The 72,089-nt window shown below is 44.4% G+C and overlaps 1 protein-coding gene across 1 annotated transcript; it reads left to right on the top strand.

The window, feature by feature from the left end:
- The first annotated feature begins 25,334 nt into the window (after positions 1-25,334).
- Positions 25,335-50,209, top strand: ARRDC4 (arrestin domain containing 4). The gene is made up of 8 exons (XM_081171311.1): positions 25,335-25,772; positions 34,532-34,601; positions 37,205-37,352; positions 42,548-42,650; positions 43,565-43,821; positions 45,107-45,269; positions 46,051-46,205; positions 46,309-50,209. Exons 1-8 carry the CDS (start codon positions 25,445-25,447, stop codon positions 46,363-46,365), a joined length of 1,281 nt encoding a protein of 426 aa, XP_081027437.1. The 5' UTR covers positions 25,335-25,444; the 3' UTR covers positions 46,366-50,209.
- Positions 50,210-72,089: the final 21,880 nt, after the last annotated feature.

Below are 72,089 nucleotides of genomic sequence, written 5' to 3'. Positions count from 1 at the left end.
CACCCTCTCACTCACCTTTGTGCCATATGCATTTCTTCTTAGGAAAAATGCTCCGCTCTAGGGATGACTTGGATTCACTTAAATGAGTGGGTGGGCAGTGGCGGGCAAGAGGCAAGTTGCTCTGCCGCCTGAGGCCACCTCCAAACTTTGCCTAATGGGTAAGATGGTCCTGGCCATCCCTGTCATTCTTTCAGTGTGGACTAAAGACCTCCCTCTTTCAACAAGCTTTTTCCTGGCCTGTGTCTATATTGGAATTGTATTTAACAGTGTTTGGATGTTTCCGTTGTGTGCTTGCCATTCTGCCCTTGTTCACGTGGAAGGATGGAATATATATATTAATTTAAATAATTAAATATGTACTCTGAGTGAAGGGGAGGGCCCCAAAATATTGGGGGGGGTGTTTGTTTTTGTTTTGTGAAATTTTATTAAAGCTTTTTCATAATAAAATAAGATAAAAGAAAATAATTTAAATAAAACCAAAAACAGAGAGAGAGAAAGAGAAAACGTAGAGTCCTCTCTGAAAGGTGGTTCTTAATCCTTGTCACACAGAGGAAATAGGGACCTAGGAGCTTTCCTTTCTTCTCCTAGCCTCTTAGACTGGGAGATCTTCCCTTCCCTGCCTCTCACTCAGGGTCCTTCCACCAAACATCCACCACCTTCCTGTGTTTAATCCCTGTACTCCAATAATGACCCAAAGCAGAGGACACCAAAGAGAAAAAGAGAAAAAGAAGGGAGTGGAATGAAGAAAAAATAAGGAAAAAAGGAAACAGTATAATAAAGGAACAGATACAAGGAAGGAAGGAAGAAAAAAGGAACGCTGATTTTCCGTCCATCAGTTACAAAAAAGAAATCATTCAAAACATTCACTCTGGTATGGCATCCAACTGCTCTACTTTATCATAAGCAATTCCCCCCCCCCCAATCTTCAGACCTAAATGTCTCAAATTCATTCATTTGGGGAAACAAAATGTTATGAGAGGTGCTGTATAATAACAAAAACAAACAAAACAAACCACACTTGCTTTTTGCACTGAAAAGGTCTCTAGGCAACTTACAACCTATTTCAGAGCATACACGCAGGTAAAGCTACGTCATCATAAAAATAAACGGAATCCATTAAAATCCAAAACGGACGCCCACCCCCACCCCCACCATAGCAGCAGCAAAAAGCTTCATATTTTTTAGCCCATGCTGGATATAAACTCAAATAACAGAAGAGAAATACATCGCTTCCATTTCTCCAGGCAAATATCGAATGTGCTCCAGATTTGTTTTCAATTACTGTGCATATCCAGTTCAGGTAAAATTGGGTGCCAAATTATTTGCGCTAATGCAACCCTGGAGGAACGAGGCACTGCTTTTTGTGATAGATCCGAGTAGCCACTGGATGGCACCGTGTTGCACTTTTGTACCTGAGAGAAAGTTTTAGATGAGAGGAAACACCATCCGCTTCACTCGCCAGATTAATTCAACCTCGCTGAGATTTGGGTCAGTGTGAACTCACCCTTCCTTTAAATAATGTACAGACCTTTCTTAACTTCCTACTTATAACTGCAGCTTGCCACGCACACAATTTTGGCAGGATGGGTTTTTTATGGATTTACTGAAGCAAACCTATTACTAATCGGAGTGGATTCCTGCTCCTTAACATACACACGCTACCTACCCATGCACATCTGAATTACTATTTTTTAACACTAGACTGAATTGACATCATACTATTCTGATAAAATTCACTTTCTCCACCCCGTCTGTCCTGGCACTTTCAGATGATGTATTTGTTGAGTATTTTTCCTGATTTGTTTGCACAGAGATTAGATGATGTTGTCTGCTTACAGAGCACCGCTGCTTAAAAATAGCAACAGTCTGGAAGTGCCCCTTCTTCCTCGCTCAAAAGTTTGGGCTAGGAAGACTGTCTGGTGCTCAAAATGTTATCTTCTGAAAGTGCTAAAATCCCCTTCATGCTTGCTTTGATCCTGCTAATTCTCAATCTCTCCCCCCCCCCCAACACTCTTAAATGAAGAAAGACGGGGGATAGTAAAGCAAGCAGGGGGGGGAACCCATCATCTGATGGATAACTGGGTGATTTTAAAACTACTAAATATGGAGAAAAGGAGCCCTGGTGTTTTTCATAAATAGCCCTTTGTAGTTCTGACACCTTTGGGAAAGCAAAAGTATTGTTACTATTGCTGTTATTATTATTATTCTTTGCCACTTGTTAACTCGCTTGATGCCCGCTCTGGGGCTCCAGCATCAGAGTTATTGTTTGAAATAGGTTGCTGGGAGTCATTTCAGTCCCGTCTGCTGATGGTGCAGCCTTAAAGAATGCCATGGAAACAGAATCCTGAGAGGCTCACAGGGACCTATAGAGATGATGTCTTTGAGTGCCTGGTGAAGAATTCACAGACCAAACAGAACAAGAAAAACAACATTGGCTGGGTTTCCAGTTTTCTCCCCCTGCCCCACAATCATTTAGAATGCAAATCTCTTTGTTCTTCCTCAGCCCTTCATTCTCCTGGCAGAGGAATCCACAAGATCATCTAGGACGACTTCACCAGACTTCCTTCCTCCAGACTTCCTTTCCATCATTCCAGTTGTCACTGCAGCAAAGCACCGTTGAGAAGAATGCGATCCTTTCATCGGCACATGGGCAACTGCAAACTTGCTACTCTCATTTCAACTTGCACCTAAAAAATATCAGTGTTACAGCACAGATGGAGCTTATTTATTTATACAGAAATTTATAAGCTGCTTGTTCATAAAAGTTTGCAAGCAGGGAAGAAAACATGCAAACACATAGCAAGTCCATTAAAATCTCCATAGAGCAACATTAGGCAGCATGCTAAATACCCTCATACCAGAGGCATAGCAGAGACAGGGGGGGTGTACATTTTGCCCCCACGACACGGAGCCCTGGCATCTAAGGTCTGGTGGCAGGTAGCTTGGTCTAGTGGGCAGGTGGATGGAGGCAGCAGGCAAGGAGCCTATTGGAGGCTGCCCACAGCTCGGCTCTCTTCATCTACTCTCCAGGCTACCAGAGATTGTGCTTTATGAGTCTCCTGGGGGGTCCAAAGGATGGCAAATAGGACACCCTTCCACTCAGAGTTCTTCTTCCTCTGGCCTCTGCTCATGTCTTCCCTTCCAGCTTTTTTACATGGCGGGGCCTGTTTTTAATAGGCTTGGTGAAGAGCAATCAAATTGTGAACAACCCATCCTTTTGCTTCCCCAACTCCACCCCCCAAAAAAATCACATCGTGATCGAGCCACCTGTTCAGGTGGGATCCTGGCACATCAAACCTATTTGCCCACCCATTTAGCGGCCTCGTGAAGAAAGCAGGTTGCAGCCACGCATCCAAGCAGGCGGCGCTCACACCCTGGTTGCATGCCGAGAGTTGCCCAACTGTTGCAGCGTGGAGAACGTGGCAGTAAACAGAGCCTGCGTCAAGTTCTCCTAGGACACGCTGTACCAGCTGGGCATATGCTGCTTCTTGCTGAAGCTCCTCTTGGCAGGCCATGGAGAGCGAGAGCAGCGAGAAGTGTGATATGAACAGATGAGGCCTGCCTTACAGGGACAGGGGTGCAGGCTAGGGAAGGGGGAGAGGGATTCGATCCAGTTCATGTTCATAAGCAAAGCTGCCTAATCTGCCCTCTCCGAAACAATATGTGGACCAAAACACAGCCTTTTTTCAAAATTCGCACATCTCTGAATTTTGCAAGGCAGTTCTCAGGGCATGTTGTGTATACAAAATTGCATATACTGCAGCATGGTTTGCATTAAAATGCATATATTGATGAATTTGGCACACAAAAATGCATTAAGCATGGGGAAATCGCTATGCAAAAATGTGCGTATTAGGCAAAATTGCATACTAACATGTGTATAGTACAAGGGTTGGGGACCTTCAGTCTGTGGGCCAAATCTGGCCCAGCACATGTCCCATTTTGGCCCAGAAGACTGTTTTCATGTTTGATGTCAAGTGCGGGGCAGGTAGAGATGTAGATCAGATGGACTCAACTGTACAGCTGATCGCTGCAGAAAGCAGCTTTGCCAGTCCTATGTGATTCACCAAGGATCAGGCTGGCAGTGCCCCTTGCACTGTTAGTGCCTAACAATCAGCTATTTGCTTCCTCCCACCCCTGGCACTATATCCTCTTCAGTCTGTAGAAGATACAGCTTTAGAAGTGCCAGATAACATTCGTTCCACATCTATTAGAATTCAGCCTTTCAGTGAGGCAACACTTTGGAACTCCCTGCCTATTGACATTGGGCAGTCACCCTTGCTAATGTGTCTGCCCATTTCTAATAGGCAGAGAGTGTCAGTATGTTGTAGTGATTTGAGTGTCAGACTAGGACATGGGAGTAGAAGGTAAAGGTAAAGGGACCCCTGACCATTAGGTCCAGTCGTGGCTGACTCTGGGGTTGCAGCGCTCATCTCGCTTTATTGGCCGAGGGAGCCGGCGTACAGCTCGGGGTCATGTGGCCAGCATGACTAAGCCGCTTCTGGCGAACCAGAGCAGCGCACAGAAACACCATTTACCTTCCTGCCAGAGTGGTACCTATTTATCTACTTGGACTTTGATGTGCTTTCGAACAGCTAGGTGGGCAGGAGCAGGGACCGAGCAACGGGAGCTCACCCCATTGCGGGGATTCGAACCGCCAACCTTCTGATCAGCAAGCCCTAGGCTCAGTGGTTTAACCCACAGCACCACCCGTGTCCCTTAGGACCTGGGAGACCAGGGTTCCAATCCCCACTCTGCCATAGAGCTCACTTGGTGACCTTGAGCTGGTCACTGCCTCTCAGCCTAACATACCTCCCAGGGTTGTGGTGGGTATTAAATGGGGACATGGAGAACCATGTATTCCACTTTGAGCTCCTTGGAGAAAAAAGGTGGGATGTCCATGCAATGAAGGAAATATGTATATTCTGTTTTAGACAAGTGTTTTTTAAAAAAGGGCATGAAAAGCATGTGAGTTCAGCCCCTATATTTGTAGACAAATGACTCCAACCTCAGCAGTAAAGTCCTGACAACAGCCTCACCCAGAACCCTCTGTGCCAGAGGGTCCTCACCCCCGACTTACAGAGCAGGTGCATATAAGTGGTTGGTGAAGCCTCTGCAAATATGTCCCACCAAATCTATTTGGCATTTTCTGTTCTCCAAGACTCATGACATGATCAAACCAGCAAGATATCTTCAGGAAAGAGACTAAAAGCTTAGGCAGGGAGGGAAGGGGAGGAGGGGGTAGAAGATGCTTGCAGGATCTGGCATTGCTTTGGGGGTTTTGTTTTCACAATGCAAAATTGGCTGGATCTCCTCGGAATAGGGCGATGGCTCTATAAGAACACTAGATGGCGCTTCCTTGCTAGGAAGGTTGGTCCAGCTTACATAAGATGATTCAGCCATCACTTTTCCAGGATTGTTCAGATCTTGTTGCCCTGAGCACATGCAACCTCTCTCTCTCTCTCTCTCTCTCTGTGTGTGTGTGTGTGTGTGTATGTGTGTGACGAACACACATGCCACTTACGGTTATGCCACAAACAGCCACAAAATAACCATACTTGGGTATTCCACACTGATTTCCAGTACATTCCAATAGAATACCTGAATTATTACTTTAAGGCTGACTGTTCAAAAAAGCTTGTTTTGAAAAGAAAAGAAATGACTTACTTCCCAAAGGCAGCTCTATCGCCTTCCCTTTTTCTGAATTGCTGCATCAGAAGAAAGAAATTGCGCTTCAAGCTTATATATATATATATATATATATATATATATATATATATATATATATCCCTCTCCCCTCCTGCCTCTCAAACAGGCCTGTGTAACTTGGATAATTTCAAAAATGCCATCTGGTGCCCTCAATCCGTGCACAGATTTTCCTCAGCAATGTCTGTGGGAACTGTGCGTACAGATCAAAGCCAAGCTACTGTTCTGAGTGCCTCAGCAGTTTAAGAAGTGAAAGGCATTAATGCCAGGGAATCTGGAGCCTTTTTTTATCCTGCTGTGTGTGTTTTTTAAATATATGTGGATATTTAAAAGTAATAATAATAATAACAATGACTCTCTACAGCCCTTAGAAATATGTGGAGCTGTGTCAACTTCTTGCTCACAGAAAATGAATGAGAAAATGAGATTAAGGCCCTCTGATGAATTAAAGTGTACACACACACACACCCATACTATATGTTGTAGAGCATAGGAACACCCCATAAAAAAATCACGTGCCTCATGGTGGCTGGTTCCCAATGTGACCAGTAGGGTGAAAAGCAGGGAGACTAACAGTAGGTGGCGCCAGAGCCAATGACAGATGAAGCTAGTTTTGATTCTGTCCCCATCCTCCTCGCTGCTGAATAATCAAGGGCAATACTGAGATTAAAAAGTGGGAAGCTGACAAGAAATGCCCACCCCTAAACTGATATAGCTGATAGGGGCTAGCTAAGGGCAAACAGAGGTTCGTGGGGCAGCACCCTATTCTCCCTGATTGAGTTGCCTCCACTGCATGTGCCTTCCAACTGTCTCGATTCAGCTGGGACAGCCACTGTTTTCAGACCCCCAACTCCCTGTTTTCTGTAGCTGTAAAATGGAGTCAATGTCCTCCAAATGGAATAAATGCAATATGGTGAAGATACATGTAATATACAATTGGCTTGCCATTTTGTGTATGGCTTGCCTCACTGCTTTAGTCATCTGTAACCAGGGGTGTTCTTAGGAATTGAGTCCAGTGGTAGTCCTACTCAGTGTACACCTGTTGAAAATAATGGACATGGGGAACTTAGGTCCATTAATTTGAATGGGTTTAGTCCACTCTGAGCATAACTTTGCTGGCTACAATTCTTTCATGTATATATATTCTATACCACCCTTACCCAAAGACCACAGGGTGGTTTACAATATAAAAATACAAACATAGTACATAAGATAGTAACAAACACAACCAACAACACCCCCACCTTCCCAGCCCAGAGGATCTAAATTTTATGCCTTTTTAGATGCCTTCAGGTCTCCTTCCACTTTCACATTTCCGCCTGTGACACATTTTCGCCTGAATTGCAATAGCCCACATGGCATAGACCCAGACCATAACTCCTTGGAGGCAGAGCCTTCCATCACCTGCGGCTCCCAGGAGATGGTTCCATTCCCTGGCCCATCCTATGTGGGTCTATGGACACAAGAGCCTGTTTTCCCTTTTCCTAAGCATCAAGGAGAGACCTATACCACCAGACTCTGTTGGCTACCCCACAGACTCCTCAGGCAGAGCTCAGAGGTGAGATTTCTACAGCTAGAAGCCCCATTATTGCAAAGAAGCCAACAGCACCAGCTCAGGTGCTGGCCAGGATGCAGAACTCAGGCAGTGGGGCTGTTGGACCTCAGCTGCAAGTGTGCTGTCCATGGTGCTGAACTCACACCTCTGACTCTTGCCTTGCTGTCCACCCTGCCACCCAACCAGGAATTTCTGACCTCCCCTTGCTGGGTCTGTCGCCACACCTCGGCAATGGACATACCTGCAGATCCTATTGCCACCATCGACCACCAACCTGCCAGACTCTGCCCCTAGTCCCACCCACTCATACATAGGAATGTCACTGTCTTCCTCTCTGAAGTCCACAAACAGGACCCAAGCACAACAGCACTCTGCTCACCTGTAATTCCTGGCAACTGGCATTCTGCCTCCAACAGTGGATGTAAAATGTAGCCATTGTGGATAGTAGTCATTGACAGACTTACCCTCCATCAGTTTGCCTGCTGTGACTAAGGTAAAGGGACCCCTGACCATTAGGTCCAGTCGTGGCCGACTCTGGGGTTGCGGCGCTCATCTCGCTTTATTGGCCAAGGGAGCCGGAGTACAGCTTCTGGGTCATGTGGCCAGCATGACTAAGCCGCTTCTGGCGAACCAGAGCAGCACACGGAAACGCCGTTTACATTCCCGCTGGAGTGGTACCTATTTATCTACTTGCACTTTGAGGTGCTTTTGAACTGCTAGGTGGGCAGGAGCTGGGACCGAGCAACGGGAGCTCACCCTGTCGCGGGGATTTGAACCGTCGACCTTCTGATCGGCAAGTCCTAGGCTCTGTGGTTTAACCCACAGTGCCACCCACGTGCCCATCTGCTGTGACATCCTAAATACTGGATTGCAGAAACTGCCAACTTTACTGCCCCTGCTCCTCTGCTTTTTAACCACAGACTTGTACAAAGAAAATTGGCAAACAAAGAATTTCCTGGCATGGAGCTGAATTGATGGAGGAGGAAAGGTCTGCCTTCTTTGTCGCTGTGCACTAGACTGCTGTTAAGAGCACTAGAGCAGAGCTGGGAAGGAAAGGTGACAACCTCTCTTCAGCACATCTAATATGTGGTCATGAGGCACACTGAGCTTTGGAGCGTTGCCGATCCCGGCTGGGGAAGAGGGATGATTTGTTCCCCTTTTGCTCCCCTCCTGAGTTCAATCTTTTTAGAGTACCCTACTGATCTAGTGTCATTTAGGAGTGAAGAGGAACCATCGTCGCAGAGCACATAGAAAAGACGGATGATGTGTAATGTGCCATCAGACGCTAAGAATGCCGGCATGCCGAAATTGCTTTCAGCAAGATTGTGTGTGTGTCAGTGGGGCCGCCACATGCAATGGAAATGCAGGGTCATACCCTATTAAAAATAAAAGCAGAGAAGTTATTATTTTATTTAATGGAATGGCAACGCTCGCCTCGTCTTCCTAACGGGCTGGGGGAGTTGATTAAAATGCGGGAGAGGAAAGAGAGTGGAACAATTGGGCCATTAAAATGGAGGAAGAGCAAAAAGCCTCCAATTTTCATTAATCCCTTTGGTGACAAATTGTCGAATTTTATTCCTTTGCAAGGGCAAGAACAAAAAGTGTTGTGCAATTTCTGGTTTCACACACACATGCACACACACACACACACACACACAGAGAGAGAGAGAGAGAGAGAGAGAGAGAGAGAGAGAGAGAGAGAGAGAACAGTGAGTAACCAGTATCTGATAGTGACAGGTATGAGAACATAAGAAGAGCCATGTTGGTTAGAAAATGGTGCTGCAAACACCAAGGTTGCAGGTTCGATCCCTGTGTGAGACGGCTGCCGATTCCCGTATTGCAGGGAGTTGGACTATGACACCCGGGATCCCTCCCAACTCTATGATTCTGTGAAATGTGGCTGGGTCCTCTTGCCTGATCCACCTTCCAGAACATTTCATTTAAGTGGGAGCAGAACTGAGCCCTGGGGGCGTTCCACCTCATCTAGAAGATGTAAATTCCCAAAGACAGAAGAAGTGCACCCCCTCACTCAATTCCTCCTGGAGGAGCATCTTTATCATACGAAATGACTCCAGGATTGAGGCTTCTCTGAGAAGCTGCTCTTAGACTGCAGATGGAAAACTGGGATTTGCACGGAGTCACAGATGGCACACTCCCCCCCCCCGCCTCCACTATAATTCATAAAACGGCGCCATTTCTGCCATTTCCCTGCGCCTTCTATTCATAGATTGTACTTAGGATAACAGCAGAGATGTGTGTATTGAAAGGGGAGGATTGCAAACTAAAACTATCCCCTAATGCAGAGTTCCCACCTGAGGAAACTTCTGGGATACCTGCCAACGGCCACACTTCTGGGATACCTGGGTAGGGCCAGAAGCAAAGACCATTGAATGAAAGTGTTACCTTTGAACACCAGGCTAGTTTCTACATGCACTGGCCCAGGCCTCTGTCCTCCGTCCAGGAGAGCATGAGGTCAAGGACATCTTCCCGCCTGGCCAATGCACACAAAGAGGGGGTGGAGCAAGGCAGGTGAGGGGTGTGGCCTGCAGGGAAGGGGCATGGCTGGAAAGAGGTGTGGGCAGTGACCCAAAAGCCAGATGGACAGAACTGGAGGGTGGCATTCAGCCGCTGGGTCTCAGGTTCCCCACTCCTCTCCTAATAGGAGCCTGTTTTTCCCTGAGTTCCCTGGGAAGAGGGACTGAGTGTTAAAGCACTCTGAGAATCGAAGCTCTGTGAGGGGATTGCCCAACCACTCTCATCAGCCTTAACAAACTACTGTTTCCAGGATTCTTGGGCAGAAGCCATGACTCTTTTAAAGTGGGATGGTGATGCTTTGGTTCCTACGTTTTATACTTGATCAGAAACTACCTTTGGGAAGCTTCCGACAGCTTGTGGGCTGTATTCAACCATTTTTCATTTATATCCTGCCTTCCCCCAACTCCCAAGGAGCTCAAGGCGGCAAACAGAGTTCTCCTTTTCATTCAGCGCCCACAACAACCCTGTGAGGTAGGTTAGGCTGAGAGGCAGTGACTGGCAAAATATTACTCAGTGTACTTTGTGGCTGAGTGGGGATATGAGTCCTCGATTCCCAGGTCCTAGTCCTATACAGTGGTACCTCAGGTTACATACACTTCAGGTTACATATGCTTCAGGTTACAGACTCCACTAACCCAGAAATAGTGCTTCAGGTTAAGAACTTTGCTTCAGGATAAGAACAGAAATCGTGCTTCGGCAGCGCAGCAGCAGCACCCATTAGCTAAAGTGGTGCTTCAGGTTAAGAACAGTTTCAGGTTAAGAACAGACCTCCGGAATGAATTAAGTACTTAACCCAAGGTACCACTGTACTCTATCTTTTTTTTATAAATTTTTTTATTGGTTTTCCAAATTTTTTAAAGACAAACAAACACCTAAAAACACATACAAACACGTATAATTTCATAACATTTTTTCATAAACCTCTTTTCCGGGACTCCCCCATACCCCCCCTTTCTGCATCCCAATTTTGCATAATTTTTTAGCAACTTCTAAATATTCCTTTCCAACCTCTGTCATCTTAATCTTTTCTATAATCTGGTCTTATATCACTGTATCCCTTTTTTCTAAAAACCTCAACATTCTAGTATTCATCAAGTTTATAATAGTCCTTAAGATAGCTTTTAAATTTTCTCCATTCTTCTTCCGCCGTCTCTTTCCCCTGATCACGGATTCTGCCAGTCATTTCAGCCAATGTCATGTAGTCCATCACCTTCATCTGCCATTCTTCCAGAGTGGGTAGATCTTGTGTCTTCCAATACTTTGCGATGAGTATTCTTGCTGCTGTTGTAGCATACATAAAGAAAATTCTATCCCTCTTTGACACCAATTGGCCGACAATGCCCAAGAGAAAGGCCTCTGGTTTTTTAGGAAAAGTACATTTAAGTACCTTTTTCATTTCATTATAAATCATTTCCCAGAAGGCCTTGATCTTCGGGCATGTCCACCAAAGGTGGTAGAAGGTACCTTCAGTCTCTTTACATTTCCAACACTTATTATCAGGCAAATGATAAATTTTTGCCAGCTTGACTGGGGTCATGTACCACCTGTAAACCATTTTCATAATGTTTTCCTTTAAGGCATTACATGCCGTGAATCTAATACCCATAACCATTTCCATAACCATTCCCAGTCAGCAGACATAATGTTATGACCAATGTCCTGTGCCCACTTAATCATAGCCGATTTAACTGTTTCATCCTGTGTATTCCATTTCAGCAGCAAGTTATACATTCTTGATAAATTCTTAGTATTGGGTTCTAACAATTCAGTCTCTAATTTTGATTTTTCCACCTGAAAGCCAATTTTCCTGTCCTGTTTGAAAAACTCCATTATTTGATGATATTGAAACCAATTTTGTACTTTATGTTTCATTTTCTCATGACTTTGTAATTTCAATTTATCTCCCTCCTGTTCCAAAATTTCCCCATACTTCGGCCATCCGACCTCCATATTGAGTTTCTTCACTGCTTTAGCTTCCACTGGAGACACCCATCTAGGGGTTTTGTTTTCCAACAGATCTTTATATCTTATCCAAACATTAAACAGTGCTTTTCTGACAATATGATTTTTAAAGGCACTATGCAGCTTAATTTTATCATACCATAGATATGCATGCCAACCAAATGCATTATTGAAACCTTCCAGATCTAAAATGTCTGTATTCTGGTACCACTGTACTCTAACCACTAAGCCACACTGACTCTCACAAAAACGAATTGTTCTTTAACCCATTGAAATGAATGAACCCAAGTCAGCCAATAGCCTCTACTCTTAAATGTTCATTGAATGCAACCATATAAACAGATGGAGCGGGAATGTAATGGCATGTGTATGATAAACAGACAATATTGTTTCAGAATCTGGGCTAGGTCAGCTTTGGCCTTGCCTGAAGCCGCAGAACACTCCTTACATGAAACAGAACGTCTTTCTCGAACTGTTGCCTGTGCAGCCATAACTTGGTGCTTGATGGATGCTAGGCAGAGAGGCAGAAGTGTGCACTCAGACTCCAACAGCTGCGTGAGCCGAGTTAGTAAGTTTAAAATTCACACAGCTATATCTTCGGGGAGAGGGGGTGCGGGGTGGAACGAAACCATTTTATTTTTGTTTTTAAATCTGCCATAACGCAGCTGGTGGCATCAAATTGTCATTAAAACATGGTATTTAAGATGATTTAATGTGTTGATTGCCAAGCAAGAACCACAGCAGTTTACGCAAACTACTGAGCATGAAAAAAGATGTAAGTATTTAAGTGGCATTCGGCGGGGGGGGGGGGGAGAGAAGGAAGGGAAAAGGATCGTTCTTAGAGAAGAAATGCACAAACAAAACTTGTAATGTGTGTGGATTTCTGGGATGTTATTCCTCTTCTCCACCCCACTAGCAACATTTATATGTTATAGCTGTTCATACGCAGAGTAACTATTCCCCCAAAAGATTCTAAAACACAAATATTTAACCAGGTTTCAGCTCTGCAGTGAAGATGTCAAACCATACTTTAAAAATAAAAAATGCACTTGGGAATAATCTGGTGATGGCAATTAAAATGTAATGTACAAGATGAAGGAACATGATGCTATGCAGGGGGCAGAGGAGGTTTGAGGGCAGGCATAGGCAAACTCGGCCCTCCAGATGTTTTTGGGACTACAAATCCCATCATCCCTGACCACTGGTCCTGTTAGCTGATGGAAGTTGTAGTCCCAAAACATCTGGAGGGCTGAGTTTGCCTATGCCTGTTTTAGGGTCTTGTGACCAGTGCTGCCATACTGAATGCTGCACTGCAGGGGGCGCCACAACAACTCTGTAGAGTGGAACATGGGGGGGCCCCAAATTTTTGCATCACATGGGGTGCCCCTGAAATTTGAGAGCCCAATGTCTGCCACTTGGTGATAACAAAGTGCTTCAGCTAGCACAAAGATTTCTGCTTGTGCAATGAAATTTCTCCTCCATCTTTGCCTCCTCTGCTCTCCCCCTCTCAAATCTGATCTGGAGGGTTGTGGATACACCCAGAATAGATTGAGGGGTATGAGGAGAGGAGAGAGAGGGGAGATTGTATCGTGCTGCCAAATGTCCTTACGCTAGCTGAAGCACTTTGCTGGATATCACCCACAGTAACATCAGGCCAAAGGGCAGGGTCTTGCCCCACAAGCATTGAAAGTAGGAGAGCAAAGGGCTCGGAGGCAAATGGCCCTAAGTGGCCACCGTAAGGTGGGTGGTGCTGTTGACAATTGAGGAGAGAAGGGGGGTGGAGATTACTCGGAGCAACGCCATTACTTCAAAAGGCCTCTCTCTGTGAATCTTGAATAACAGACTTCAGTAAGAGCTTTCCCTGTCTATCTATTCCTGTCAGCCTACCATGGAGGGATCAGATTCCCATCGTCTAACCACCATGTAAGCTTTGTGCATGTAAATCAGGATGAATGCTGTATAAGAAACCATCTTTCAGAATTTGCACTTCTTCAGATATCGCAGTGCAGTTCTTTAGAAGGTGTGCATAAATGCATATAACAAGGTGAAGTGTCCATAAAAATGCACGTATAGGTAAAAAAAAAAGCATATATAAATGCATTATATTAGGGGAAATTGCTCTGAAAAAGTGGAGACGTTAGGGTAAACCTCATACAAAAAGATGTTTGTTGGGATAAATTTGTAATAAAAAGGTTGATGAATTTTCTAAGGCATTTAAATAAAACTGATGTGGGAATGTGAAGAACTGAGCTTAAGATTGAAAAAACGAGAAACTGAGAAACGCCCAAATGGACCTAGTCACAGCCTATCCTTACAATCAATATTTCCATTTTGGTCTGAAAAGCATTACTTCCACATGCGCTCAACTTTCCATGCTGGCTTCCCCTTGGTTATGAGGACTGGACTGCAGATGGGAATAGGATTTTGATTACACCGGAAAATGCATTTGAACCTAGGATGACCCTCTGCATTCATGCTATGAATTAGTCCATCTATATTCATTAATTTATGTGGTTGGGGGGGGGAGGAGTTTAAGCCAGAAACAAATTATGCACATGAGGTGTTAACATACACAATCCACCTGGTGGAAGCGGAGATGCAGTTTGGATGGAGAAGGCTGTGTGGCGTGTTTTGCATCTTGTTCTAGTCATGGTCTCCTTTTTAAAAAATGAATAAACTGGCCACTCTTGCATTATATGTGATGGAAGGGTGTGCGGGGGGGGGGGGGACACACCAAAATTTTATTTTTAAGACAGAGGCGGGGAAGCTTTTTCATCCCAAGACCCACACTCCCTTCTGGGGAACTTCCTGAGGTTCACATGCCAATGGTGTGCAGGATCAGAGGGGAAATTGGATGGAACCATTGATGTAAATGTTATCTTCACACAGAAAGCGAGTTCCTAAACACACACACACACACACACACACACACACACACTGTCCACCAGCCAGTCAAGAGACATTATTTGAGTTCAAGGACCTCTTCCAGCCAGGCAAACACACTCTACATGCCAAAAAAAGCAAGAGCCTGCCGAATCAGGCCAATGGCCCATCTTGTCCAGCAACTTTTTCTCACAGTGACCACCCAGATCCCTGTGGGGAAACCTAAAAGCAGGGCCTCAACATAAGAGCACTCTTCCCTTCTGAGTTCTACCAGGAACTGGTATTCAGAACAGTTATTGCCTCTGAGCATAACCATCATGGCTTGTAGCCACTGATCATCTTCTCCATTAATTTATCCAATCCTCTTTTCAAGCCATCTAGGTTGGTGGCAATTGTTGCCTCCTGTGTGACTGAGTTCCATAGGTCAACTGCGCTGTGTGAAGAAGTGCTTTCTTTTGTCTGAGAAGAATCTTCCAATATTCAGCTTCATTGGGTGCCCGCGGGGTCTAGTGTCATTAGAGAGGGAGAAGAACTTTACTCCGTCCTTTCTTCGTGCCATGCATAATTGTATACAAGTCACTCACCTCACCTCTTGCTTGCCTTTCCTCTGAACTAAAGATTCCCAGACCCTGCAAGCTTTCCTCATGGGGGAGTTACTCTATCTGCTAGATTATCCGAGTTGCCCTTTTCTGAACATTTCTCAGCTCTGCAGTATCCTTTTTGAGGTGAGGCAACCAGAACGGTACACAGAATTCCAAATGCAGCCACATCACGGATTTGCATAATGGCATCTCTATGCAAAGCAGGACCAGTGTGGGGCATGACATGGTGAGAATTCTAAAGGCCAGCAAGAGATGCCTTGAGGGCCACATTTGGCCCCCAGGCCTGAAATTCCCCACTCCTCTTTTAGAGAAGCCTCTCTTTCACATGGTTTCAGTGACAAAAGGTTTAAAAAGGTAAAGGGACCCCTGACTATTAGGTCCAGTTGTGACCGACTCTGGGGTTGCTGCGTTCATCTTGCTTTACTGGCCGAGGGAGCCGGCGTACAGCTTCCGGGTCATGTGGCCAGCATGACTAAGCCACTTCTGGTGAACCAGAGCAGCGCACGGAAAGGCCATTTACCTTCCCGCCAGAGCAGTACCTATTTATCTACTTGCACTGGTGTGCTTTCGAACTGCTAGGTTGGCAGGAGCAGGGACCGAGCAACGGGAGCTCACCCCGTCGTGGGGATTTGAACTGCCAACCTTCTGATCAGCAAGTCAAAAGGTTTACCTCCTATGCAAAACCCTAAATGTGTCAGAACCCACTCAACAGCCTTCTTGATCAACTATCAAAAGAGAGGTGGTTCTGTCTCTCAAAAGAAGAGAAAATGGAAAGAGTTCTGACATGATAGCAAGGGGTCATCTATTAATAAGTGGTCAGCAGTGACAATATTTCTTCTTCTCTGAAAAGAAAAAAGAAACCTTACAAGGGGGTGGGGAGCACTGGAATAGTGGCTCATACTTCTCCATTGGCGTTCCCTGAAAAGCTTTGATTAGTTTTCTTAAAAGACTACACACTACATAATTTGAAGCAAGAGGTTAATGGTGTTATTACAACTATTATCCCTTTTAAAATTGTTATCCTCTTGTTTTTCCCGTCTGTATTACCTTCACCTTTCGGTGAACCCATTTTCCCAGCTGTTTCTTTCTGCCGTAAAGTTTGCCAAACACCATCCCAGGAAAGAATAAATGGAGTGTTTTATCAGTTAAGCCTAAGGGAATTTGCAGATTCCCGTAACCCAAGCCATACAGAGAGATTAGAACAAAAATGTATTTAAAAAGAAAAGATGACCACAATTGAAATATAGTCTCCTCCAAGTGAATAGGTGAAATGAATTGGAAAAAGCTCTTCTCGTTCAGGAAATTTAAAAGATTGGATATCACAGTGAATAAATGGCAAGTTCACATGATGGATGTTTACAAGGAAATCTAATTCATCCATCTAATTTGCCCGTCGTTATTAGAAATTTGTAAAATGTCCATCATTACGGAAGGCTGGAAGTGATGTGCAGGGAGAGGGGACAATGTCATTGACTGCATTGCTTCCCCTCCAAATGCCGAACTTTATTTCTCCCACAGGAATGAATGGCAGCCATTCACAGATGGGGAAAGACAGGAAAAAGCTTGAAGTCACAGGCACCATTAAGGTGGGGCTTAAACCTGCTCCTGGTGATCCCAGTGTTTAGCATGAGAAGCAAATTTTGTTCTCTCTCTGAAGCTTATATTATTTTTGTGCCGCTGAATTCCCTGGGAGCCACTGAAATCTTGCCCACCCCTTTATTGTGGGAGGCAGGGGCTATTGTTTTGTTATTTTTGTTTTAACTACTTATTTGCATTTTTATCTCGGGAACCGCCCTGAGATCTTTTGTTGAAAGGCAGTATATTAATAATAAAAATAAAATATTTGCATTGCCCCATTCCCTCTCTCCCCACCCCACATGATTTTAGAGTTTAAATGGATATTGGAGTTGTAGGAGGGTGGTGAACAGAGAGTGAAGGCAATTGTATCAGAAGCTCTGAGGGTTAGACTGGATGACCTGCAAAGTCCCCATCCAACTCAGTGACTTCATGATTTTAAGACTGGGTTCTCGGGGAAGGGTCTGCTAAAGTGGTCAAACCCATTGGACAGGATATTATTTTAAATGCCCTGGGGCAGGACTCCTGAGAAATGATTGTTGCTTCAGGTGCTTCAAGGATGAGGTGGGGTTTGTGGGACTCACGTCCTCCCAATGCCATAGCTCTCCCAAGCTTTGCTCTGCAGCCTCCTTGAGTGTTTCTGCCTGGCTGGATCATGTAATTTGCTTGCCTGGATTGAGGACAGAAAGAGATGTATAAGTGGGTCTGTAGAGACTAGACTACGGTACCGAGGGAAAATCTACCTCTGTTGCTCCAACTTCTTTTGCCTCTCGCCCTGCTCACCATGGACATGTGGTCTCCAGCAGGTTGCCCAGGAGGAAATGTTGTGAATAACCCAAATATGACAACACACCAATGAAGAATAAGAAGAAGAATTTGGATTTGATATCCCGCTTTATCACTACCCTAAGGAGTCTCAAAGCGGCTAACATTCTCCTTTCCCTTCCTCCCCCACAGCAAACACTCTGTGAGGTGAGTGAGGCTGAGAGAGTTCAGAGAAGTGTGACTAGCCCAAGGTCACCCAGCAGCTGCATGTGGAGGAGCGGGGAATCGAACCCGGTTCACCAGATTACGAGTCTACCGCTCTTAACCACTATACCACACTGGCTCCTAATAAACCAACCTCCAGTGACCTCCTTCCAAAGGGAAACAAACACAGTCAAGCCCTGCACCCCTGAAAAGATGGCAAACTTAGAACCACTTCTCAGCAAAGGTCCTCTTCCCCCCACATACAATGTTGTGAGCTTTTGTTGTGTGCTGCCGTCCGCTCCCATAACCTTGCATCGACATTGGGGTGAAGGTACCGAAGGGGCACCGGGTGGGAGCTCTTGTTCTCTACGTTCTATATTTGGCTCAGCTTTTGTCCCAGGAACCCAAAGAACAAACACCTGGCAAGATTAAAACGGGCACAATTAAGTTCCCCAGCCGCTCACTCAATATTTGTCTTTCAAGAAACAAATCAAAACACCGGGTACTGCATGCCACTCAACAACAGCATGATCTTTTGATATTAGCACAATGCTGATGAGCAGATACCCCATTCTCTGGCCATGCTGTGTTTGCCCTGGCTTTTGAAAATGGTACCTCTTGCCTGCTGCAGTCAAAGGTCACCTTACTTCTCTGAGAAAAGCATGGCCAACCTTTTAGAGATCACTCAAGGGAACATAAGGAGCAGCATTCTAAGTGCCATGGGGACAAATGTCTGTGGGATGGACAGTGTGGCAAGAGCACCTTCTCCTGCCCTAGATGTTGCCACCAGCTCTCCTCCTGGATCTGATCTGGGGGTGGAAGATGGGATCTACACAATTCATAACACTCTTCATGACTTCTAAAAAGTTAATGAGACCAGTCTTCTCTTTGCAGAAGCACTCTTGATTATTCTTCCATACACTCCTTCCATATTGTCCTTCCAGACACTCAATAATGCTATATTTAATAAGGCTTTCCACCAATTTCCCTGGACTTTAATTACTTGAATCCCTTTTTTAAAAAAAAGTTCTATCACCACTAAGTTCCTCAGACTACCATCCTGAAAAGTCAGTTCAGACAGAGAGATTTTCCATGCATCTTCCACAATGAAGATAGACACAAATCACGGTATTCATTCACTTTATTTCTGTAGCCTCCTTTTTCAACTTTAAAAGGTAAAGGATCTCTGACAGTTAAGTCCAGTTGCGGATGACTGGGGTTGCAGCGCTCATCTGCTTTACAGGCCAAGGGAGCCAGCGTTTGTACGCAGACAGTTTTCCCGGGTCATGTGGCCAGCAACAGAACACTGAACCCAGAGCAGCGTACGGAAACGCCGTTTACCTTCCCGCCGGGGTGGTACCTATTTATCTACTTGCACTTTTGGGAATGCTTTCAAACTGCTAGGTTGGCAGGACGCTTGTCACCTTGCTAACCAGTTTCTCGCTTCTGATGTGTGTGTGTGTGTGTGTGTATGTGTATATATATATGTCGCCTAGACACCCCAACTCTTACACGGGAAGACACCCGAAGACACCAAAACCTGCATATATATATATATATATATATATATATATATATATATATATATTTCTCCTTTTTAATCGCATTTGGGCAAGACTTCCTTTTCTGATGGCTTGCCTGAAATAGCTTTCTTGACTCTACTCATTAACCACATTGGCATCCTCTTTGACTTGGTATCATCTTTCATGATCTGTGGCACACTTTCTAGGTTGAGCTTCAATTATTGTGGTTTTGAATAATCTCACAATGTTCCGGAGAAATTTAACCCTCTTCAATTTCTCTTTCAACTTCCTTTTTGCCAGCCTCCTAATTTTTTTAGAAGATTCCACCTTGGAAATCAATTTCCTCGTCTGTGTGAGGGTAATTGAAGTCACCCATTACTATAACACTTTCTCCTTTGAATGCCTTCCCGATTTCATCCTGCATCTCAAGATCTCTTGAAGCATTTTTGTTGGGAGCGGGGGGGATGATAGCACACTCACAGTATTAAATTATTTTGGGAAATGGTGTTGCTATTGTCACCCACAGAGAATCTGCAAAGGAGCCTCTTTTGAGATTTGTTGACTCTCTGTTGGAGGAGAGGACTTTCCTTTGCAGAGAACTCACAATTAACCATCTGCGGAGAAAAAAACAAAGCAGGAAATAATGAGGCAAAATGGAGCTGCCTGATGCGGCAGGGAAGGTATTGCTTGTGTCTTTCAATGCTGAGACAAGAACAGCCACAGCTCAGTGGCAGAGCATCTGCTTTGCATGCCAAAGGTCCCAGGTTCAATCCCTAGCATCTCCATTTAGGGCTGGAGATGCCCCCTGGGGAGATGTTGCTAGTCAGTGTAGGCAATATTGATCTAGAATAGGCATAGGCAAACTTGCCCCTCCAGATGTTTTGGGACTACAGCTCCCATCATCCCTAGCTAACAGGACCAGTAGTCAGGGATGATAGGAGTTGTAGTCCCAAAACATCTGGAGGGGCAAGTTTGCCTATGCCAGATCTAGAAGGACAAAGGGTCTGGTTCCGTATAAGACAGCTTCCTTTTTCCCACAATGCCTTTCCATAAATCCATAGTGCAGCCACATATTAAATACTGTATACAGTCCTGATAATCCCTAGCATGGGAATTGTGTGTTTCACAGTTGCCACACAGTGAGTTGATGTTTCTACTCAGCTGTCCACTGTGGCTCTGAGCTTTCTTTCCTGGTGAGTCAGCATCAGTACAGACCCCACCTGTGTATGCATGAAGTTAAGGTTGTTTGCCCCAATATCTATCACTTTACACTTTCTTATGTATTGATCAACATTTCCCATTTTCTTGCCTGTTCGCCCAGTTTGGAGGAATCAGTTTTCAGAGTTTACCAACAGCCCACCCCACTTTTACATACTATTGGGAAGTGCCTGTTGATGAAATTCATTAGCAAGAATTGTGTCACAATGTCAGAGGAGGAAGGTTTCCTTTGCAGAAGACTTCCAGTTAATTGTCTGTGGCACAACATCTACTCTTCATGCGGAAGGTCGCAGGTTCAGTTTTCCTGGGTAGGGCCGGGAATGTTGAGTGCCTGAAACCCAGAGAAGCACTGCCATAAAACTGGAAACAGAACATGAAGCAGAGCTGCCTGATGTGGAAGGGAAGGTATCGCTTGTGTCTTAAACTGCAGGGAGAGAGAACACACCCACCTCACAAAAGCATGAGCCCTTGCACACTGTCGGAGTGAACGAGACCTACAGTTCTGTGCTGGGAAAGAGCTTCTCCGGCAATTAAAGGGAAGAACATGAAGTACTTGGAGGTTTGGAAACCAATTTGGTGCTGAAAAGTAGAATTTAAAGCACAATGATCTGACATGAGTTGCTTGTGCTTCCCCTTGTGTCTTGTCCCTCTGCCTTCTCCTGTGGATTGATTTGAAGCCGAACTACATGATCAGATAAAGTATAGCACACAGCCTTAACTGGACTGGATGTCTCTTAAGACAGATCAGTTTTACAACTGAATAACTCCCTCTGTATGTAGAATCACAGAATTGTAGCATTGGAAAGGGCCCTGTAATGCAGGAATATGCGGCTGTCCCATACAGGGTCCGAAAATGCACCCATGGCATTATCAGCCCCATGCTCTAGCCAACTGAGCTATTCAGAAGACTTGGAGTAGAGCTCAGATGCAACATTTCTCTGTGATATGCTTCATTTTCACATACAGTGTGTGTATGAGAGAGAGACAGAGAGAGTGTGCATTAAAATATGTTATTCTCCCCTAAGCATTCTATTTTATGGCACTGCACTGCTGAACAGCATTGCATTGTGAACAAGCCTGTCCCTTAGTAAAGGGTCTTGTGGCAGCCTGCAGGAGCTTACCTGCATAAGCTACATTTTTGCTGACTTCTGGTTGCAGAACACCGAAGTCAGTTAGTGGAAGCAAAATATGAAAGACCACCATCGACCTAGAATGGTTTTTTAGTTTGCTCATGCTGAACAACCCTTCCCCCTTAACTGCAGTCCTACTTTTATTCACTCTGAGTAACTTTTGCTTAAATGTGCTTTGCATAATGCAGTTGACTCCACTGTAGTAGTTCAGTCCCCCCCCCCTTTTCCCCAGTGTTATATGTCTGCAGAACTTTGATGGTCTGGACAAGGACTTCATGAAGAGACAAACTTCAAGCAAGAGGAAGTTGCAGAAGGAAACAGAGACCCAATATCTTCATTTTATCTCCCTCGGTTAATTGGCTTACCATCCATTACTCCGGCTAGTGTTGGCCCTGCTCATAGAATCACATGGTACTTCTACCAAGCCTTTGATTCCTGCATTGCAGGGGGTTGGTCTAGATGACCCTTGGTGTCCCTTCCAACTCTATGATTCTATAATCAGGACTCAGGAGGAAATTGTTTCCCTTATTCAGAGTTTCCAGATCAAACATCTTTTTGGATCTAGAGAAATTTCAGAAAGAATTCTGTTGCATTAAACTTTATTATTTAGCCTTTTTCTTTCTTCTTATGAAATGGGGGTGAGAATTGAGCCTCACATTGTTTCCATAGTCCATGCACTAATTGATTTAGGTCTATGTGATTTAATGGGTGTCTAGTGCACCTTTAAGGACATATACCCTCCCAAGAAGCCTTAAATCAGGAACTTGCCATAAAAAGCCTTGATGAACAAAACTGCTAAGGGACATTAAAAGCTGCCTTATTGTCCATCTAGGTCAGAATCTGAGCTCAACAAATTGCCTGTTTATGTGTCTGCTATATGTTGTGCGGTTTTTCTTCTGTTCCCAGTTTACTCTATATTGTCTGATTAATAACAATAGCAGCAATAATAATTCATATTAGATATCGTTTTGGCTTATGTTATGAAGCTCCTTGAGTGCACTTGGACCAAAAAGAAATACATACACTTTTCCTTGGGGGCGGCCAGCCAGCCAGTACGACTGCAGAAGGGGTGTTAAATTGCTTTCTTTAAAAAGAGAGAGAGAGATTTGAGAGCTCTTGGAACTGTACGTGCAGAAAAGCATATAAGCACAGATAAGTACAAGTTAATAATAAACCTATAGCAGTGCACGGTAATATATTTTACCAGCCCTGTAAAAGATCTCACCTTTCCAACACTGTGCAACTACATGGTTTTATTGACTCAGTAAGCACTATCCCCTTCTCTAGTTCATTTTTCCATATCCCCCCAAGAAGAACAACAACCTATTTTGGAATGAAACGTAAAAGCTGCTCAGACAAGATTCCCAGCTTCTTCTATGACAAATCATACATTCCGGGGCCAACCCTATCATTACACATGGCAGGAGGGTACGCTACAAGCAGCAGATTCTCATTCAGAGTCAATTATTTAGGTCCGACTTCCCCAACTTGGTGCTTTCCAGATATTTTAAACTACAACTCCAATCAGCCCCCGCTAGCGTGATGGGAGTTGTAGTCCAAACACTGAGGAACAGACATTTTGTTCTGTTTTTCCCATGGGGGTGGGCATCATTTCATCATTATTATTATTTTTGCCTCAGGTCACAAATTCTCCTAAGTTCCCTCTGCTTTATCCTTCTTCACTACCCCACAATAAGCTTTCCAAAAAGAAATCATTTCAAGAGGCAGAAGTATTTCACAGAATGGTCTGCCTGAGGCCAGGGCTGTTGTCAAAGGTTAGCGTCAAGCACATTACTGCTATTATTATCATTATTAATTGTTTTAGAATGATGGGCAGCCCTCAGAAAGTGCTTAAATGCCACAGCGCTCTCGCCACTTCCAATTCTCATCAACTGCTCCACAGAGACAATCCTGAACCAGATGGACCAATGGTCTGATTTAGCATAAGGCAATTTCTTGGGTCCCAAATGGCTGTTCACTATGGAAGGAGCTTTAGTGCATAATAACAGACTGCTGGATCAGGCCTGCGGCCCATTTAGTCCAGCGTCGGAGAAGAGGCATGGAGATGGAATTAGCCGTAACTCTTACTACTATGGGACGCGGGTGGTGCTGTGGGTTAAACCACAAAGCCTAGGACTTGCTGATCAGAAGGTCGGAGGTTCGAATCCCCGCGACGGGGTGAGCTCCCGTTGCTTGGTCCCAGCTCCTGCCAACCTAGGCTCCGGTGGGAAGGTAAATGGCGTTTCCGTGCGCTTCTCTGGTTCGCCAGAAGCGGCTTAGTCATGCTGGCCACATGACCCAGAAGCTGTACACTGGCTCCCTCAGCCAATAAAGCGAGATGAGCGCCGCAACCCCAGAGTTGGCCACGACTGGTTAGGGGTCCCTTTACCTTTACCTTAGTACTATATCTCACCAGAAGCATACCTAGGCTCCTTTTTGCTCTTGCCAAAGAGCTGTATCAGAGCTCTCCTCCCATTCCTTGAACCCTTGGCAAGTAGCTCCACCAAGGCACCCAGAGGAGCCAGTGCCCAGAGCAGCAGAGGAGCAGCCCAGGGAATACAGGGGGAGGAGGGTCAGGCAGGCGCCTAATCACACCAAGCCCAAGTGGAGAGCAGCAGTTTTTGTAACCCCCTGGGCACGGGCGTAGCCAGGATTTTTGTGGGGGGGCAGGTCTTTTGTTAGAGTGGACAGAACTTCAGTTTGCTATGTATTTTTATTAATTTTATTGATTTTTATTTATTGGGGGGCAGCTGCCCCTCCCTGCCCCCCTTGGCTACACACATGCCCCTGGGCCTGCGCCAACCCTTAGGTACACCCCTGCATCTCACTTTAACAGAGTCCTGCCAGCTTCCTCAGCGAGGAAATGTGAGGAAGGGCGCCCCACCATCAATCAAGTCCAGCAAAGCAATGGCCTCTCCCAGGCCATGGCTTTAAGAGCAGCAGAAGCAGCTGGGATAGGAGGAGTCCACAAGTAATAATAGCAATAATAAATTTAGAAGTTATATGAATCTGTTGCTGTATTTTGTGCATTGTGACTTGCTGTTATTTTTAATGATTATAGTTTAGTAATGATTACATTGTACATCGTTGAGAATAAATTCCTGTTTATCGGCTTGTATGTTGAGAATTTATTTTATTGTGTACTATCATATGCTAATGGATTATTGAACATTCTTTTAATATAAAGTCTTTTGACTTATTTTCATTGGATGGGATTGTTAGATGATTGATTTCTGCGGCATATTCCCGTGTTTCTCATGCTTGCCAACCCCCTCGCGTACAGCAACGCAGAAAGGCGGTATACAAACTAAAAGTGAAAACGAAATGAAAACCCTGCGCTCCCCGCGGCCACCCAAGTGTTTCTGGGATTCCCGCTGTATACACCGGAACCCTGAGAGGAAATCCTAGGGAGTTTCCACCAGAGAAAGAATCACGTCACTCTCAGGCCCTTCCCCTTTTCCCTGCCTGTATTTACCCACGCAGCCCGTGCACATGGCTCCTTCCCTTCTCTGATTGGTCAGGGCTCCCGGGTCTGCCGCGGCGTCTCCAATGGCGGTGCTGTCCACGCGCCGAGGCCCGCCAAGCGGTTGGCCGCGGCGCCCCGATCACGCCGCCTGACGCCAGGGGCTGTCACGGGCGCAGCCAATCAGGCGAGAGGGCCTGTGGAGGGAGGCTGAGGCGAAACTGCCCGTTCCTTCCTCGTCTGCCTTCCCCCTCAGAGGGTTGAGGCGCCGGCGCCGGCGGTGTCCGTCGTCGTCGTCCGTGCAGGGGGGCCTGAGGCGCGTCATGGCGGCCGAGGAGTCGTCGTCGTCTGTGGTGAAGGCGCAGCTGGCCTTGTCTCTGTCGGAAGCGGCGGCGGGCGGCTACAGCGGCGGCGAGACCGTGTCCGGGCGGGTGGTGCTGGAGGCGGCGGCGCCGCTTCCCCTCCGCGCCCTCCGCCTCGAGGCTACCGGGCGCGCCAGGGCCGCTTGGGGCGAGGGAGCCGCCGCTGTGGCCGCCGCCGCCGCTTCTCCCTCAGCGGCAGCAGGAGGGGGTCCGGGGGCCCGGCTGGAGGCGGAGGTGCCCTACTTGGACGTCCGGCAGCACCTGCTCGGGCAGGACCCGCGCCCGGCAGGTGAGAAGGAGGCAGGAAGTGGCCCATGGCGTGGGGAGGGGAGGCTTGGCTTGGTCGGGGTCTTGGGCTGCGAGGGGTCGCTTGGAGGGGGCCAGAAGGGAGAGAACAACGTATCAGGGGTGCCAACCTGAATAATATGTTGGGGTGGGCAGGTAAGCCCCGCCCCACATAATCTATCAGAGCAGCATTTGAATGGTAATGCCCATCAACCTGGGGGGCTGTCCCCTCAAATAGATTATGGGGGTGTGTGGAGTGACGTCGGCCCATAGGGGGTTGCCTCCTATGGAACAGATCTATTGTCTGATTTTGTTCAGAATATTAATAATGTTGGCTCACTGCAAGTTGGTGTTTGTTTGTTATTGTTTTTATTTTAAGGCATGCTTAATTTCTCGCATTCCTAAGCAGTTTGCGTGAAGTTTACATAAGGTCCAGTGGATCCAGTGTGGTGTGAGGGAAGGTTCAGGTTCAAATCCCCTCTTGGTCAGGAAGCTCAGTGGGTGAACTTGGGGAAGTTGCTCTTGCAGCCTAACTAATCCACCTCACAGGGTTGGGAGGAAAAGATGGGGTGCAAGCCTTGAGCTGCTTGGAGGAAAGGTGGGGTATAAATATATGTAAATGAAACCAGGGGTCACACGGTGTAGGAGGGGCTGGGATGAGGTTGGGGGCTGCAAGTGGTAGCTTTTTAAAAAACCATGAGTACTGAGTGAAACATTACTCATTAATTTCACTGCGTGCACTTATGTAAAACTTAAGTATTTTTTCCCAACTCTCTTGGGTGCCAAGATCAGCAGAGGGTTGTTCCTCTGCCCTCAGAAACTTGGAGAGGGAACATTATCTGTGGCAGCCCCTAAATTGTGGGAGATCCCTCGCCAAGGAAGTGTGCCATGCACCTTCATTATACAGCTGTTGTGCTCACATCCTCCTTGTGGGTTTCATAGAAGCATCTGATTGGCCATTGCAGAAAACAGTATGCTGGACTAGATGAACCTTTGATCAGATACAAGAGGGCACTTGCAGGGGCGCCGACTTATAAAAAATATTGGGGGGGCCCATACTGGGGTCCTGCCGCTGGTTCGCTCGGGTAGCCGGGAGAACGCAGTTCGAGGTGGCGGTGTTGGGGAGAGACCCTCGCTCAGGGCGCCACTAGACTTGGCGGCCGGCGGCCTATCTGGGGGGTTTTGGAGCGTATTTCGGCGGAGCGATTGGGGAGGAGGGGGCTTGTTGCCGGATTCTTCAGCTGAGCCGGAGATCCGCTGCTGGGGGTCCCTGGGCCGAGTTGTGAGCACGGCCTGCTGAAGGGAGATCCAGCCGATTGCGCGACGGGGACGGCCGGGGCTCTCCGGCTAGGGCGCGCGGCTGGCTGGCTGGTGAGGGAGCAGGTGGGGAGGAGGCGGGGGTCCTCACTCTCTTAGGAAACGCACCCGCGCGCCCGATTGCCACGAAGTCCGAAGGGTGCGTGTGTGGAATTAAAAAGCAAAAACGAGATACAGGCAGGGCAGGCAAAGAGTTTTCTGCAAGAGGATGGAGGGCAGGTTGAAGAGAAAATCACTCAGGATGAGACAGTCAAATCAGCCATGATAAAATGGGCTCAGGATATTGGGTATAACATCATGTTTGAGGACTGGGAAAGGTTATGGACCACCGGAATGAAATTCACGGCATGTAATGCCTTGAAGGAAAATATTATGAAAATGATTTATAGGTGGTACATGACCCCAGTCAAGCTTGCAAAAATATATCACCTGTCTGATAATAAATGTTGGAAATGTAAGGAGGCTGAAGGGACATTCTTTCACCTCTGGTGGACTTGTCCAAAAGTGAAGACCTTCTGGGAAATGATCTATAATGAGTTAAAAAAGGTATTTAAGTATACCTTTCCCAAGAAACCAGAGGCCTTCCTCTTGGGCATTGTTGGCCAGAAAGTGTTAAAGAAGGATAGAACTTTCTTTATGTATGCAACTACAGCAGCAAGAATACTTATCGCAAAATATTGGAAGACACAAGATTTGCCCACACTGGAAGAGTGGCAGACGCAATTGATGGACTACATGGAACTGGCTGAAATGACTGGCAGAATCCGAGATTTGGGAGAAGAAACAACGGAAGAGGACTGGAAAAAATTTAAGGACTATTTACAAAAACAATATAAGTTGTATGAATGTTAAAAATTTACACGATTCGGAAACTATAGCTTCAGCAATTAGATTTGGGAAACAGGAAATTATATTTTAAGTAAGAAAAGGTCAAAATCTAAGGTAATACTATGTTTAATTTAAGATATAAGTAACTGATGAAAAGTATGTTAAATTTAGAGGTATAGTATTTGAAAAGTACAAAATAAGGTACGAAACAAGGTAATAATTTGCTGATATCTTTATTATAAAGAATGCAGGGTAAGGGAGATGCGAGGAAGTCCAGTTAGTTATATAAAAAATGTGTTGAATGGTTGGTTTTCTTTTCTTCTTTTTCTTTTTTTCTTTTTCTTGTTCTTTTACTTTTTTCTTCAGTGTATGTTTCTAACTTTGTATTTGAAAACTTAATAAAATATTTATATATATATAAAAAAGAGAGAAAATCCTTTCGCTTTTCTGGGGCGCAGGGAAGTCTCAAAGCCGGAGGTTGGGGAAGGGACCCCCTTTGCTCTGCCCTCTTCTCCCGTCTTAGATTTGCATGGGGGTCCCCGCCCGAGCTTGCCTGGCCACCGGGCCACACAAGGGCCGCGCTCTACGCGGCACACCTTGCTAGCCGCGCAGCTGTCCTCCGCGGCTGCGGAGCGGCCCTGCGCCGGTGCCCAGCCCCTCTGGGCGCCCGCTGCGCTGCCAATGACAAGCGGGCGACGTCGCGGGCGGGGAAGGCGTCGCTTTCTTTCCCGATCCTGCATCCTCCCAGTCTTCCAGCCCTTTTTTGGGTTGGAAGCTCGTCTCGTTCGCCCTTCTCCTTTCTTCACCCTGCGCGCAATTTTCCTCCCTCGTCTCCCTCCTCATTTCTCCTTCCTTCCTTCCTTCCTGACTGACTGACGGGCTTGGGCTCGGGCTCGGGCTCCGGGTCGGGGTCGGGCTCGGGCAGCCACAGCGTCGGCGGTGTTGGCGATCGGCGGCGCGGGGGGGTGGCCCTCCCGGGGGAGCCGGCGCTGCTCAATGGGGTTGCCAAGGAGACAGGCCGGCCGCCCCCTCCCCCGGCCCGGCGCCCCCCGCCGCGCCGGTGCCCGTTATCGAGCTGGTGCGCGCCGGGTGCCCTATAAAAGCCGCGGACGCGCCCACCGCCGCCCGAGATTATTGGGGGGGCTGAGCCCCCCCAAACGAATTTTTGAGAGGGCTCGGGCCCCCTCAAGCCCCATGGAGTCGGCGCCTATGGGCACTTGTGTTATTATTCCATGCTTACTGGAAAAGGTGTTTGCCAACCCTAAATAGAGATGACAGAGATTTAATTTGGAATGTTCTGCATGCAAAGCAGATGCAGTATTGTTGAGGTATAGCTCCTCTCCTTTATAAGAACACAGGAAGCTGCACTATGCAAAGTCAGACCATTAGGCCAGGAAGGAGGATTGCGTGATAGTTTCTAAGTTTCTTAACTTGAGTGGTTTATCAATTTTTTAAAAATTTAAAAATATAAGCAAAAAATCATAACCAATTTTAAACAACAATTATCAGCTCATGCACACACAAGCCAGCATAAATACAGCAGCATAAAATCAATTTAATAGTGACATGAAGCAGAAATATCCAGTAAAACCATGCCACTCAAATTCTCAGAATGACTTACAACCGGAACTAAAACATTTTTTTAAAAAACGATAAAGCAGATCAACAGTGAAGCATACATACGAAAGCAGCAAAATCTAAAAGTGGCAAAGTTAAAAAGAAATCTAGAGCTGAAACAGATGTAAAAGGCCTGCCAAAATAAACTGAATGAGTAAAGACCAGTGGCTGAGGTTTGTGTAGTTGGGGATGAATTATAGGGGCACCCTGTATTAAGACTGCAGTTGGAAGGAAGGTGTGGCGTTAAGAGGGAAGGGGACTTAAGTGCAGATTATGGGGAAGGCTGAGAGAGTTGTATGTATATTTAAATAATTTACATGCCTTTCCTTTCTGTCAAAAGGTCCCCTAACATTCCTAACAATGATAAAACAAGATTTAAAATAATGACAACATTATAAAACATAATCATGCAGCAGTAGCAATAAAACCAATTGGCCAGTATTTACTTTGAAGTCCCTTTTGAAGTAAAGTTTTCACTTCCCTCCAGAAGGTGACAGTGACTGAGCCATTTGGAACAGAAACAAACATGTGCACACAAAATTTCATATGCCATGATCTAAAACACAATGGCTAGACATCTTTCATCTGATCCTAATGTTAAAGTAGTGTTCAAAATATTGAGTGTTGCTATAAAACCAAAAAGTAAACCCAGCCCTAGCACTTACTATACAATTTTCCATTTGAGGGTTTCCTTCAATGTGTAGGAAATCTGTTCTGCTCATGGAGAGATATTGCTCAGTGTCATTCTTTTTATATCTACATATATTAGCCAATAATAGAACAGGATTCCATCAGACAAAACTCCTCAATATGAATATTTGTGTATGAGAAACTTCACCTGTTGAATCTCAACCTGTTACTCAGCTCTTAAAAGCACCTGAACCATGCCAGAAAGAAGTTGGCAATTTTAGTTCTGGGCCATCATGTGAAATAACACTTGAGAAGATGTTTCTAATAATTGCTTTCCTCCTCCACACTGAAAAACTACATAGTTGTTTGGAATAGGGAGATAGACAGGCCAAGGGCAAGAGTATGACTTACTGGCACAGGTGTGAAGGAAGTTAGCAAGGGACTACTCACAAGGGTTTGGTTATGGATGACTTCTACTTTTAGGCTGTGTTCCTAGTGGCAATTCTTTCTGTTAGAACTAGGGTTGGACACATCTCCCTGCAGCTGTGAAGTTTACAGTAGCTTGGTGTTAAGTTACTGCAGAAGATCGAAGAAAGAATTTTCTTCATCCACCTCGGACACTTAAGAAAAAATGTTGTGGTAATTGGTGTTCTGCTTCTAGATAAAAACAGTTCAGTACAGTATCTCAGCGTATTTCCTTTCTCATTTCAAAGCAATATGAAAAATAGGCTTGTGCAGTTTGTGATCCACCCAGATGCACATAGTGCACCTTTTTTTACCCACCCCGCCCCCCTGGTGTTGTGTAGCCAGCAAAAAGCAAAGGGAGAGGAGATTTATTAAGTCTTGGTGGGTTGCCATACTTGGCTGGTAGGCAACATTCACAATCATGCTGATGATGTAAGAAAGAGTCAAAATTAAATCAAGAAGAAAAATTATCCATAGATTAAAAATCTGTCTATTTAATATCATTCACTGGTAGTGGAAACCACCACAGATGACAGTAAATTTCCCCATTATATTAATAAGACTTAATTATGCAAAGTGCTTTAAAGTTTTTGCTGTGTGTGTGATAACTGCTAATACAATCTGAGAGGGGGATTCCTGAAACCAGACTGCTTGACCTTGAAACAAACTGCATGAACTCAGTGGGAGGAAGGGCAGTCACTAAGTGGTAGAGCATTTTCTTTACATGTAGAAGATCCCAGGTTCACTTTCCAGGCAGACCTGGGAAAGAACCCAAAACCCTAGAGAGCTGCTGCCAGTCAGTGTAGACAATACTAAGCTAGATAGACCATTGGTTTGACTTGGTATGAGGCAGCTGCCCATATTCCTAACCTTGATTACTTTTCATTTCTTTTGAAAACCACCCAGATTCATTTGCGACCCACTGACTGAATAAGGAGCCAGACAAAGTTGGTTTGGCTGAAGTAAAGACCACTTTATTAAGCTTAAATGCAACAAACCAGATGATTATCTGCAGAAGGAAACCCCTATAGGTGCAGGAATAAACTGAACCTGCAGCTAATAAGACAAACCACCCTGCCTAGGCAAATGGGCGATCAGATCCCAGCCTAGCAAAGTGACGCAGGGCCCTTTGCAGCTCAGGACTGGTGTCGCTTCAGCAGCAAGGTCTGGGCTGGCACGTGACGGGCTCCATTTGCCCTCTGCGCCCCCATGGTGTGTGCACTCCCTAAGCACCATGAGAACACACGCCGCCACTGTGAATGACCCCACACCCCAAGATCATGTATTTCAGCCTGATTTCCAGGTTAACCTTCCAGGTCCCATTAATGCCCCTGGGGTTTCCCCTGACAGTACCACACCAACCTTGGCAGAATATCAAACCAAACAAGCCTAACGACAGGCCAATGCTGCCTGATGAACAGGAGGCCTACGTCCTTGCCACCTAAGTGAATTAGCAAGACTTGGGGAGAGTCCCAGATCAGTCCACAATTGAATAAACTTCACAGCAGCTGATCTCACTGCATGCTATGGTAGCCTAGTGGTTGGACTTTCGCACACCAGCTCAGTCCCAGCTGAGACAAGTTTATTTTTCCTCTGGCAGTGGATATGCAGGGAAGTATTCGGGGGGGGGGCTCCTCCCCTTCCAGCAGGCAGCTTTGAGCTGTGGAATGGAAACCCTACATGAATTGAGATTTTATTGTACTGGTTCCTCTGAACATGATATGACGTTGAGACTGAGTGGATTGGTTAGATTCTTCACACAATGAAGCTGAGATAGAGCTGAGACTTGAACCTCAGTCTTACAAATCCAGTTCTCTGTTTACTGGCCTGTGCTGGAGTTTTGGGGGCATGAGTACTGAGGGCTAGCCCCACTTAAGTACTTGGGCATGCCCAAGACCTGTTTGAGCCTTTAGAGAACATTCTGGTGGTGGTTATGATGTTCCTTGAAGTATCATCCTGCTCAGTCGCTTGAATTTCTTGCCAGTTCACTCTACAACACTGTTTTCAGGCAAATCCATCTCTGTTTAATTAGAATAGTGTTGATTCTACTAGCTGTAATCAAAGGGCAGAAGTAATTGTGCCTAAATGTCTAGATCAGTCACAAGAGTTGATCAACTTGCTTTCAGCACAAAGCTACTTTGGGCAACACCTTATCATACCAGTCAAAGGACAGATTCTTAAAGTATGTGGGAAGAGGAAGTGCTTGGCTGGGCACATGTGATGTACATCCTTTAGTTACGTTGTTCACCATTGATTCAGAGGAAGGTTCAGACGAATCTTCCGGTTGTTTCTTGAAGCAATTTGTAATCAATTTCCTCTGTGTGGAACAGTTAATTACATGTCTTGTTGGTTTTTAGTGTGGTCATTAAGATTCTTCAACAGACAGGTATGCTGCTGTGCTGTGCACAGCCTACCTTGGGCTTATACTGATTGCTTTAGTTCAAAAAGACTAGAAAGGGGCTTTCTTGTTTAGGTACTTCCTGTGATGGCACTGCAGTTGGGAAGGCAATCGAAGAAGTGCATCATGCTAAAATTGCTTTTGTGAAATCCACTGGATTTCTTTCACAAGTTTTAAAAGACTGGCCTTCCCCACCAGTGAGGAAGTGGGAATCTGACAAGAATTTGAGACCAAACTGTAGCAAACGGTTACACTATTCTGTAACCCTGGCTCTTCCACAGGCTGTTACACAACACGTGCAAGTTTCTGCTGTAGCAACAGGCCTAGCCAGTGAACATGGTTTCAGATCCTGTCTAGTAATACTGAGTTAGATAGACTAATGGTCTGACTCAGTAAAGGCGGCTTCCTTTGTTCCTAAAGAATGAAATGCATAGGATTGTAATGTGGGAGCATTGCACCCAGACAGCATCACAAACCATGATGTTGTTGTATTGGTGCAATACAATAGGCTGGACAGTGTGGTGTGGTAGGAATTTATTCACACTGTTCAGTTTTGTGCAGTTAGTGGTGTGAGTGTGACAACACTTAATATTGAACATGATTCTTAAGTTTAAATGCTACATTACAATGGCTCTTACTTACACTTTGTAAATATGTGTACCTCATAAACACTAAATTTTTATTTTTCATGACAGTAGTAAACACTATCTTCTCTGTCCTTTCTTCTTACTTTCTTCTATTACAAAGTTGTTTAGCTGTTCACTCATTAACAAAAGCATTATTCCCATATATTTCTTAGGTTGGAGACAGGCAATAGTTTCAAATGTGATTCACAAGAGAGAGCACTGCTTGTAGCATGCACCCACATATCACATTTGCTTCTGGTAATCAAGTGTTTGTATTGCTTGTATAAGGGGAGACAGTGGGATGCAAGAAAGTGAATTCTAACCCAAGCCATTTTGCGTCCTTTAGCAAGTTCTACAGTAGCTCTTGGTCATAGATGAAGCACAATAGGAGTCCTCTTCAAAGTGGCACCTAAGTAATAGGTAAAGGTAAAGGGACCCCTGACCGTTGGGTCCAGTTGCGGATAACTCTGGGGTTGCGGCACTCATCTCGCTTTACTGGCCGAGGGAGCTGGCGTACACCTTCCAGGTCATGGGACCAGCATGACTAAGCCGCTTCTGGCGAAACCAGAGCAGCGCACGGAAACGCCGTTTACCTTCCCGCCGGAGCGGTACCTATTTATCTACTTGCACTTTGGTGTGCTTTTGAACTGCTAGGTTAGCAGGAGCTGAGCAACGGGAACTCACCGCGTCACAGGGATTTGAACCGCCAACCTTCCGATCAGCAAGCCCTAGGCTCTGTGGTTTAGACCACAGCACCACCCGCATCCCCTAAGTAATAGATTGCCTTAATTCTGCAGTTTGTGTGTTCAAAATCATTATGATCTATAATTTTTTCAAAAAGTGGGAGGAAAAAGCCAACCACGTGTCTTCTTTTCCCTGTAGGTGATGAGGGCTTAATCCTGTTAGAAGCCGGAAAACATGAATACCCTTTCAGCTTTCAACTCCCCCAGCAGTAAGTGATGTAGCATAATTTGACATATTGGTTTTTATTGTTTTCTTGAAAACTATCTAGGGACACCTCAGAAATAACAGAAATATATATATATAGATTATACTTGGTGATCCAAATTCTGTCCATATATTGATTTTGTTTGGTTTGTATCTTTTTAGAGTTTAAAGAAAGTGCTTTATTCACCAGTAGTTGAGAACTGTAGAGCCTTGGGAGTGAGAATTTAGGCTTTAGTACTCTCCTGCCCTTTTCCCTATTAAATGAATCAAGCAGGATGACCTGATGCAAGCAATTGAGATGGGGCAGAGGTAAAATGCAACATAAGATACAAATGTGCCTCTTGCAGTACTGTTTTATCTTGCACTCACGGGCTGAAACAAATTGTGATGGAGGAGGATATGAGAAGGCAGCAGGTCAATGTAAGCAGCTTAATTTTTGCAGTTGGTAAAGCTGAAGCAGTTGAATAGCATTGATAGAGAGTTTTGTGAAACTGTAAATACTGTTTGTATGGGAATTGGGTAACCTTTGGCCCTCCAGATGCTGTTGGATTCCAGTTTCAGTCACCCCTGATCTTTAGCCATGCTGGCTGGGGCTGATACGAGTCCAACATCATCTGGAGGGCTCAAGTCTCCATCCCTGGGCTAGGGCATAAAGAGAAATGTGTTCTCTTTATAAGGAGAGGGGACAGAAAAATGTGGATAGTAAGATGGTGGATGACCTAGGGAGAGAGAAGGTTATTCCTGTAGATATTTTTCTCCCTGACAGCAGAAGCTTCTTTATCCCATGCCTTCAGCAGGCAACACCTGTGCCTTTCATCACAATCATGAAGCCAAAAAAGTATGGTTGAACAGTTGACCAGTCAAAAAACAGTTGATCAACAGACCAATCAAATAATGGTCAAGTGTGTTTTAAAGAGATAACTTCTTAGAAGAAAGATAACAGCTCTACAGTGTAAAGCTAACCGCTAAATCTGCTGGCTGGGAGAATTAAGATGTGTCAAAGACCCCTCTCTGGCATCCTGGGAAGGTGGCAGTGCATGTCTGCCTCAGAGGCCAGTGGAAAAACACCACTAGTGTAAATTATCACTGGTAGTGTGTTACCAGGTGAGGCCCTGAAACAGGACATTCTGGGGTGGGGCAGAGGCTGGATCAACCACCCTTTTAATTCTCCAAAAGAATTGTACTCACCCACTTAATTCCTCCCCTCCTTGGTTTAGAAGGAATGTTTCATAAAATGGGCAAAACAAGAAAAGTGTGTGTGCGCGCGTGTGTGTGTGTGCGCGTGTATGCATGCATGTATAGACCATAGCTGTCAACTTTCAGATTTGAAAATAAGGGATCAGCAGCCTCACCTGTCCCGGGGACAGTCTACGGGATATCTAACAATCCGGGGAAGCAGCGGGAAATGGCGCTGGAATAAGGGAATTTCCCACAAAAAAAGGGGGAGGTTGACAGCTATGGTATAGACAGACAGACATGTACTACACTGACTGGCACAAGCATGCAAGACTTTGGAGTTGGGTGATCCATCCCTTCGCTTTCCACCCACCATCCCACTTAGAATTGATCTGCCCATTGTCAAATGGTTTGATGTATATTCTAATTACAAAATTATTATAGTGGTACAATGAAATTAACTTTTACCAGTATTTACAACTTTTAAGAAATTGATTTCTGGCAATGTTAGATTAGTTCTGTAGAAATGTGAATGATTCGCTGAGCAGTTAAGCCATATTCAGATATTTACTTGTTCATATGATGAGAACAGGGACACACTTGCTGGCCCTGAACCATCCATTATGTCCTTGGCTGTATATTGAGAATCTAGGCATGTAGACACCTTATGCAATTCAGAATCCTGAATGAAAGGTGATTTAAATAACATTGGGAGACTATACTTATAGAGCAGTTTCCCTGCTTTTTCCTCTAGCACATGGATGCATCTAGCACATAGGAAATGGGGATGGGATGCAACAGCTGGACTAAACAGGATTTATTTTGTTGGCTTTTGTCCTGTACACCAGACTTGACGTACAAAATTATCCAAAATAATGCAATTAAAACAATGATGTTTCCATCAATGGCTGTTTGTGTTACTGCTTAAAGAAACCTTCAGTTGCAGCAGGTTGTCAGAGGAAGTTTTCTGCAATTCTTGTCTCTGCCCCCTGACTACTGCACAGCTAGGAGGCAAACAGTCCTCTCCTGTGTTTGCAAACAAATGAACCTATAGGGAAATGATACAAGTAAACTGCCACCCAAACAATAGCAATATTGTGCTCATTGATTTTTTTTATCCACCTGTTGGTCAAATAGGTGGTAAATACACTGGCATGCCAATCCTGTTACAAAGTATTTTGATGACGCCTAAGATGTGCAGGAAGCTCAAATGCTGCTTGGCATAGTTTTGCTCATTCACAGGCCCATATAATGCATACAGTCAATCTTAAAACTGTTTTGTCATGCCCTAGCTTCTCTTAAACATGCCTGCTTGGTTTATGTTGCTTATACCATGGCATTCTAGCAAGAAGGTGGTTGACCATGCATTTGTTAAGTCTACCTCTGAGAAAGGTGCCAAACTTGTAAATGGGTATTTTGTTTTGTGTCCAGACCTTTAGCAACCTCTTTCACGGGCAAATATGGCAACATCCAGTACTGTGTGAAAGCAACCCTGGAAAGGCCAATGGTCCCTGATCAAACTGTGAAGAGAGAGTTCCAGGTTATCAGCCACATAGATGTCAATTCACCCGTTCTACTGGTAAGAGCAGATCTAGCTGTTCTATACGTGCTATTAACCCTCAGCTATAACCAGGTCTGTGATATTTTGGTCTGTAACTTTGCTGACTTTTCAAATGCATGTAAGCTCCCTTCTAAGCTTCCTCTATAAATAGATAGCCTTTAGGCTGCATGGATTGCCAACAGTTTTTTGTTGCTGTTTAATACCATTGATTACATCCCTGATGGCACAGCTGTTTCTGCCAAAAGTTGGGGCAGGATTGACATGCATTAATAACAATAACACAAAGCCTAAAGTACTTTATATCAGAGTAGCTACATTTATATGGCTGCAAAGACTGACACTCTCTCAGTAATACTAGGCTATAAGTGGAACCAGAATAAAAAATATTGTAGTGTGAAGTACACTACGGCTGTTCCGGATTCCAGCCACTCTGTTCCATCCCGCCACCCCACCCCCTGGTTTTCTGTTTCCTCAACAGCCAGCCAGTCACTCATATGTATTTGTTAGAAACCATTGGTCATCACAAAAATAACGTGTAAAAGTATATTTTGGCACAGGTGGTCCCCAGCTGGTCAACATTCCACTGAGCACACTCACTCCTCATTGGGCTGTTTTGGGTTTTTCCCATACGCTCCTGGGGTTTTTTCCCCCTAAAGTTGTTTCGTACTTCTGCAAATTTTCCAGCTGCTTGTTGGGTGGTGGTGCTGTTGTGGCTATGCAAGCAATAGTATTTGCAGCCTGAATATCAGAGATAGAGGGAATGATAGAACAAGCATTATAGTGAACTATTTATCATTTCTACCCTGTGATTTAAGCTCTGGTTTTCATCCTATACATCCTTCCATTTTGCATTTCTTTTTTCAGCATTACGTGTATAGATGCAGCTGTCTCAGATCTTCTGTTATTAATATTATGGATTTACTCACATTTAAAGCATTGGGCTTCTCATGATCAGTGGAATTATTACAGAATATAAGATCAGTCTAAAGTAACAGAATGGAAGTGGGCTGAATTCCCATTCCATCTAAACATAAAATGAGATCTTCCCTTCTTATTATGGGACCTAAGATCTAATAACTGCTTGCCTAAATCTGATTCTGTGATTTCTGCTGCTCAGGAAATGCTGGAACCATTTTATCTTCTCATCATAATGCTAATGTAGCAAGTATTCTGTGCTCTTGGTATTCAGCATTGGTTTTCCCCTGCAGCTTTTGCTTCTTGTTAGATTGATGGTTAGGACTGGATGTATTATTTGCCCATTGTGTAAAGGAGAGGTGGAGAACTTGTGACTCTCAAGGCATTGTTAGATTCCTACTACCATCACCCTCAGCCAGAATGGACCAATAACCAGGAATGATGGGAGTTGTACTTGAAGGGTCACATGTTCCCCACCCCTTATAATAAAGTATAACATTCTTGCTGAATACAAATCAGGTTCAATGATTAGAAACTATGCAAGATTTAAAGGTGAATAGCCTTGTCTCCTCCTCTCTGTATTTTTTGATATGCCATATCTGCCACTGTACCATCAGTGTATATATACCTGCCTGCCCAGCTCTCTTCTCTTTTCCCCCTGCACCTTTTATTTGAACAAGCCTTTGCTAATGCTTACATGAGAACTTGCTCAGCCAGAATATGGGAAGCATTCAAGTGTTACTAAAGTGCCTTACTCACCAAATAACCATTTCATTTGGCATAGCTTTCAAACTCCATACAAAAGCAGTTTTCAGTCTGTTTTCCCTTATAACAACTTCAGCTTTTGCAGCAAAGAGTTCACCTTACACCCTTACCTATGATTCAATCTGAGAGCAAGGAAAATGTTTGTTTGTTTGTTTACAAATATATATATATTACAGTGGTACCTCGGGTTAGAGACGCTTCAGGTTACAGACCAGAAATAGTACCTTGGGTTAAGAATTTTGCTTCAGGATTAGAACAGAAATCATGTGGCGGCAGCGGGAGACCCCATTAGCTAAAGCGGTACCTCAGCTTAAGAACGGACCTCCAGAACATATTAAGTTCTTAACCCGAGGTACCACTATCTATCTATCTATATATAAAAGCACCTGAAAATTTGAAAAACAAAGCACAGAGGATCCACTGATTCTCAGTCCAGTAGCCTTCAATTGGCACAAAATAAATAACATTTACAGGGCTCTTTGCAATACAAAGCAGCAAGCTTCTGAAGAAAAGGTATTGACTTGATGGTTGGCATGCATTTGATCAGCACTGAACTAAGAGATCCACTCTCTGTGCACGCACACCCACACATACACACACCCACAGAGACAGAGGGGGAGAGTTTTTAAAGGGTTGCAGTCACACTTGTAAATTACTCTGAGTCATTCTGGAAGAAATTTCCTAGTTGTCAGTAGTTACCAGGTAATATAAAAATGAAAAGCCTACAATTGTTCATGGCATTTAGTATCGCTTAAATGATATATGGATCCAATTTTGAATTTTGTTCTTCACACTTCAGTGGATGGCTGAACCAAAATCCAGTGGGTTATTTTTATGTATAAAGTAGGTTAAGTATAACCTTGTTTCCAGAAGTGTGTATATTTTTACATGAATGTCTGGTCCAAGGGACCCAAAGGTCAATTTTCAACGTCCTCAAGGCTTGGTTGTTCCAGTGAGTTTGGCTAGGAGTCTGATGTTCCTAATCAATGTGTCATACCACAAACTACTCCTGTAATGCTTTTCTCTTTCAAAATTAGCTTGCCTTCCAGCAGGGAGCTGCTGTTTGAGAAACACAGGTCCAAAAACCTCCTTGGTCATATAGAACTAACTGTCATATTATTTGGATCCTGCATAATATTGACTGGAAATTCTACCTGTCCGCCCCCCCCCCCCCCGAATGACTTAATGGAGTATGAGCCAGTTCTGTACCCTTTAACTTTATTCGGTGTAATAACTTATTTTAGTGAAATCAGTTTTTACAGCTTATGAAATGTCAGACCAGCAGGAAAGGCAGACTTGAGTTAGCATTAAGGAAGATCTGATAACAGAAGCCATGCAAAGGAATAGATTGCTAAGGGAATCTTCCTTTATGGAAGGTCACTCACAAGTTTGAGTGGTGGGGGAGGGGCTTGAACTAAAATACCCATGAGGTTCTTTCTGAATCTGACATTTGCTTGGCTTTGTGCTTCTTAAAATTCATTCCTGTTACACAATAATTATGCACTTGTTTTGTCTGTAAAATATGTACTGCTGTTCTGGTACAGTAGTTCGAAATGGCCCAGAGAGAGGTAGATGAAAGCCAATGGAGCTGTAGCTCAACCTCCTGCTGTTGCTGTTAAGTCTATAGCAAGTACAGTTCACTGTAGCAAATGCAGTTCACTGTACTATGTCTCTGGTCATTCTCTCTCTTGTGTAGGATGCCTTCAGTTTGCTTGAACTTTCATGTTAGTTTTCTTAAGTTAGCCTAGTAGGGCTTAGCATAGGTGATGTTAATATTACCTCAAGTAACTCTCCGAACCTTGTTGGCTGCATATTTTCATTACTTCAATGTTAATTTAAAATGTTAGTCACACTTGTTTTCTGATGTGTAGTTAATTCAGCCTTGTAACATAACTTGCCAAATACTGTAACTGCTTTACCCAGCTGAATAGGTTGTGCAGTTTGTTTGGTTTTGTTTCTCAAGTCTAAACTAACATTTGAACTTCCATGCATTATTATGAAATGGTAATATAAACCAGTTGAGACTGCTCACTAAAACAATATCCTCTTTGGCCAAAGCACCAGTGTGCCTCCTCTTGTTGGCAACAGCCTCTGGGCATTGAAAAAAGAGTTTTGCGGGCAGGGCTTTTTCCCCGAGCAGCTTCCCATTAGGTGTACCTTAGAAAATCACATACACAAACCCACTTATGGTAACACAAAACACAAAATCCACTCACATATAAGGATGCTAGAGTATTTGAAATTAATCCAGTCATCTCTGTGTTGTGTGTTATATCTATGATTGCTTCCCATATTTATTCCTGCTTGATAAGTCTGGTAACAATGAAACAATAAAAAGTCGAATGACTTTGGTTAACTTTCAAGTGGGGTCATTTTTCTTTCTATAAAGTATTAATTGATTGCTGTCCCTTTTGACCACCCCATTCTAACATTTGTAAGAATGTGAACAAAAATGAACTTGCATTTTGCAGCATAGCATAAGGTAGTAGTTCATAAAATTGTGTAAACTGGACTGGTTGTGTGCCATATGATTCTTAGTAGGCTTGAGTTCTAAATCAATTCCTGAGGGATTCAGTAACCTTCCGTTTCAAAATTAACCACTGTCTACAGAGACTCCTTTATGCATTTTCTCATTTGGGTCCATTTAGATGGAGGAAAGCATGTCATCCCATTAAAATAAAATAATATGCTGTTGAGGGTTGGCAGAAGCTTTATCCCTTCCCACCATAGAGAATAGAGGGAGATGCATTTTCTGCCTCTGCTGCCTCTGCTTCACACCTCTGTCTGTGCCTGCTGAGTGAAGAAATCTTACATATGCATGGTCTCAGTGGATCACTCTCACATTGTGTTGCTCCAAACAAATAAATATTTAGGATCCATTATAACAACAAGAGAGTAGTATTACACAGTGACTTGGTACTTTGCACATGTGGCCACTAATGTCATTTAAATAATAGTAATTGATATGAACATCTGGATAGTAAATTTGAATTGCTAACCTGGGATGCCTAGTTACTGCAGCAGAGAGCAATGAGACTGCAGTGATTGCCAAAAGTGTGTATATGCAGAGATGCCATGTGGAATAAAAATGGGAAGGGGACATGTCTTCTCCAAAAAGAATTACACTCACTTTGGAGCTGTCTGAGAGAATGCAAATCCTGTTTGCCTCATATGGAGCAGTAACCTGTTAAAGTGGATTGTGGTGTGCCACATGGGTAGAGCTATCTGCTTTGCCTTACTTGCCATGTGATGGCTACTGCCAAAGCTAATGCCATTGTGCGTCTCGCCTTAACTTACCTCACTTATCTCAAGCTGCACATTTCTGCACAGACTTTTGTGGGTTGAATATGTTATATTGGTTTAATTATATTGAGCTGTATGTAGCTTGCTCAGAGACCACATGGGTAAAGGACAAACTATAAATGCCTGTAAATAAACAAACTCTTAATTGGTGAGTCAAGCACAGGTGAATTGCTGGTACATGTGGGTTTGAAACCACTATTCTTTTAATGATTTTTTATTCTTTTTTACAGAGCCCTGTAAGACGAAGCCAGGAAAAGATGATTGGATGCTGGTTTTTCACTTCTGGCCCAGTTTCCCTCAGTGCCAAAATAGAGAGGAAAGGCTATTGTAATGGCAAGTATACCTTCTTCTATAAGACTGAAACTGGATATTAGGTTGATAAATACCAAGTCCCACCCCTCTGTCAAGATCCTATTATCCCAAATTCCTATTGGGGGTAGAATTTTCTTGGAAGTGTTGACAAGTGGGATGGAAGGGCTCAAGCATTTCCACATCAGCTGGTTTTCTTAAAAAAAAAATATCTCCACTCTGCAGCTCTCACTCTGTTCTGCTGTTTTCAGAGCCAGAGTTAGGAAAAAAGTGATTTAGATGGTCTGGGATGAGGGCACTCGCAGAGTAGAATTCATGGGCAGAGGAACAGCTAAGGACCTCCCCTCCCCAATCCTCCTGTTCTCCTTTGCAGGTCAAAATAAAAAAATTCCTTCCTGTAGCACCTTAAAGACCAACTAAGTTAGTTCTTGGTATAAGCTTTCGTGTGTATCTGAAGAAGTGTGCATGCACACGAAAGCTTATACCAAGAACTAACTTAGTTGGTCTTTAAGGTGCTACAGGAAGGAATTTTTTTATTTTGACTATGGCAGACCAACACGGCTACCTATCTGTAACTGGATCCTTTGCACGTGTCCTTCTGCTTCTATATTAGTGTTGGAATGCCATGTTTTCCCCATAACATCAATGCCCTATCTAAAAAGCCTCAGGTTTTGTCGCTTTAAGAGGGAAAAGGTTAAGTAGAAAGCCAAATAAATGATTATTAAAATCATTGTAGATACGTATACAAATGTAGGACTATTCATGGTGCTTGTTGCCACAATAAACATAGGAAGTTTTTTTCTAAACATTATAAACTCGCAACAGAAGGAAGAAAAATAATTTGCATCATGTGATGAATGAAGTTCTTTGTCACTCAAGTACATCATAATGTTTGGTAATTAATTCGTTCTTTGTGAAATTATTTCTTTCTTTTTTAGGTGAAGCAATACCAATTTATGCAGAAATTGAGAATTGTTCCTCTCGCTTAATTGTTCCAAAAGCTGCTATTTTCCAAACACAGACTTATCTGGCTAGTGGGAAAACGAAAACTTTTCGGCAGATGGTCGCCAATGTGCGAGGAAACCATGTTGCTTCTGGGAGCACGGATACCTGGAATGGGAAAACTTTGAAAATTCCACCTGTCACCCCTTCTATCCTTGACTGCTGTATTATCAGAGTTGAATATTCCTTAGCTGTAAGTGTGGCTTTTCACCATTTAATTTAAGGTTTGAAGACACTATTACTGTAACTAAACAGACTTAAATTCAGGCATACTTACCTTTTACTTATCTTCCTAAGCATTGCTTGCTCCTTCAGAGAGTTTGAATTGTTCTGTATGTCCAAAAGTAGTAGGCTAACATTTTGCTGCTGGAATTTTAAGGGGTTAAGAGTCCACAACTGAAGTGGTTGAGATGGTGTTAAAATGGCTGGAAGGTAATGTTGAAAGTAGGAAACAAAGCCAAATTCCTGAAACAGGGTAGATGTATATGAATAACAGCACAGTTATATGTGCTTTACCCCCAAATAGGGATAAAGGAAGAATCCTGCAAGCGTAGTTTCCAAAGTGAACACATCTGACCTCATCCACCCAAACCAATGTGCAGATCAGATAAGGAGTCCATTTCAGAAGCTGCACATGGCTGGATTTGTAGATATCTTGTAGCTCTCCATAGGTATGAGGTGGCCTGAGGGCTGCCTCCCTCTTTTCTAGATATTTTATTATTGTCATCATGATTTCTTAAATTTGCATACCGCCCTACATGCATAGATCTCAGGGTGGTTCACAATAAAATTACTACAGGCAACAGCTGGCAGCCAGTGGTGTCTGGCCAGGATCGGTGTAATATGCTCAAACTGTCTTGCCCCTGTGAGCAACCTGGCCACTGTATTCTGCACTAGCTGAAGTTTCTAAAACATCTTCAGAGGCAGCCCTAGGTATCATGCAGTGCAAAAATCTTACCTAGAGGTTACCAGAGCATAGACAATAGTAGGCTATTCCAGATAGGGGCACAGCTGAGCCACCAGCCACCTGAGCCTCGTGTCAGCAAAGGATGCAGAAGTACCCCCAAGCTGCATAGCCGCTCCTTCAGAGGGTGTGTAACCCCTTCAAGAAGCCCTGTGCACTGCTTAGCTGCTAGTCTAGGTGCTTGGAAGAAGCTTTTTAAAACAACTGGAGTGAAGACAGGCAATCCTCAGGTCACCTCATACATATGAAGAACTTTAACCACCTTGTGTAACTTGTAAACAGCATTTACCCCTCCCTTTAAAAAAGAAAAAGAAATCTGTGAATTTCTTCTAAAACTATGTGGGACTAGGATGGGGCAGATTGTAGTTTCAGCCTTTGCAGGATTGGTGCAACCCTAATCCAAAACTGTTGGGTTTATGGAAAATTTCTGATCTTGCCTTTGGATACATTTGTAGTGCTAGGTTTGGCTCCTCTCTGACAGATTCTGTGAAGTTGTGTCTCTCTCTCATCACAGGTGTACATTCATATTCCTGGTGCTAAAAAGTTGATGCTTGAGCTGCCTCTAGTGATTGGCACAATTCCATGTACTGCATTTTCCACTAGAAACTCCAGCCTTGCCAGCCAGTTCAGCATGGATATGAGCTGGTTGGCACTATCAATGCCAGAACATCCAGAAGGTACAATTTTGGGTTATGAGATTGGTGTCTGTATTATTCTGGCTGGGTTGTTGTTGTTTTTCTTGCAGTAGCAGGAGCTGCTATATACATTGCAAAAATAAATTGTGAAGCTCTCATGAAGTGAACTAGAGCCAATGTAAAAAGTCATAGATAGTTCCAGAGGCAGGGCAGGGGGACATGCAAGTGCTTATTTATTCTTTTAACCCACCTAGAAACATACTTTACCCTTTGGGGGGGCCCTCCATTCACCACCACCCCCCGTGCTTCCACTGTAGTAAATTGACAGTTGGGCTTGAACTGGGAAGGTTTTTGTCAACTTAAACCAGAGATGGTAAAACATGTGGCCCTCCAGATGTTGCTGGACTCCCAACTCCCATCAGCCCCAGCCAGCAAGGCCAATTATCAGGGATGATGGGAGTTTCAGTCCAGTAGCAACTGGAAGGACATAGGTTCCCCATTCCTGCCTTAGGCCAGCTGATGTTTTGTCAGATGAGTATGAGAAGAAAATGCCATGCTGGGAAAGGAAGAAATACAAGTACATTAAGTAATAATAAATCATGAAATCCCTCTGGTTTGTCACAAGTATATCATTGAAACAGAAAGTAATACCTGTATTCGTATTCCAGTGCTTCTTAAGTGATTCATCATTTACACTAAAATCTCATTTGTGTTGTTGGTCATCAGCCATCATAGAGTAGGGCTTAGGAGAAGATTCATCTGCAGAAGAGAACCATGGAAGTAGTAGCTAATGTATGTTTTAAAAAATACTTTCTTTTGCTAGCACCGCCCAATTATGCCGATATTGTGTCAGAGGAAGAGTTCTCAAGACATGTCACTGCTTATCCACAACTACTTGACTGCAATGAAGAGCTATGCTGCCCTATGTTGGCCTACATTCAGGAGTTCCGGTTTCAGCCCCCACCCCTCTATTCAGAGGTAAAGCAAGATCCCCGAGTGCAACTTCTGTCTCAGTCTACCAAAAAAAGTTTATATTAACTTCAGAATCCCAAGCACTAAAGTGTATTTATTTTCTCTGCAGATTGACCCACATCCTACTGAGGTAGAAGACAGACAGCCAGTTTCAATAATGGCTTAAAGATGATTGAGAAAGCTGCATCTTGATCAGATGGAATATCTTGATTTTGTTTTCTACAGCCTAAAAGTTTTTTTTTAAGCAAGTTATTGCTTAAAGGTATCAAGGCAACTGAAACGTTAAGATGGACTACACCTTGCCTCTTTGAGGAGAGGCAAGAGATGGAAGAAAGTATTGTTGTTTAGCTGGCAAAGAAGAAACCATGAGGTCAGATTACCAGGAAAGTGGCCCCTATCTTACCTGGAGCAACTGAAAAATATCTAAGAAGTGACAAAATTTAGAAACTGGTGCATATAGTGCAAAAATCATGCTGCGGATATTTTCAAGAGCAGCCAAACCACATAACAAAAAGGCTGCACCGAGGAGATACAGTTGTTTTATCTGCATGACTAAATTATCCTGAGAAGGGACATAAAAATAAGAGTAAGCTTCTAAAAAGCACTCCTTTAGTTTACAAGGGCTTCTGCTTGACAATCTCAGTACCCAAGCAAGAAAATCTGAGGTCCTGACTACTCAGCATCAAAAATAAGAATGTATTAATTTAAAGAAAGAAAGAAATGTCAGATGGACACCTATCAAGTAGTGGTCTTAAAATGCATATTACTTTATAGGGAATATTAATATATAGCAAGAGTTATGAAGGTGCCAGCTCTTTTTAATTACGAATGGCAGACATTTATTTCAGTGGTGAGGCTGGAGTTTTGTTGCTGCACTTCAAGTTTCTGTTTTGTTTTGTTAAGGGACATACAGTTAAGTTTTCTACAACTCTCCAGAACTGTTCCCCCCCCCCTGCATCTTTACCAATGGGACAAAATCTGGCAAGGGCAGCCAAATACTACACCAGTCCTTAAATTCAGCAACTTGAGCCACTGCCACTAGAGCAATTATAGGTTGGGTGTTTTAGCACTCTGCAAGAGTGTCTATAAAGAATGAAGAAAGGAGTAGCTATGATTTCCAATAATGAATTACTGTGTTTAAAAGCCTTTTTTTAAAAAAATCTACCTCTGTTTTGGATATGAGAGCTGAGACCAAAAAGCGTAATTCTGCAGTTGGATCTGCCCCTGTTAAATTTCCAGTTTGATAGTCATTTCTCTATGAATTTTGGGGGTTGGGAGAGAGGTTCTTGGAGAATCATTATTTAGTAGGGCAGTTCTCCTTAAAAGCAACATGAGAACCTTTATCAGTGCACGTGTTTATGTACAGCAATCTGGCTCACTTATCAGGGAATTGTTCTTTGCTTTCTTCAGAATTGGGCTGTGTCTTTACTATGGTGCAATATAACTTGAGTTGTTCCTCAGGTCATTTAGAATAGTGAATATTGCTGCTAAGCATAAAGTCTTATATTAGGGGTGCCTCATAGATTGAAGGAAATCCTGTATAGTATGTACATTATCTTTTTAAGCAGATATACTGCGTGGATTTATTATGTTTGCAATGAGTAAAAAGAAAGTAGTTCTAAGGGGGGGGGGTTTCTTACCTTTTATATGATAGTGCATGCACCTGTATGATGCCGCCCCGCCTTCTCCCTTCAGATCACCTTTCCTATCAAGCCTTTGGTATAGCCCCCTTGGGCCTATGCCCAACAGTGCATATACATTTCCCTGTTTCCCACTACATTCACTTCTCTTCTTCTCTTCCTGTCTCCTTCATCAAATTATGGATTGCAAGCTGCTTGGGCAGGGACTTGACCTCTTGTACACTGCAAAGCACCATACCTTAATGACCCTGTATGAACAACAAATAACTTTGAAGCAGTCACCATCTTAAGGAAAAAAGCAGTGCCTCTAAGATGACTTCTGCATCTTTAAAAATAGTTTTTAACAGGTATAAGAAAATTAAGCTGCGGCCTGATTTAATTGGGGTCACCACTTCTAAACAATTTACAGTAACAGAATAATAAGCATTGAAGCTTTCACACACACACACACACACATATGTGTTAAGGGCCCTGAAATCTGCATTACTGACTTCCTCTAATATTTGTGTTTTCTTGCTGAGTGGGTATTTCTACTAGTGATGGGGTCTGTTAGCAGTTTGTGGGGAGGCCAGAAGTACATTTTTGTTAGAATTGTATTCATGGAGGCTGTTAGAATTCATTTTGATGGAGGCTTGTCAGGCCTAGCTATTGGGGAGGGGAGAATTAGGAGAAGGGAGCAAAAATGATTGATTATGGAGAGAAACGGCAGTGAAACCCTATATTCTTAATATGAGCACACCAAGAAGAAAAGGCAGTGGATCCCTCCCATTATTGTGGAGTGGATAAAAGTCTTACTTGCTCAAAGAGCTTCATTAGTAAGCAGAGTGGAGGCTGGATTGCAGCCAAAGGTGGCAGAGATTTCTCCTGACTTGTGTGCAATGCCTCTTGAGAGTTTATATGTGTGTGCTTATTACTGCCTGTTGCACTGTTGCTTACAAGTTGCCAAACAAGGTGAAATTTAAACAACATGAAGGGAAGAAGAATCCATGGTGCAATATAGGGACTATTTGCTACGAGTCAGCAAATGACTAACTAGTCAAAAAAGTGAGGTGGGACCTCTAAAGCCAAACTATATTTCACATGGAGCAGCCAGTTAGTTCTTTAGAGTCTATCTTTCCCTCCCCTCAGCCAGGTGAATTTCTTCCTCTTTTCAAGCTTATCTGATACTAGCAAAATGCCAGTGTTTGCAGTGGATGGAGTGTTTCTGGAAAGGCAACTTTGCAAATGAAAAGAAAAATCATTTGTAGGGGTCTAGTGTGCCCCAGGCACTTGCATCCTTCTTGTGAGAGTTGAGTTGTCTAGTGCTGGAGATAGAGATCGTTGCAACATTGTTTCCAGGCAGAGCAGCTGGCATCCTACCCAACCCAAAAATATCAACAAGTAGTTTGCATTGTGAGAGGAAGTAAGGGGAATGGACTTTAGGGTGGCTTAGCCTGTGCCATGATGTTCCCAACCACTTGGTGTCAAACCTGCTGGGTTCTACTGCTTGGGCACATTAGAGTAACAGTTTGGCAAAACTGACTTCTAGACGTATTTATTCATTAATTATCTGACGTGAGGAGCTAGAAATGCCTAATGTTTTATGCTTGTTCAGATGAGATGAGAATGTGACCCTTTGCCCATTTGCTGTGTTTATGTATCAGAAAGAAAAAGAAGCTTGAACCAAAATTGCATTGCAACTTATTCTTAAAAAAAATAATACACTTGTCTTAAAATCCAATCCTGCGTGGTATCCCAGATGCCTTTTTTATGGGATACCTGCTTTTTTAAAAAAATGCAGGATTTCATCTGATGAGAACTAAATTAAGTCTCTTAACTCCTATTTATTACTTGAATAGCAATACCATGGCTGTATAGCATGCATGTCTTGGGAGGACTAAAACAATGGTTATTAGGTGCTTGCAACGACTTGACTGTAATACCAATAAGAGCTGGTTGTTGGTATCATTCTTGTCATACAACAGAAGAGCATGCATCAGTACAAAGAATGACAATGCTGCTCTTTTGTTTTCAATCTTGGGATCACTCCTGGGTTACTTGCAAATAAACTGTAAATGTGGCCTTAAGTAGTATGTGAGCGGGGGCGGGAGAGTCTTCAGAAGCATGCTGTATCTTTATAAGGCTCTGGTTTGAAACTGAAAAAGCAAAGCTCTGCCTCCTGTACTTAAGGCAGAATTTGCTCCTTAATAATGTATGTTGCATAATGATGAATTCAATAATGCAGGCGTTTGTGTTTTTGTGTTTTCTCAGCTACTGTAAAACCAGGTTAAAAGCCAAGCAAAAAAAAAAAATCACCCTGAAAAATGATTGTACTTTATATTAAAGTTTGAACCCTATGGGTTCTGTTTCTTAATAAAAGCACAAAAAGCACCTGTTTGTCTTGATTGTGTTGGGGGGGTTGTAAATAATAATAATAATAATCATAATCATAATCATAATCATAATCATAATTAATAATAATAATAAATTTTATTTATACCCCGCCCTCCTCAGCCAAGGCCAGGCTCAGGGCGGCTAACAACCAATAATAAAAACAAGTTGAATGAATACAACTTAAAAACAAGATTAAAATACAACATTAAAAATTAAAATGCAGCCTCATCACAGGAGAAGGAAAGGAAAAAAGAAAGAGGGGGAGGGAATCAAATTGACTCCAAGCCAAAGGCCAGGCGGAACAACTCTGTCTAACAGGCCCTGCGGAAAGAAATCAGATCCTGCAGGGCCCTGGTCTCATGAGACAGAGCGTTCCACCAGGCTGGAGCCAGTGTTGAAAAAGCCCTGGCTCTGGTTGAGGCTAATCTAACTTCCTTAGGGCCCAGGACCTCTAGGGTGTTGCTATATATGTAGATCATAGTGCAGTGTTAAGCTGCTCTTGGCCTTTAAGGTAAGGTAAAAGGTAAATGACTCCTGGACAGTTAAGTCCAGTCAAAGGTGACGGGGGTGTGGCGCTCATCTTTCTTCAGGCCAAGGGAGCCAGCGTTTGTCTACAGACAGCTTTCCAGGTCATGTGGGCAGCATGACTAAACCGCTTCTGGCACAACGGGACACTGTGACGGAAACCAGAGCGCATGGAAATGCTGTTTACCTTCCCACAGCAGTGGTACCTATTTATCTACTAGAACTGGTATGCTTTTGAACTGCTAGGTTGGCAGAAGCTGGGACAGAGCACCGGGAGATCATCCCATTGTACAAATTCAAACTGCCGACCTTCCAATCAGCAAACCCGAAAGGCACAGTGGTTTAGACCACAGCACTGGTTTAGACCACAGCACCACCCATGACTTGACTTGTAAAGCCTTTCAGCACAAGGGTACATGAAGTCTTTCTCCACATGTGCCAATCTGAGCATCATCATTAGAGTCTGTTCTCTAGGTTATTCCATGTGCATTACAATGGGAAAGTGCCTTTTTAGGGGTGGTTTTGGAATGTTTTCCCCAAAGAAGATACTAAAAGACCTGCAGCACCCTAAAGACTTAACAAATTTATTGTGGCATCAGCATTTGAGGACTTCAGTCTACTTCAGCAGATGCATTAAATGTTATAATTGTTTTAATGGCATTCCAGTTGTTAATAGTCTCTTTTTTACAGCTAAGGTCATTTTTATGCTTAACACATTTTTATCGTTTTTAATGATGGCTGAAATATGACTTAAACACAACGTGAAATGTGGGTTTTATTTTTATAGAAGCTGCCTTGTAAGGATGTTTTCCCTAAAAGGCTATCCTAAGTTGACAGGTGTACACACACACCAGTGGGAATGGTTTGTGTGCAAACAGTGAAATGCAAAGGAAATGCAAGGTTAGGTCCAGATGACATTACTTGTGTTTTAGCGCCACAGAAATAAACACGCTATCCCTCAGGAAATCTTAGAAAGGCTCATCTGACATTCACTTTGCTTCTTTTACACCAGATAGAGACCTTAATTTCCCCAGACTTCTAAACTTTTTGTTCTGTTTTATTTTCACTTGTCTATTATTTTGCTGTGGCTTTTATGAATTTGCTTGTTTTCAGCTTGTGTGTTTTACTATGGTTTTAAAAAATAACTGCCCTTTTATAACTTGATTGAAGAGCGCAGATATAATAGCTCTTAATAACTAAACACAGGATAGTGTTCTAAAGAAAGTATGCCTCTGTTTCATCACACGTTACAGAAATGGCATCACGGTGGAGCTAAACTCCATGTATTTCAGTGTGGCTTACATGAGAGCCCCGAATAGATTATGCTCAACAATCTGCATTGCACCACAGTGAGTACCTTTAAGGACTTGGACTGTAATCAAAATGCATTAAAATTGTTGGCTTGTAAGGAAAGGAGAGTCTTTCCCACAGAAACTGCTGCATTTCTTCATTTAAAGCCTTCTCTCAACTTTACCTTGCCTGTCATTGATACTCATAATGTGCCTTCAACTGGATCCCATCATTTCAACTCCCAAATGACACTACAGTGCTATCCACATCTATCCAGAAGTAAATCCTATTGAATTTAGCCTTAATTGAACTTAGTTCTGAGTCCCATGCCAGCAGTGGTTGAAACTGTAGCCTTGCCCTTCCTGATTGCTTCGGGGATGTGCTGTGGGTAATCAAAGATTTTTTGTTTTTCAGCAGATTTTCCATATTTGAAGAGCACTTAGCTCAGAGGCTGTGCCAAGTTACATGGCAAAAAATAAAACATCTCAGCAAAACAGGTTCCTGAAATGGGGAGAGTTAATAGGAGAAATTTCATATTCGCACCTCAACGACATCAGCTGCTTTCCGACAGAATAACCTTATATGGGTAGGCACACTAAATGCTCCTTTGGTATTAAGATCACAGGAACAGTGGATTCTTTTCGAAGTGGCTTATACATGTGCAACAGAACCAGCTAGCAGAATATTCTGTTCCTGACTTATAGCAGCCTGGAGCATGTAACCAGTTCTTGTGTATAGCAGAATCTTTGTGGCAGGGCGGCTGGAAATGTAATAGCATGACATACCTAGACAACAGCAGTTGTGTATTGTTGGCCAAATGCATCTATATATACAGGCAACCACCAATTTATGTGGGGGTTACATTTCAAGGCACCATGTGTTTAAGTGAAATCACGTATATTTGAAACGCCATTGAAAAAGCTTGCAAAAACCCTGTCCTGCCCCCTCCCCGTTCTGCCCCCTTTTGTGATGCTTTTGTGATGTTTTCGGGTCACTTCCAAGTTTGGCACGATGCCTTCAGAGGTGATATAAAGCAGCCATTTATTTACCCTGGCTGTGTAAACTTTTGCTTAATTGTACATTTGGCAAAGCACAGTAATATCACCAAGTTGTCCTAGAATGGCCTCATAAAAAATGAAAGGTGGCCCTAAGAGCACAGCAATCAAAACGCTCAGTTGGGAAAACCCTATTATATAATTCTTTGAACACAAGAGGCAAGGAAAGCCCTTTTATATTCTTGATAAGGGTATGTGATATACTGATAGGATTTCAGCAGCAAGATATGAAACTCTTGTAAATGAGACTGCGGGGAGGAGAGAACCCAGACTCCAATCGTTTAAAGGTATTAAAACCAGAATTTTGTAAGTCAATACAATTGCTACTGTAAGTTGAGTGTTTGTGGGCCCTGTCACCCTGTTTTTGCACTATAGTGGGTGGTTGGCAGTGTGGGATAGAAATAAATAAATCTGCCTTACCTGTGCAGGGTAGGTAGAATAGCTTCCCTGTGCCATTCTGAAATTCATTGCTGCACTCACTGTTTCCTCTGGCCCCCAATCTCCACTGGCATATGGCCCTCCAAAGGTGGTCCAGGAGAGAATGCGGCCTCTTGCTGAAAAAAGTCTCAGTGCTAAAGGCTGTTCTAAGCAGAGCTTTCCAATGTCGTTTTCTTCTCTGTCCCTGTGACCTTCCTGTGACCTGTGTACTGTGCTCAAGGCTACCCATCTCATGCCAGGGAAGGAGTGCAGGACTGTCTTCACTGCAAAGCAATTGTAAATGGCTGGGGAAAATGAAATGAATGGGATTTCCATTTGGGCACCAATGGGAAGTTTCTTCCCCCAATGCTTAGGGAAATCAAACTTCCCCTGCTCCGGCCATGCCATTCAATCTTGATAAGAACCCTCCCCTGGAATCATGCCATTAAAAGATAAAAATAAATGTGCCCACTCAACTGCTTCCATCTGAGGAAGTGGCATGTAACTGGCTTGTTATGCAGTTGTAAGAAATCAATTGTTTAGTGTGGCACCAACTACACTTTGGAACTCCATGCCTGTTGATATTAGACAGGCACCTTTGCTGTGCTGCTTTCAGCGCCCTCTTAACACTTTTTTGTTTGGGCATCTCCAGACACGTAGACGCTGGTGCGTTTTCATCCCTTTTGCTCTTAGTTTTAATTCTTTTTTACATGTCTTAAACTGTTTTTAAACTGATTTGCCACAATCAAGAGGTTTGTTTGAGCGTACCTCTGCTGTGCAAAACAGGGTGTGGAGCTCAACAGAGAAAGACTGTCCTTGTTTTGAGGCACTGCATGCAACAGTTCGGTTGTGGGAAGACTATTTCATTGTGCCCATGGTGGCTTCTCCCCTCCTCCAGCAAACGGTCATCTAAATTCATTTGCTGGCCCCCATCTTACAGGACTCGGTTCAAGCTCCACTGAAAAATGGTTTGTAGTGGCATGGCAGGTTTTGTTCATGATGAATGCAACGGAGATTCCTTTTTCCTCACCCACCCACTCACCCCGAAGCAGTTGCCATGAGGGGGCAAGGGGCAGTGCAGCCTCCACAACCAGGGCACATGTCCCCTGGCCTGAACAGGCTGACTTGCTCCCAGCAGCCTCTGGCTGCTTTAGACAGGCCAGGCCATTGTGGGGCAATCAATTAATCTTCCCTTCATCCTTCTGCCCTTTGACCTTGTCTGGCTCAGTTCGGAAGCCACAAAACCCCACAGCAAAACACCCCCGGCTACCCCCTTCTTGGCTGAGGCTCGGTGGATAAGATGGAAATAGAAAATTAATGCCAGTCAGAGGAGGCTACTGGAGAACAGGAACAAGATTAGAGGCAGGTCAGCTTTCTTGTTCCGTCCCTGCTATAAAAGGGCTCAAACTATTTAAGTGATAACTATACTTAGTGGGTGGTGGAAGAGAAGGGGTAGCAAAGGAAGGAAGTGTTGGTTGAAGTGTCTTAGGCCTACTTGACTGTTTCTCCCTAGTGGCATGCAGCTCCAGCCCCATAACCACATCTGTGCCCACCTTTTGCATAAAGAAGAGGCATCGGCATGGCAATGGGCACCAGGGATTTCTGGGTAAATTATAAACAAGCAATTGTGGGCAGTGGACTTCAGGAGAGGGTCAGAGCTAAAGCTGAAACAGCAAGCCACATTCACACCATACATTAAAAACACCACGATATCACTTTAAACAGCTATGGCTTCCCCCAGAGAATTCTGGGAGGTGTAGTTTGTCAAGGTTGCTGAGAGTTGTTAGGAGGGCCCTCTTCCCCCCACAATTCCCAGAGGGAAGACTCAGGCTTCGTAGCTCTGTGAGGGGAGCATATATGTGTAATAAAACGGTATATCCTTAAAGACCCCACAGTCTCCATTGACCTTCAGTCCAAGGAACCCAAACCCTAGGGGAAGTGCTTGTAACGTCCGGAGTCTCCCATTGCTCAGAGAATGGGGTTCTGCGTAACAATACATATGTCAGCATTCTCTGTCCACTAGTGCAAGGGCTTAGGGAGCCATAATGCAAGTAACATTAGTAGCCTAAGAAGTTACAGGAGTTCAACAGGAGGGTACAGGATATTCACCAACAGGAAATGAAGCAATAAGCCCACTCCGAAACTTCTGCAGGAAACAACAACATAAAAAAGAGGGCTGCACATAACCACCCTGATACAATCAAGAGCACAAATGATTATAAATGCACAATATAAAAAGGGTTTCTGGAGAGGTCTAGGTATGTAGTTGTTTTCAATTAACCTTTATTCAGATTAGACCCATTGGAATGAATAGACGTAAGATTTGGACCATGAATTTCAATGGGTCTAATTCTGAGTAAAAGTCAGTTGTCAAATTTTGCCATCTCACATCTCAACCATTTCTCAACACTGGTGGTGCCATTTTCTTAGACTCCTTAAATGTGTTGGGTTCCTGTTGATACTCATTTGCAAAAGCAGATAATACTTTCATATCTGTCTGAGATTTATCTCATTTGTCTTGTGATTTCCCTTTGTTAGTTTCTCCCACACAATGGTTCCAGTCAAGGATGTGGCCTATCACTGCCTAGAAGCTTCCAGAAAACCACAGCTTTAAGATAGCCTTGTCTCTTTAAGATAGCCATGAGACGCTGACTAGTGATGGAAATGACCTCATGACACACCACTGGTTTGTGCTTGGAATTCTCATTAGCATGTATGATCAGCACACACAAACAGGGAACTTGCCTAGAAAAAAGCTTGACACATTAGTTTGTCCTATGAGACTACAAATGTCATTTGGAAAGCCCCAAGGAAACATTTTTGGGGTGTGACAGACTGCAAGCTTGAAGGAGGAATGGTCAGCAATGCTTGCAAGGGGAGAGTTGAAGTTCTGATAATTTGGTGAATTTGGAACTACAAATCCCACCATCCCTGACCATTGGCTGTGCTGGCTGGGGCTGATGGGAGCTGGAGTCCACCTGGAGGTGCCACAGGTTTCCCACCTCTGGTGTAGGCAATCCATCAGATAGTTTGGTCCCCATGTCTGGCTGGGGTTGTTAGAGGTTATACTCCAGCAATATCCAGGGAATGGATAGATGGGTGGGGCTGATGGGAGTTGTAGTCAAACAATATCTGGAGGGCATCAGGTTGGGAAAGGTTACCACTTCTTTTCAGACTCCTCTCCAAATCTGTAATGTGGGGCTCATGTTGGCGTACCTTCTAGGGTTATTGTAAAGTTTGCAAAAATAATTTATGTTTATTCTAAGCTTTTATGCTAAGTTTGCAAAAAAAATAAATAGTTTATGCAAAGCATTTATGCCAATGGGCAGGGATAATGGGTGCTGGTGCTCAGCAACATCTGGAAGGTCAGGTCTTCCCCATCCCTGGGCTAAGAAATATCAGTCCTCCTTTCAATGAATATCCAGCCTATTGCTCAGAGAGCAAAGCCCTTTTCCCCCTGTGATGGATATGAGGTCAGTGCATCAAGCTGCAGCATTTCACTTTGGTAGGAAATTGGCTTATGGATGAGCCTGCGCGGTCACTAAATGCCGACGTCTCATGGCTGGGTGCCCAAACTGCAATGTTAATTGAAATGCTTCCATCCCTATCAACACAAAGGAGCTCGGCAATTCCTCTGGTTCACGGGGAAAGGGCATGACTCTCTATCTCTACCCAAAGAGATGCACTGAATTGCTTACTATGGATGTAGCGTTAGCAGGTGGCCAAGTTGGGCACTGTCAGGGGGACCCAGCAACTCACACCCTTGTGGCCTGGCTTGACCATGCTGCCACTGGCCACTGCTCACGGCCCTCCCTGCTGGGCCCCCAGGCAACCAATGGGACAGTGCTGCTGGGCACAAGAAATGGCATTGGAGGTACCACGTCAAAGGCCCTTGAAGCCTGGTTTTGGCCCTGACTTGGGACTAGGAATTGGGGAGGTGGGAATTGAATTCCGTCAAGGAAGAAGCAGCATCACAGTTCAAGGAAACATTCCAACCAGGGGAAAGCTCTTGAGTGTGTGGAGCAAGGCTGGTAAGACTCATGGTCCTGGGAGCATCCTGGAGACCAGACAGAGGTGTCTGCATTTTGCTACCTGCTAAGGGTCAGCTGTCACCTAGCTGCAGCCAGCCATTCCAGCAGACTCTCTCAGTGGGAGAGAGATGAGAAACAGGTCTTATTTCAGGTCTGCAGAAAAAACAGCTCTATCAAGAATCCCCTGCACCTGAATTGTTTCCAGCTGTTCACAGTAGCGGCTGGTGCCCATTCAGATCAGTAGGGTGGAAGGCAGAAGGCCCAGGCAGTAGTTGTAGCCAGAGCCAATGACAGGCAGAACCAGGTATGTTTAATTCTACCTAAAATATCATCTCATCCCTTATATACACAATCATTCACTGGATTCTGCAGGTGAGAGGCTCCTGCAAATAGCATTTTATCAGGAGGTCTGCTCTGCATGATATTAGTAATGTGGCACCCACCCTTGGGGATTCCTTCCCATTGAATATTTACGGAGCCTTTAAAAAAATCTCCACAAAGAAATCCCCAAAGATTCATCTGAATACCCACAAACTGGAAAGCTTGCAGTGGGCAATTTGGTTTGACACCCCAATATGTTCTTGACATCTTCCACCGTCTGGTGGTTGACATGTATAGCCCACTGAATATTTGAATCTGACCCATTATGAGCCATCAGTCATCATTTGAGATGGGGGAGGAGAAATCTATGAACACGGGATGTAGGGAAGACACTTTGCTCAAATGCAAACCTCCACATGGTCTGAAAGAGATGCCTTTCATGATAAGAGTCCACCTGGATTTCAGGCACCTGTTATTGACAACATCTTGTTTAAATTGACTTGTGTCCTGCCTCTCAATCCTGCAGGAGGACTGAATTAATTTTACAGTAATCATATTCATCTGCAACTCAGACTCAACTTAGCAACTCCAGGCAGCTCAGAGATGTGGGTGTTGTTGGCATATTCCCATTTGGGGTCTGTTTGGAGGGGGGAATACGCCCCCACCTGAATCGTAACTTTTGTATTTTTTAGGAATGTGAATTATCAGCTGTCAATTATTTTTTTAATTGTGATGTTTGTTTTTAGATAGCACTGCTGAATTAATCACAAGTTGGTAGTATTCTTGGGAGGGGAGATTCCTCAGGGAGTCAATTAGGTTTTCGTTGCAGATGGTAAGAGGTGTCTGCTGTTTAATTTAAAACTCTGGTCTCCACGAGAAAAACTCTGGCCACTCCAAACCAATCTACAACCAACCAAATAGTTCTTTTAAAAAAAGAAAAAGTTGCCGCATGCATCTTGAGAAGATGTCAGTGCCTACTTTCCATACAAATACAGGGCTTTTTGGCAAGGGAGTATATTTAGACCCTACATTACACCATGAACAAGTCTTGGCTAACCATATCAGGAGATTAAGCAGCTGTTTGGGGTCAGCACTGTTAAATTGATACTTGTTAGGCTAGCTCCACCCAGGAATTAAATCAGGGCCGTGGAGCTTGTTGGACTTGACTCCAACTCCCCTCATCCCTGACCATTGGCCATTCTAGCTGGCGCTGATGAGCGCTGGGAGTTCAGCAGTATCTAAATGACCACAGTTTTTACTGCCCTGTTTTAACCAGGCTTAATAAACACCAGAACAGTTCCTCAAGCAGAGACACAGCGGGGCTCCTTCTTTCTGGATGGTGCTCCCAGCAACCAGAATGCTTTAGTCCAGAGATGGGGAAGCTGTGGCCCTACAGATGATGTTGAACTGCAGCACCCATCCTCCCTGACTGCTTGTAGCTGGGGCTGATGGGAGTTTGAATCAGGCAGAACCCAGAGGGCCACAGGCTCACCACCACCCCAAACTAAAGGAACCCCACTATTCTCAGGTGACATCAGAACGAGCACTCAATGTACAAGAGGAGAAGTGAGGGGGATCCTCTCCCCTTAACAATGATGGCACCAGAAAAAAGATCAGTGGCGTTTGAAGGTCACTGACAGGTCATAAGAAGTCCAGGATCGAATCCCCAGCATCCCCAGGTAAGAATGGTCAAATCTGTCAATTTAGGTTTTTCCTCCCCATCCCCAGTCTTAAATTCAGTTCTCCACGTCAGTTTGAATGAATGAATGAATGAATGAATGAATGAATGAATGAATGAATGAATGAATACCTGAGGATAGGGCACATGGGAGTTGTAGTTCAAAAATCTAGAGGGCACCAAGTTGATGAAAGATGAGTGTCTCTGTGCTGCCTGAAGGTGCTTAGATAGGGCTGCCATACATCTGGGATTTAAAAAGTGGAATGCGGTGCTTTGTCTTTGCATTCTCGTTTTAAAAAGCTCAACAATTTAGGTGGTTTCCAAAGAACAACTTTCAAGATGTCCTGGTTTAATAGAGCTTTGTGGCCTTCCTAAAAAAAGCTAGAGAGTGCTCAGCAGCAGGCATTCGGTAAACAGTCAACTTCCAAGCTGTGTGCTAACTCTGCGAGGTTGAGCGCAACTCTTCAAATGAGCGCAGTGTGAGGAAGTATTCCCCTCTCACCTGGTCACAGATAGAAGAATCCCTAGTTATTTATTCCATGTTGTTTACTGCATTTATATCTCATCTTTTTCTTTAAAGAGCTCGAGCTGGCATTACATGGTTCTCCGCCTCCTCATTTAATCACCACAACAACCTTGCGAGGTAGGATAGTCCGAGAGGCGGTGACTGGCCCAAGTTCACCCAAAGAGCTTCACGGCTGAGTAAGGATTTGAACCCTGGTCTCCAAGAGTCCAATACCCTAACCATTACACCACACTGGCTCTGAAATATAAGCAGTGGGGAATATCAGCAAAGGGAACCAGAACAAATAGCTTTTGTGATGCCGCTACAGAAATCTCTTGCTTGCTCTCCTGCCCCCACCCACTCGCCTGTCTCCTAGCTTCATCTCTTTTAAGCGGCGTTGAACAGCTCTGCCCCTTTAAACAACAAGCACGGCAGCTCAACTGATGCAGACTCGCCAGCCAGATTTACATGTGAAAATTACCCATCTTCATCCCAGGAAATTATATTTATAGGCGCAAAGAGAATGGCCTCCCTCTACTTTGAAGTTGGCGTGCGGCTTGGAGCGAAGGCACAAATGAGCTCCTTGCTGCTCATCAGCTCTCGTTCACTAACACACCCGACACTTGTGTCCAGAATAGAAGTGCCTTGAATGCAGCGTGATCTGTTAAGGCCCCAAAGGCATCAGTAAGAAACAGGCATAGAGAAACTTGCCTGGCCTACTTCTGTCCTCTGCAGAAGAGTGTCATGAAGCTGGGATCAGATTCCTCTTCTTCAGGTGACGTGGCCAAGGACTCAGAAGGGGACATGCAGGAAGAAGCCCCTCCACAACTTGGGCCCATGTTGCCTCTCATAGAATTCTAGAGTTGGAAGGGATCCTGATGATCATCTAGTCCAACCCACTGCAATGTGGGAACACGCAGCCGTCCCATACAGGGATCAAACTCACAACCGTGGCATTATCAGCACCATGCTCTAAGCAGCTGAGCTATCCTGATGGCAACATGTTCCATATGCAGCAGTCTGGCAGGCATTGTAGAAGTACAGTCATATCTCAGATTACAGATGCTTCAGTTTGCCTTTTTTGGGGTTATGGACCGCCAGAACCCAGAAGTACTGGAACGGGTTACTTCCAGGTTTCGGCAGTCGCGCATGCGCAGAAGCGCTAAATCGGGCTTTGCGCATACGCTGAATCACCGAATTGCAACCCACACGTGTGCAGACGCGCAGCTGCAGGTTGCGAGCACGGCAGGTTGCAAACGTGCATCCCGCACGGATCATGTTCGCAACCCGAGCGTTCACTGTAAAAGTTTGTTTTTGTTATATAAAAAAACAAAACCCCCAGAAAATTATGGACTGTAATAAAGTTGCTCAGTTCAACATAATAGAAAATAAAGCATAATTGGCCATTGGAAGAGCTACTGGCTGTAGTAAGCACTAAGAATCCTTCATGCTCTTCAAATGAGCGCAGAAATAAAATGAGGCTACGAAGCCTCCATTTCCAGCGTTTCGCCGTGTCTAGGGACTCAGAAAACCATAAGGAAGATACTAAATATTGAAGAGGCTGGCTGCTCCAGAGCAAGAGATGGAGAAAGAAAAGGTACACAGATACCCTTTGGTGGAATTAAAGACCTGCACTCTGCATCTCAAAGGCTGAAGGCTGATTTCAGAGGCGCAATTAAGCTTGACAAATAATGGCTAGCGAGTCCCCTTCTGCCCATAATGTTGGCTTCCAGGACGTAAGAAAATGATAAGCATTAAACTCAAGGAGAGAGCAAAAAGCTTCCCAATGCGGTGTTAAGCTTGTCTAGGATGCGTGATGAAATGGCGTTGTCTAATGTACCATTCCAGTCGCCGCTGAGAGAAAATGGGTAGTTGTTGCATTGGGACGGGCCCGCTGTTGTAAAGAAATCAAAGGCCATAAATCCAGAGAACCAGCTAGGCTTCACTTAAGCAATGAGTGAGCTTCCTTCTCAGCTGGCTCCTTGCTTGCTGTGTGTGAAGAGGGCTGGTGCTGGCATAGAGCATCACTGGGCAAATACTAGGAGCCCAGGCTGCCCCTGATGCCAAGCCTGGACTGAAACACCTCCTTTATTTTGGTTTAATCTTTTTTATCTCAGGTGCTGACAGAAGTACTAGGTCTATGCAGATGGATCAGGGCTGGCTCTGCCACTGGGCAGACGGAGGCAGCTGCCACAGGCAGCCGGTCCTGCGGTGGCGGCAGAAGGAACCACACACTCCCAGGCCGCTCCCCCAGAAGCCTTCGCCTGCTTCCTTTGGGTCAGCATTTCATGGGACAACAAAGGTTGGCTGTTGCTGGTGGTGGTGCCTGTTTCACATCCCCAAAGGTCACATTCACACCATACATTTAAAGCACTGTGGTACTGCATTATTATTATTATTATTATTATTATTATTATTATTATTATTATTTGTATGCTTCCCTTCATCCGTAGATCTCAGGGCAGTTCACAACATAAAATCACAAGATAAAAAAAATAGCTGGGGCTCCCGTTGCTCAGTCCCAGCTCCTGCCAACCTAGTAGCTCGAAATCACGCCAAAAAGTGCAAGTAGATAAATAGGTACCGCTCCAGCGGGAAGGTAAATGGTGTTTCCGTGCACTGCTCTGGGTTCGGTGTTCCGTTGCGCCAGAAGCGGCTTAGTCATGTAGGCCACATGACCTTGAAAAACTGTCTGCGGACAAACACCGGCTCCCTTGGCCAGTAAAGCGAGGTGAGTGCTGCAACCCCAGTCGTCTGTGACTGTACTTAACTGTTAGGGGTCCTTTACCTTTTTTTTAGGTTCCCAGGGAGACCCCCAAGCCATAACTTGGGGTCCAACACAGAGCAAGACATGCCTCTGTGTCTGTAGCTTCCAGCATCAGCCAAAGTTCATTCTTTCTCTCTCTCTCTCTCTCTCTCTCTCTCTCTCTCTCACACACACACACACACACACACACAGCCCCACCCACTTGGCCGATTGTTCTCCATCCTAGGATGATGTGGCATCCAGCCAGGTGTTATGAGGAAAGGTCCACCCATTTGTCTCTGTGGCAACCTCTTAGGGAATGTAAATGGTGGTACTTAACTAGCCAGGCAAGGCTATTACCTTAACAAAGCAAGTGGTTTGACCGGTTGAGGAAGTTTTCCCACATACTTCTAATGCCACATACGCAGGATTGCAGGTTTGGAAGGGATCCACAGGTATCATCCAGACTGACCCCCTCAACCCATACCAGTAGCATTGTAAGGCTGCTGAGAAGAAGGGTGAGATATGAAATTGTTGGCACCCCAGGTTCCCACAATCCCCTCGCCTCATCAAATATCTCTCCCTCTCCTCCACCACCGCCACCCTCCAGCCCCGGACATAAATCTCCTTGCCTAGTCACCGGCCTCCAATCATGCTTTTTCCTTTCTCATTCCCGGGCAGGCCGCACATCTCTGCCGTGCTATTGTTCCTGTAGCTGAAGGGTTGGAGGTGTTATGCATTCGATTGCCTAAATTAATTCACACTTTCTCCCCCTTTCTATCCGGCCTGTTCAGCCCGCGCTCTTCAATCAACGCTCCCTGGTACCTTCTGAAAAAGAAACACGTACAATTGAGAAAGTTATGCTTGACTGAGTGCTGCTGTGACAGGCCGGGATGCTGGCGGGGGTGGAGGAGGGAGCTGAGCGCATAGTTTCCCCCCCCCCCCAATATTTTTCATGCAGGCAAGTTTAAAGGTACTGGCACATGTAGCTGTTTCAGCTGCACTCTACATATCACACTGGTGGCGAGTGGAGGAAGTCAAGAGATTTAGACTTGAATTGCCCCCCTTACCCACCTCCCCCCACAAAAAAACACACTATTTTTTCAGGTGGCAGGAGAAATTATAGCACTTTGTGGGGGGAGGTTATAAGGAAGAGTGATGGTTTGCTACCTTTCTTTAATTGCTGTAGCAGAGCTCTGTGATTGGCTGTGCAGCCTCAGAATCACCGAATTGTAGAGCTGGACATCTAGCATACCCTCCAACATTTCTCTGATGAAAATAGGGAGGTCCTATTCCATAATAGGGACGCGGGTGGCTCTGTGGGTTAAACCACAAAGCCTAGGACTTGCTGATCAGAAGGTCGGCAGTTCGAATCCTCATGACGCGGTGAGCTCCCGTTGCTCGGTCCCAGCTCCTGCCAACCTAGCAATTCGAAAGCACGTCAAAGTGCAAGTAGATAAATAGGTACCGCTCCGGCAGGAAGGTAAATGGCATTTCCGTGCGCAACTCTGGTTTGCCAGAAGTGGCTTAGTCATGTTGGCCACATGACCCGGAAGCTATACGCCGGCTCCCTCAGCCAATAAAGCGAGATGAGCTCCACAACCCCAGAGTCGGCCACGACTGGACCTAATGGTCAGGGGTCCCTTTACCTTTACCTTTATTCCATAATAACAATCATATTAATTTTATTATTTGTGCTCTGCCCATTTGACTGGGTTGACCCAGCCACTCTGGACGGCTTACAACATATATAACAACATAATAAAACATTTTTAAAACTTCCCTATACAGGGCTGCCTTCATATACCTTCTAAACCTTCTAAACAAGGTTGTGTAGTTACGGTATTTATCTTCTTGGCTCAAGGGTTGCATAACTCCATACCCTCCAACATTTCTTTGATGAAAATACAGTGGTACCTCAGGTTAAGAACTTAATTCGTTCTGGAGGTCTGTTCTTAACCTGAAACTGTTCTTAACCTGAGGTACCACTTTAGCTAATGGGGCCTCCCGCTGCCGCCACACAATTTTTTGCTCTCACCCTGAAGCAAAAGTTCTTAACCCGAGGTACTATTTCTGGATTAGCAGAGTCTGTAACCTGAAGCGTCTGTAACCTGAAGCATCTGTAACCTGAGGTACCACTGTAGGGACGGTCCTAAGGAAAATAGGGACATTCTGGGATCAAATCAGAAACTGGGACATCTTCTGTAAGTCCGGGACTCTCCATGGAAAATAGGGACACCAGCAGGAATATGCCTTCATGTCCTTCACAACACACTCTTCGGAATATTGCCACAGGCAGGAGCCCCCCTTCACAGAGCTACCATTCCCAAAGTGGTTTAGCAAGCAATCCTTCTGAGCAGGGAACTCTGGGGACTGTAGTTCTGTGGGAGAGAAAAGGGACAACCTCCTCTCAGCATCCTTAACAAACTACAGCTCCCAGGATTCTTTAAAGGGGTTATTGCAGCACTTTAAACGTATGGTGTAAATGTGGCCTTAGTTGGATGCAAACCACAATGCCGACTTCATTGATGGATTTGCAAATAAGTCCACCCTTACAACCTGTTCCATCACCACAGGGCCGGCCCAAGACATTTTGGCACCTGAGGCAAAGCACAAAATGGCACCCCCCTCGCCGCCAGGGAAGAAGCAAGGAGTGAAGATCTACATCAGGAACGACCTCCTGTGGATCCTGCCGCCCGAGGCGGTCGCCTCACCTTGTCTCATGGGTGGGCCGGCCCTGCATCACCCCAGAGAAGAAGAGGGCAAAGTGTGTCACAATTCTCAGAGATAAAATGCATCACAATAATCAAATGGGATCTAAAGGCAACTCAGGCTTTGAATGTAAACGCAGAGATTTCTTTCCTTCTTTCTTAAATGGTTTCAAGTTAGTGCAATCAAGGCACGCGTATTAGGCAGAAGTTGAAATCCCAGCAATAGCCCACGCTTGCTAGCTGTTGCTTGGAAGAGCTAATGGAATTGTTTAAAAGGCCAGACTGTAAGTAAGAGCCATTCAATAAGGGCAAAAACAGAACATCAGAACCTAGAAAGTGTTTCTTCCTACCGCCACCTAGTGGGTAATGTAAGTGCTTTCCCCAGAACAGCTGGAGCAGCTTCTGCAGAATGCCTGTTACATAACCGACACATTCACTCTCCTAATCTCCCTTTCTCCTGATTTTAGCTTGCTTTCAGCTAGCCATTTGAGGCATGATTCCCTCCCACCTACATTCCCTTGATCCTTGAAGTTCCTCCCAGTCATGAAGAGGGGAAGGGGTGGGGAGGGAAATAGCACCCATTCTGGATTTTATAATTTATTTTGCCTTGAGATTTTTACAGCAATGCCACATACAGGGGGAAATCTGCAAATAAAATAAGCATGGACAAGATTATAAAATGGCAATAAAATCAGCCGTAATGCACAGCTGGGTATTTATGCCTACCACCTGTTCACAGTGCAAGTGTGACTTTCTTTTCCTTCTAAAAATGGTCCTACAATATATGAAATACGGAATTAGAGGCGAAGCTGTACACCAGCTCCCTCAGCTAATAAAGTGAGATGAGTGCCGCAACCCCAGAGTCGGCCACAACTGGACCTAATAGTCAGGGTTCCCTTTACCTTTACTTTTAACCACCTTCCCTGCCACCTATCCAACAGATCGGGCTTCTATGCAAACATAAGATATAAGAAACAGTATTTGTTGCACACTGGAATGCATGAGAAAAACAAATTGCTTGCAAATGTTGCCTATTTGATTGAGGAGAGGTGTGGTCATGCACAGTTGGCCCTTTGGCACGCTGCTTCTGGAGCAGCTCGTTTTAAAACGCTGATCATTTTTCAGTTTGTTTATTACCTTTGCATTATACCCTTTCCCTCAAGGATCTCAAGGTGGGATAGATGGTTCTCCTCATCACCAGTTTATCCTCACAACAACCCTCTGAGGCAGGTTAAGCTAAGGGATGGTGATTGCCCCAACGTCACCCAGCGCACTTCACAGCTGAGCGGGGATTCGAACTCTGGATTCCCAGGCTGTAGCTCAACACTCCGACCACAATGGCTTTCTGTTTCGAATATGTTTAATCCAATAACAAGACCCCTCTTTGCTATTTCAATCCATCCTGGACCGGCTATTGCAGAGTGTACAAATTCTGCATATGTACCAGAGAAGGGCCCTCAGCAATGTATAATGAGAAAGTGGTAGAGTATATTTCATGGCAGCAATATTTCATGTGAGAATAGGAACTATGTGACAAGTACCCAAGAGGATCCCTATTATTTTCAGCTGTGAAATGTTGCAGGATATGTTATCACAGCCACAATTATAATCACGGGCATCTGGTCACGTTGCTTTAATTGTTTTAATTGCAGAGGGAAATTTCCTTCTCTTGCAACCTTGCATGGAAAGTGACGCGAGGGCAAGATTGCACATTTAGCACTAAATTGCACTGAATCAGGGAAGAGGAATGATTTCCATCCAGAGGGCCACATTCCCTGCTGGGCAAGCTTCTGGGGGCCACATGCCATTTGCATGTGGGCAGGATCAGATGCAAAACTGTGCAAAACAACACATTTACATTTTTATCCCTGGTTATCTTCAACATCCGCATCCTCTGGTCCACTGTTCAGGCAAGCAAGATGTAGTCGAAACTGAGCTAAATGGTTTGACTCTGTATAAGGTAACTTCCAAAAGGTATTCTGCCCTTAGGTCCTTAAAGGACACACACACACATACAGTCTTGAAAAACTACTGTACTTCCCAGAGAGGCAAATAAACTCTGGACATGCTCAGAGGCACAGGATCCAGAGGGTTTGAGAAAGAAAACAAATGGGAACAACCCTTTCAGGAACCACCTGCCACATTGCTGGCAATATCAGGGCTGGATCAAGACCTTTAGAAACCCTAAGCACTGGAAAAATTATGTTGCTCCTCCCATTTGTAATGCAAAATAAAATAAAATAAAACATAAGTTAACATGTTATTAGTTACATTTCATCTTGCCTCATATATAAAAATGTTACTAAAAAACTACACAACATACACTATTTTTATGATGAAAGAAATACAGAAAGGAATCAAATACCTGCAACTCAGAAGGATATATCAATAATAAAACATAAATTTATTGAAACATATCCTAGGATCTGATTTCCTAGCATTATTTTGATCTACATTAGCAGAATTCCCTCTACTTCTTTGCGATTGATTGATGGATAGATAGATGATAGATGAGAGAGAGAGAGAGAGAGAGAGAGAGAGCGCTAGCTACACATACAAACCCTCCAAGTGTCCCTAATTTCCAGGGACAGTCCCGGATTTACAGAAGCCCCAGTTTCTGATTTGATCCCAGAATGTCCGCTTTTCCTTAGGACACCCCTATTTTCATTGGGGAAATGTTGGAGGGTATGTACTTCAAAATTATTTCCAAAAAAATTATATCTGTGTGTGTGTGTGTGCCCCTGCTTTGCTGGTGCCCTAACCATGTGCTTAGTCTGCCTATTGGGCACCCCAGTCCCACTTGGCAGGTGGGAGAGAAAGGGACAAAGGCTTCCGACGCAGAATTGGGCCTCTGCCTATTGACTGAGGTTACCGAGTCCAGGTGTGTGTCATCCTCACACCTGATGCCTCATGGCAAAAGCCACTTTCAAAAAGGCCTTGAAACCTGACCAGCACAGCCACGGCCTCACTTAACGCTGAGGGCGGTTGTCGCCCATGGCAGAAGAGACGTCTCCCTGGCATTAAAACCAAGCCTCTGCGTCTTAGCAGGAAAGGAGCTGAGCAACGATGTACGAGGGGCTGATGGGGCTGGATTAACCCATTAATAAATAGGAGGTGAAGAGAGCAATCTTGTTGAATGTAATGTATGCTAATGAGGTGACCTGGCTAATGGGGCCCTTTTCTATATTCTGTCATTGTGCACATCAATTATGCAGCCTCAATTATCGCCCTGTTTTTGTATCGCACGGCTGAGAAATGAGAGACTTAATAGAGATGTTTCACCCAGTAAAATGCCTGATTAGGTTATGAAAGCCGAAAGCCAGACAGGAAAGTGGAGTGGAGATGGCGGGGGGCGGGGGAGCGAGGAGGAACGTAGGTGAGCTAAGAGAGAAAGTGGGGAGGGGGAAGAAAACTTTATAGCCCAAAGAGACCGCTCTGAGTCTGGGTCTTTGTAGCCATGGGCATAACTGTTCCAGGTTCATCAACAAGAGAGGAGCCAATCAGTGTAGACCAAGCACAGGCAAACTCGGTCCTCCAGATGTTTTGAGACTACAGTTCCCATCATCTCTGACCACTGGTCCTGTTAGATATGGATGATGGGAGTTGTAGTCCCAAAACATCTGGAGAACCGAGTTTGCCTATGCCTGGTGTAGACAATACTGAGCTGGCTGGACCATATGGTCTGTCTTGACATAAGGCAGTTTCTTAACGTCCCTTCCTAAGGAACTCGTTCCAGAAATCCTTTCTAAGTTGACCTCTGCTGTATCTGTTTAGGATTCTGGAGGTCAGGCAAACACTGGGTTCACATGGAGTGTTGGTCACGCATATCTGAACTGAAAGGGCATCCAGAACACTCAATAACCCCTTGCAGCTGTATGTTGCAATGGGGTCATTGAATCATGGTTGGAGAGGGACTTTGAAGGCCCATCCAGTCCAGCTCCCTACTCAAACAAGGAAATCAAGATATCTAAAGCATCCTCAACATTTGGTTGTCTAGCCTCTGCTGGAAGACTCTTAGGGTATGGAGCCTTCCAATACTAAGTGACATTTAGGCATGTGGTTTTTCATTAAAGAACAGAACCAAGGGCAGTGCAACAGGAAGTATTTTCCCAGGTTGGTTGGCAAACCAGTTCAAGAGGCACATTCTTAAGAAGCTGAAAACTTTGACAGATGGGTAGTTTGGCTGCCATAGTTTTGTTGCAGCTGTGATTTTTACCCAAATCCTAAGTCGGCAACAATAACCTTTGCAATAATGACTAGCAATGGCATATAATGTACTGTGCTTTCTATATTTCCCATGAGATCTTGCAGGACCATCCCCTGGCTTCCAGAGTTGGTGTCCCGAGAAGGCCTTGCTCAGTATGCAAAGCAGAGAAAAGCTTTTCCCATGCTGGGAAAATCTGATGTGCATTTAGTTTGCGCAGTTACAACCGTCTGGGCTTCAACTGTGCAAGGTTGAAATCACGCAAGTTAAATGTGCCTTAATATGCTATCGTACTCTACAGCTAAAGTTCAAACCAGGAGAGAAGTAAGGAGAAGAGGGAAAGGACCCTCTTAACTCCATTGATTACATTCTTTATTTCTCCCCCTTTCTGATGACTGCTGCATTTTATGAGCCAAGGAATTGTCTCACTGAATTTTAATCGGAGAGCCCCACAAGTGACTGAAATACAATTAGTCTCTCTGACACTGTGGTTACTGCTTAAGAGACATCTGCTGTTGCATAAAATCAAAGCTTCCCACACCCATCCTCTTTTCTTTTCTTTTTTTAATGGCTTTAATTGTCATCAACCCATCATCTGATGGCTGGAAAACAGCTCCTGAGCTCCCTGAAGCAGAATCCTGGTGCTTCCTGGAACCATAGCCTGTCCTGCTGACTTGCTTCCCACCTTAGGCCACAGCTCTTTGAGAGATAGCCCATGCTGGGGGAGAGGGAGGCCAAAAGAGTTGAACGTTTGCATGTTGATCTGCATGCCATGTATTCTCTACCTCTGATTGGGACCAGCTGCCACGCTGTACATTTCAAAGCTCAGGTTGTCCTCTTTCAGCCTTGCCTTTCCGAAATAACCTGCCTTTGACAGCCTTGATGGTGCCCACTAGGGACCCCAGAATAGTTTTTCAGGTGGGGGAAGGGCTCAAGTCAATTTCAGTTTCTCTTAGCGACTCATTTTCCATCCTTAACTTCAGCTCTTCACATTGCAACCTTTCTTCAACAGGGTGCTGGACTAGATGGGCCATTGGCCTGATCCTGCAGGCGTTTCTTATGGGAAATGGGAAATGGGCAAATTAACGGAGGACAGGAGTATTGACATTTATTAGCCAAAGGGGTAAACTGCAGGAAGCTCCATGTTCTGAGGCACACACACATTCTCTCTCTCCATATCTGTCTCCTGTCTGCAAGAGCTGTGTGGCAGGAGCTGCCTTGTCCTTCTGGCTTGGAAGCCATCATCTGCTGTGCTCCTGGCTCACATCAGGATGGAGGGGTGGCTGCTTCTGTGGGAGGACAGCTGTTCATCAATGGCAAACACAGGTCCAACCACCTTTGACATCAGTGAGTAATTCTAGTCTTCTTGACAGCCAAAGTCTGCATAGACCGGTGTCTATAACTGCATCACTGTTGTTGTTTAGTTGTTTAGTCATTTAGTCGTGTCCGACTCTTCGTGACCCCATGGACCAGAGCACGCCAGGCACTCCTGTCTTCCACTGCCTCCCACAGCTTGGTCAAACTCATGCTGGTAGCTTCGAAAACACTATCCAACCATCTCGTCCTCTGTCGTCCCCTTCTCCTTGTGCCCTCCATCTTTCCCAACATCAGGGTCTTTTCCAGGGAGTCTTCTCTCCTCATGAGGTGGCCAAAGTACTGGAGCCTCAGCTTCAGGATCTGTCCTTCCAGTGAGCACTCAGGGCTGATTTCCTTAAGAATGGATAGGTTTGATCTTTTTGCAGTCCATGGGACTCTCAAGAGTCTCCTCCAGCACCATAATTCAAAAGCATCAATTCTTTGGCGATCAGCCTTCTTTATGGTCCAGCTCTCACTTCCATACATCACTACTGGGAAAACCATGGCTTTAACTATACGGAACTTTGTTGGCAAGGTGATGTCTCTACTTTTTAAGATGCTGTCTAGGTTTGTCATTGCTTTTCTCCCAAGAAGCAGGTGTCTTTTAATTTCGTGGCTGCTGTCACCATCTGCAGTGATCATGGAGCCCAAGAAAGTAAAATCTCTCACTGCCTCCATTTCTTCCCCTTCATTTAGAAAATTTGTGCTGGGCTTGCTTCTCCCTCTTCCCTCCTCTTCCTATTTTCCTCGTTTGTTTTAAATTGTGAGCCTGTGTACAAGGACTGTCTTAGCACTGAGTTTTGTAAGCCTTCCTGAGAGCCGTTTTGGCCAAATGTGGGCTATAAATACCTTATAATAACTATAGTGAGAGGATAAGAAGAACAAGGTAATGGTAGGCGCTAGCCATGAGGCTTATCATCTTCCCTCTCTGCTTTGGGCCAGTTCCCAAAGAATGAATTGTGCAAAGCAGGGGAAAGTATTCCTTATTACGATTGGAAATAAGATGACCAGTCCATATGAATAATAAAATAAAAACAT

Source organism: Podarcis bocagei, assembly GCF_964188305.1.
Source record: "Podarcis bocagei genome assembly, chromosome: 14".
Lineage (NCBI taxonomy): Eukaryota > Metazoa > Chordata > Lepidosauria > Squamata > Lacertidae > Podarcis > Podarcis bocagei.
Note: the sequence above shows the minus strand (reverse complement) of the source record. Positions and strands in the feature narration are given on the sequence as shown.

Bases quoted from the DNA above. Each gene is read 5' to 3' on its own strand.
- ARRDC4 (XM_081171311.1), top strand. From the start codon at position 25,445: ATGGCGGCCGAGGAGTCGTCGTCGTCTGTGGTGAAGGCGCAGCTGGCC. The intron at 25,773-34,531 runs GTGAGAAGGAGG...TTTTCCCTGTAG, and splicing joins GCAGGACCCGCGCCCGGCAG to GTGATGAGGGCTTAATCCTG. The intron at 42,651-43,564 runs GCAAGTATACCT...TTTCTTTTTTAG, and splicing joins GAGGAAAGGCTATTGTAATG to GTGAAGCAATACCAATTTAT.